This window comes from Nicotiana tomentosiformis, chromosome 3 (genome assembly GCF_000390325.3).
Source record: "Nicotiana tomentosiformis chromosome 3, ASM39032v3, whole genome shotgun sequence".
NCBI lineage: Eukaryota > Viridiplantae > Streptophyta > Magnoliopsida > Solanales > Solanaceae > Nicotiana > Nicotiana tomentosiformis.
The window spans coordinates 110,688,434-110,760,522 of NC_090814.1; the positions used below are offsets into that span (position 1 = coordinate 110,688,434).

The 72,089-nt window shown below is 39.2% G+C and overlaps 4 protein-coding genes, 1 non-coding gene and 1 pseudogene across 5 annotated transcripts in view; 1 reads left to right on the forward strand and 5 right to left on the reverse strand.

The window, feature by feature from the left end:
* Positions 1–24,961: 24,961 nt before the first annotated feature.
* On the reverse strand, positions 24,962–25,033 carry TRNAT-UGU (transfer RNA threonine (anticodon UGU)). The gene has a single exon. It is a non-coding gene; the product is annotated as a tRNA-Thr (tRNA).
* A 13-nt stretch (positions 25,034–25,046) lies between these two features.
* Positions 25,047–27,467, forward strand: LOC104092086 (protein MHF2 homolog). Its single transcript, XM_009597581.4, has 6 exons — positions 25,047–25,178; positions 25,318–25,366; positions 25,447–25,487; positions 25,698–25,737; positions 26,894–26,947; positions 27,040–27,467. The coding sequence occupies exons 1-6, from the start codon at positions 25,137–25,139 to the stop codon at positions 27,141–27,143; spliced, it is 330 nt and encodes a 109-aa protein (XP_009595876.1). The 5' UTR covers positions 25,047–25,136; the 3' UTR covers positions 27,144–27,467.
* Positions 27,468–36,058: 8,591 nt separating this feature from the next.
* Positions 36,059–36,970, reverse strand: LOC138908325 (uncharacterized). Its single transcript, XM_070198984.1, has 2 exons — positions 36,556–36,970; positions 36,059–36,495 (listed from the first exon to the last, which is right to left on the reverse strand). The coding sequence occupies exons 1-2, from the start codon at positions 36,968–36,970 to the stop codon at positions 36,059–36,061; spliced, it is 852 nt and encodes a 283-aa protein (XP_070055085.1).
* A 12-nt stretch (positions 36,971–36,982) lies between these two features.
* On the reverse strand, positions 36,983–37,534 carry LOC138908326 (uncharacterized). The gene has a single exon (XM_070198985.1). The coding sequence runs from the start codon at positions 37,532–37,534 to the stop codon at positions 36,983–36,985; it is 552 nt and encodes a 183-aa protein (XP_070055086.1).
* A 9,207-nt stretch (positions 37,535–46,741) lies between these two features.
* LOC104119094 (leucine-rich repeat receptor-like serine/threonine/tyrosine-protein kinase SOBIR1) lies at positions 46,742–48,816 on the reverse strand (annotated as a pseudogene).
* Positions 48,817–70,140: 21,324 nt separating this feature from the next.
* The window catches only part of LOC104119093 (protein SIEVE ELEMENT OCCLUSION B-like), a 3,155-nt gene continuing 1,206 nt past the window's right edge, over positions 70,141–72,089 (reverse strand). Inside the window, exons 4-7 of the mRNA XM_009630505.4 lie at positions 71,955–72,067; positions 71,593–71,735; positions 71,023–71,508; positions 70,141–70,914 (exon numbers count right to left, since the gene is read on the reverse strand). Coding sequence (XP_009628800.2) covers positions 70,414–70,914; positions 71,023–71,508; positions 71,593–71,735; positions 71,955–72,067 — 1,243 coding nt within the window. The 3' untranslated portion in view covers positions 70,141–70,413. The remainder of the gene's footprint in view (positions 70,915–71,022; positions 71,509–71,592; positions 71,736–71,954; positions 72,068–72,089) is intronic.

A 72,089-nucleotide genomic window follows, 5' to 3' on the forward strand; every position in this document is an offset into this window, starting at 1 on the left:
GAAATTCTATTACTCATGAATAATAAACTAACAAGACTACAGCTACTTTGTCGATCCTTTCCCCCAAATCGTAAAAAATATCTGAAATCATGGATGGATTTGATTAGCACATAACTACATAACTGGCGTTTGCAACATACAACTATTGTTTTAGATAATATGTATGTATTGATAAGCACCTTTAATTTATTATTGTACCCACCACAAACTTACTCTAAATTTTGGATATGTTGGTAGTTTACGTAAAATACAGAGTATTCCATCCAATAACATTTAAAAAGTAGTAGAAAAGAAGATGCACCTTGCATTAGGCTCATATAGCATCATGAAGCTTATGGGATAATTAACAAATAAATAATTAAACACCTGAAAAGAGAAGCAAGTTTGAAAGACGGCTTGCAAAATAGTGAAGACCTAGCTTCACAAGTGTTCTCGGAAAACTTAATCTATATAACAAGAAGAAGCAAGTAGTTGTCTTTCCTTGGTCTTCTATGGAACATATAGACACTGTAACCCCTTATCTAGCTAGTTGTGGGACGTGGATATAAGTATTTTAATCTATATAGGATTGGTATAACTTTTGGAACATCAACGTATTGGTAGGACACTTTGTTTAGTATTAGAATTCCATGCAAATTTCTATTATATATATGTTCTCAATTTTAATTTACAACTATATCCAATAGTTATTTAGCGCTTGAATAAAAAATTTAGCTATTGAAGGGCATAAAAGTCGATCAATATTTTAGGGATATTTTTGTTCGTTCGACATTTAGCGTAAATTATTTATTTTATATATATATATATATATATATATATATATATATATATATATATATATATATCACAGTTAACTGTGCCTTAACTCCCGTCAGCTTGTTCCGTTAACTTTTTATCTATTTCTTTCAATTAGAAATTTTACCTCCTATAGCAAAGCTTTACACCTTATTTATTATAAATAAATACCCTTTTAAAATATTATTTTCTATAGCTACCTTTTAGTTTTTATAGCAAAATATGTATTTATGGTCACTTCCTACCGTTAAACCGTTAAATACGTCGTGTAATATTTTTCTTTCTCCTGCTTTCTATTCTTTCTCTCACAAGATCACCATATAGTATCCAACTTCTCTCTCCACGATCTCTCTCTCCAGTCTCCACTATCTCTCTCTCACAACGCCAGTCTCTTCCCCATTAATTTTCAATATTTTTTGCTTCAAAAAGTTATGGTAAGTGTTAAAGACGTTAGATTGTTATTTTATCTCCGGCCTGAACGTGAAAAAAACTCATTTTCTGCGAAATTAGCCATAAATTCTGGTGAATTATGCTAGACCTCATCTGAGGTTAGTTTATTCCTTTCACCAGAGAAAAAGCTTTTTTTTTCTCTATCAAACAAATGGATAGGAACAGAGAAGAAGTGGGGGTATGGTAGCAGCGGCAGCTATATCTAATGGATTGTCATCAAGACGTAGACATAGAACTAATAGTGTTAGAGATTCTCAGGTTCAACAGTAAATACATACAGCAGAATACAGTTGGCTTGAGAATACAGATGAAAACACTTAGTTGGAATACATAACTAAAACTAGAATAACTAGTGTATTTTAAAAAGTTGTTGAATGAAATAAAATACATCTAAAAACAACGGTCAAAAGTCATTGTAATAAGTATAATTGAGTTTGTTGAGTTATATTAGGAGTTTATCGCATTAATTGATTCACTTACCATTTTTAAACAGCTGGAGAGACCTTTTTTTCGCAGATTTCCATTACTGTATTCACGAATACAGCTCGCGAATACATATGAATATAGTCTATGTTAGCTGGACTTTCATGTTTTCCGCCGAGTATTCTTGTATTGATTTACAGTCATTTTCTACGGGGTATTCTTGTATTGATTTAGTTCAGTCCTTGGTGATATGCTAGGTGTTTGTGTTTTCCCCCGAGTAGCGAGTGAGAGTGAATTACCACAGAGAAAGTGTAATATGTTAATCGATTTTGTTCTTTAGGTGTTTGATAAAATTATTCAATCAGATTTTCTATTAGATTTCTCATGTATGTTGTATTCTCAGGTCTCATTCTTTGGTTGCAATTTTAGTAAGGTCTTTTTGGTTTCTTCTGCATACCCTTAGTTAGACTGTTGATTTGTGCCTCTATGTTTTCCTCTTTCTCGCTGCATAATTTTAATTTCTGACATATCACTCATTAGACACGGTTAGAAGGGTATTTATTTAAATTGTTCTGTTGCGAAAACAAACTTCATACAAATGTGAAGAACAAGAAAATCCAGTGATCAGTAATTTTTCTTTCTTGAATGAATACATTGACATATGAACTCTGTGTTACCAAATTGTTAGCCAGTTGCTCTTACATTTAACACGCTAATCTTCACCAAAATCATATATTCCTCAAATGGTGTATTGATTTCTCGCATCAATTGTCAAAAAGATGAGTTGTGCCGTCAAAGAATATAACATCTGACTGAAACTACATATTTTGGATTAGGCTTTAAAAAAGAAATGCTTGTACTTACATAGTAACTTAACCGTTAATCCAAGTAATTAGTTCCCTTATTCCTGTGAAAAAGCGCCATTAGTATCAAATATTTTATGAAGTTGTTTCTTTCATGCCTTGGACGTTGGACATGGTGATGATTTTGCGGCTGATATATTTTAACTCTTGTTTCTGTCTACTCAGAGTTCATTTTGTAATGAACTAATTTGCTGGGTTACAGGGCTATTGCAATTCCAAGAGAGAAGGGAGAGGCATGTCTTCAAATGAAACTGCCATACAATGAATTAGCTCTTGTGCTTCTGTATTTACTCTGTTGGATAGATTGTTCTTGCACATGCTTGCTTCCCAGTTATCTAAATCTCTTTCATGTCCTCATTTATAAGGTTTGGCGCCTATCTCTCTTGTTCATTCTGAATTTGATTTCTTTACCCTTTTCATTTCCTTCTTTTTGCAACTAATCGTAGTTCTATTTATATATGGATTATGCATTAGAAGAGTCAATATGTGTGTACCCTATATGTAAGTCAAATATCACATACGAAAGAAGAATCATGAATCTTGCAATGATCTAACTAAAAGTATACCATATATGTGAGTTTCTACAATTAGGAATTCAACAAACACGTTCTACAGAGAAAAATTACCACAAGAGTTGCTTGGGCCATGGAGTTGTGTTATGTAGTATCGTGGTGCTTAAGTTTGTCCGAAATTCCATAGCTCTTCTTGGCTATCGAATTTCATTTTAGAGAGATTATCTTCTTTTTATAAAACTGATATTGGTAGATGTTAGCACAAAAAAATATGACTCCCAAAGTTTGGGTTGATTATGATCCTTTCTTCTTCTCCCCCTACCTGCTAATTGAGCTACTCCTTTCTTCTTTTATATTTGTAATCGAAAGAACCATGATAATGATCCACTAAACAGAACACAATTAGTCCTAGTAATTCTTCCCTTGGCTACGATAGGAGAAAAATCCAGAAAGAACTGCGATCTTTTTCTACTGTTACTCTAGAAGTAGGTTTTTATCCCAAACGTGTCGTGGAATGGTTCTAACTAATGCCTCTTCCGCATCAAAGATGTATCATTTAATGGTATCTTAAAATTCATTTGGTCTATTCTTTACAGTCGATTCACTTAATACTTGAGAGTCTATTTTATATGACTCCATTCGCTTTATACTTGATAGTCTAGTTTATACGATCATAACAGAAAAGAATATAGAGTATATTCGTTTCCACAACAGTTTGGCCGTCTGTATGCTAACAAGAAATATTTATTCAGAGTATTGGGCTCGTGCTATTCACTGTGTTCTCGCTTTTTTGGTGCTACTTTGATTTATCATTCTACTCCATTTTCTAAGCTACTTAGTTTATCAGGTGAGCGTTGATTTGTATTCACTCTTCTCTGTCAACCAGGAAGAACCAATAGAGAAACAGAGGATACAAATTATTCCAGAAGCTTTTGAGCATAGTTGTACGTTATTCATTGACATTTTTTTTAATGCTTCTTCGTTCAATGTCATTTATGTACTTATTAATATTAGTAATTAAAGTGTTTAACGCTTTAATTTTCAGGTATTTAAGAAGTACATCAATATCAACTTCGACGATAGTGTCACGACTCGAAATTTTCCACCGATGGGACCGTGATGGCGCCTAATATTTCACTTGCCAGGCAAGCCAACGTTAGAGAATCATTAAACTAATTCCTTATTTTCATTCAGTAATTAATAATAATTAACTATGATGAAATATAATAAGTGCGGAATATCATAAAACTGTATTAATTACTACCACCCGGATCTGAAGTCACAATTCACGAGCATTCTAGAATTTGCTACAAGTAATAGTCACAAAGAAATACAACTGTCTGAATGAAAGAAACAGTAGAACAGAAAAGATAGATGGGGACTTCAGGGTCTGTGAACGCCCACAGATCTACCTTGAGTCTCCGGACAGTGGACCAATAGCAAAATCTCGATCAACCCGAGCCGGTATCAAAATTTGCATAGAAAGTGCAGAGTGCAATATCAGTACAACCGGCCTCATGTACTGGTAAGTGTCGAGCCTAACCTCGACGAAGTAGTGATGAGGCTAAAGCAAGGCACCTACAAATCAGCCTATACAATTTAACAGTGTATATGCAAATAACAAAAATGAAGAACTAAACAGGAAATGTCCGGAGGAAAACATACTGAGGGGAATACAAGATAAAGAACTATAACAGAATGATCACTGGAGCAGTCAATATACCATGAATCAACAGGAATAGTGAATACAGTAAGGAAAAATGCACGGCATCACCCTTCGTGCTTTTACTCTCAATCTCACCATAAAATTAATAGAAATGACACGGCATCACCCTTCGTGCATTAACTCTCATATCATGGTACGACATCACCCTTCGTGCATTAACACTCACAATATGGCACGGCATCACCCTTCGTGCATTAACACTCACAATACGGCACGACATCACCTTTCATGCATTAACACTCTCCCTTACCATAATGCAATGCATAAATAATAACAGGGAGATAGAATAACAAGTACAAACCTTACTTCAACATTTGGTTCCATAATATCAATCTCAACTTTGAAATAAAAACTAAATTATAACCAGAAAATCTGTAAACATGATAAGAACGATAAATTGAATAATACTAGTATAACACGTAGCAATTTGGCATAGGAATGAGACAATATAAGAAAAATATAGAAACATGGAAAACAGGTAAATTGGCGGCGCATAAGTACTCGTCACCTCACATATACGTCGCTCACATGAATTTCACTTAGCAAGTAATCTAAGGTTCCTAATTCCCTTAAGTCAGGGTTAGACACAACACTTACCTCGCTCCGAAGGCTATTTAATTCTCAATCACAGTTTTTCCTTTGGAATTTACCTCTATACTGCTCGTATATATTCAAAAATGACTCAATAATATCAAATATTGCTAAAGGAATCAACTATATTGCATAAATTAAATTTCCCAAATTTTTCGTCAAAAAGTCAAAAAATTGACCCCGGGCCCGCTTGGTTAAAACCTGAGGTTCAGACCAAAATGCACTTACCCATTCACCCCCGAGTCTGAATATATAATTAGTTTTGGAATCCGAATTCAAATTGAGGTCTAAATCCTCAAATTCCCAAAATCCCTAGTTTCTATCCTAACCCCTAATTCCACCATGAAAACTCTAGATATTTGGTTGAATTCTTGTAAAATAAAGTAAAAGATTGAAAGAAACGAGTTAAGGAACACTTACCTATGATTTGGGGAAGAAAATGTCTTTGAAAAATCGCCCTAGGTCTCCTATCCTTTTGAAACGAGAAGAAAAATGGCTGGAGTCTGAATTAAATGAACTCACTGCCCAGCGACCTGCGCATCTGTGGTGCTTTGGTCGCACATGCGCATTCGCACCTGCGGGCAGGACGTGCGCTTCTGCGGAAAAGGACTGGGCCAACTAGGGCCACACCTGCAGACAGGGTTCCGCTTCTGCAGTCCAGGTCTGGGTCGCACCTGCAATATCTGAATAGTACGCTATCACTGCCCGTCCGTCTGAGGATGGAATGCAGTGCTCAGCTCAACCCGAGTACCTAACTCAAGTTGTACTGCCATCCAGAAGTGCGAGGTAAAATGTGTACCTCGATCAGATATAATGGGCACGGGCACACCGTGAAAACAGACGATCTCACGAATATAAATCTCTGCTAACCGCTTTGAGGAATAGGTAACTGCCACAGGAAAGAAGTGCATTGACTTAGTCAGCCTATCCACAATAACCCATACAGCATCGAACTTCCTCTGAGTCCGTGGGAGTCCAACAACAAAGTCCATAGTGATACGCTCCCACTTCCACTCAGGAATCTCCATCTGCTGAAGCAAACCACCAGGTCTTTGATGCTCATATTTTACCTACTGACAATTTAGGCACCGATCTACATAAGCAACTATATCTTTCTTCATCATCCTCCAGCAATAATGCTACCACAGGTCCTGGTACATCTTGGCAGCGCCCGGGTGAATAGAATACCGAGAACTGTGAGCCTCCTCAAGGATCAACTCACGAAGCCCATCCACATTAGGCACACAAATACGACCTTGCATCCTCAAAACTCCGTCATCTCCAATAGTAACCTTCTTGGCACCACCGTGCCGCACTGTGTCTCTAAGGACAAGTAAATGAGGATCGTCATCCTGCCGATCTCTGATGCGCTCAAACAAAGAAGACCGAGCAACTGTATAATCTAGAACACGGCTGGGCTCAGAAACATCTAACTTCACGAACTGGTTGGCCAAAGCCTGAACATCCAATGCAAGAGGTCTCTCACCAACTGGAATATATGTAAGGCTACCCATACTAACTTACTTTCTACTCAAAGCATCGGCTACCACATTGGCCTTCCCGGGATGATAAAATATGGTGATATCATAGTCTTTCAATAGCTCCAGCCACCTCCTCTGCCTCAAATTGAGTTCTTTCTGCTTGAACAAATACTGCAAGCTCTGATGATCAGTGAATACCTCACATGGCATGCGGTAAAGATAGTGCCTCCAAATCTTCAGTGCGTGAACAATGGTTGCCAGCTCTAGATCATGAATAGGGTAATTCTTCTCGTGAACCTTCAGCTGCCGTGAAGCATATGCAATAACCTTGCCACCCTACATCAATACCGCACCTAGACCAATACGAGATGCGTCATAATATACTGTATAAGATCCTGAACCTATGGGTAACACCAATACCGGTGCCGTGGTCAAAGCAGTCTTGAGCTTCTGAAAGCTCGCTTCACACTTGTCTGACCACCTGAACGGGGAACCTTCTGGGTCAATCTGGTCAACGGGGCTGCTATGGATGAAACCCCCTCCACAAATTGATGATAATAGCCCGCCAAAACCAGGAAACTACGGATCTCTGTAGCTAATATGGGTTTAGGCCAGCTCCGGACTGCCTCAATCTTTTTAGGATCCACCTGAATACCCTATGCTGATACAACGTGACCCAAGAAAGCAATTGAACTCAACCAAAACTCGCATTTTGAGAACTTAGCATATAACTGGTTGTCTTTCAGAGTCTGAAGAACGATCCAGAGGTGATGCTGATGCTCCTCTCGACTGTGGGAGTAGATCAAGATATCATCAATAAACACAACCACAAAGGAATCCAAGTAGGGTTTGAACACCCGGTTCATCAAATCTATGAATGTTGCTGGGGCATTTTTCAGCCCAAATGACATCACTAGAAACTCATAATGCCCATACCGAGTCCGAAAAGTTATCTTAGGAACATCGGATGCCCTAATCCTCAACTGATGGTAGCCAGATCTCAAATCAATCTTTGAAAACACCTTGGCACCCTGAAGCTGATCAAATAAATCATCAATCCTCGACAATGGATATTTGTTCTTGATGGTGAGTTTGTTCAACTGCCGATAATCTATACACATCCTCATCGATCCATCTTTCTTCTTCACAAACAACACAGGCGCACCCCAGGGCGAGACACTAGGTCTAATGAAGCCCTTATCAAGCAAATTGTGCAACTGCTCCTTCAATTCTTTCAACTCTGGCGGGGCCATGCGATATGGCGGAATGGAAATAGGCTGAGTGACCGGAGCCAAATCAATGCAGAAATCAATATCCCTATCAGGTGGCATCCCCGGCAGGTCTACAGGAAACACCTCTGGAAACTCACGAACAACCGGCACCGAATCCATGAAAGAAACCTCCGCACTAGAATCGCGGACATAAGCCAAATAAGCTAGACACCCCTTCTCGACCATATGTCGAGCCTTCACATAAAAGATAACACTGCTGGAAGAATGGCCAAGATTCCCTCTCCACTCTAATCAAGGCAACCCCTGCAAGGCTAAGGTCACTATATTGGTGTGACAATCTAATATAGCATGATAAGGTGACAGTTAATCCATACCCAGTATGACATCAAAATCAACCATGTCAAGAAGTAGAAAATCTACACGAGTCTCAAGACTCCCAATGGTGACCACACACGAACAATAAACACGATCTACAACAATAGCATCTCTCACTGGTGTGGACACATACACAGGAGCACTCAAAGAATCAGGGGGCACAACCAAATATGAAGCAAAATAGGATGACACATAGGAGTAAGTAGATCCCGGATCAAATAGAACTGAAGCATCTCTACTGCAAACTGAAATAATACCTATGATAACAACGTCAGATGACTCAGCCTCAAGCCTGGCTGGGAAAGTATAACACCGGGGCTGAGCCCTACTACCCTGAACTACGTCCCTGGGACGGCCTCTAACTGGCTGGTCTCCACCTCTAACGATCTGATCTCCACCTTTAACAGTCTGGCCTCTACCTCTGGCTGGCTGAGCAAGTGGTGCAGCAACTAGTGCCGGAACAATGGCACAAGAACTCTGCTGCTATTAGCTGCCCGTTGCCCGAGGGCAAAATCTAGCAATATGCCTCGGATTACCACAAGTATAACATAACCTCGGCAGCTATGATTGCTGACCCTGAAACTGACCCTGTCGACTTGAATAACCACCCTGATAACTCTGGAGTGGAGGTGCACTAATAGGAGCTGGTGGTGCACCATAGGCTAGCTGGTCGGAATAATGCATCTGAGGGCCACGACCACTTGAGGCACCGTGGGATGCCTTAAGCGCTAAATGAAACGGCCTGGGAGGATGGCCTCTACCAAAAGTACTCATGCCTCTAGATGAGGCACCACTAAACTCACCGAAATAACGAGGCCACTTGTCAGACCCCTAACCTCCCTGACTAAGAACCATTTCGACTCGTTTGGTGACATTAGCAGCCGCCTGAAAAGAAATCTCACTCCCAGTCTCCTTAGCCATCTACAATCTGATAGGTTGAGCAAGTCCATCAATAAACCTCCTCACCCTCTCTCTCTCGATGGGAAGCAGAAGAATGGCATGACGGGCCAAATCCACAAAATAGGTCTCATACTGAGTAACAGTCATACTGCCTTACTGGAGATGCTCAAACTGACGGCGACGCTCATCTCTCAATGTGATAGGCAGAAACTTCTCTATGAAGAGCTGAGAGAACTGGTCCTAAGTTAGAGCAGGCGACCCAGCAGGTCTGGTCAACAAGTAATCTCTCCACCATTTCTTGGCGGAACCAGTCATCTGAAATACAGAAAAATTGACCACATTGGTCTCCACTATACCCATGTTTCGTAGAACCTCGTGACAGTTGTCAAGCTACTCCTTGGGGTCCTCTGAAGGAGCACCACTGAAGTGAACAGGAAAGAGCTTGATAAACCTGTCCAATCTCCACAAAGCCTCAGAAGACATAGCTGGCCCATCTCCGACCTGTGCCACAATAACTGGCTGAACTAATCTGACTGGCTGAGCTACTGGAGCCTGATACTAGGGAGCTATCTGCTCCTGAGCGGGAGTGGTGGGAGTCTGGGCTCCTCCTCCAGCCTGAGAGACTGCTGGTGCCATGAGAAATGTGCCAGTCTGGGCCACACTCTCCATAAGACCCACCAAGCGGATCAAAGCATCCTGAGGTACTGGGGTAGCAATGAACCCTTCCGGAACCTGGTCTGGTCCAGCAGGAACAGTCTGGGCTGGAACTTTCTCGTCAAGCTCTATCTGAGGCTCCATTGCTGGGGCTGCTGCTCGAGCTCTAGGATGCGCCCTGCCCCTGCCTCGGCCTCTGCCCCGCATAGGAGTTGCCACTGGAGGCTCTGGCTGCTGCTCAGCTGAGGAAGAGGTACGTGTTCTCGCCATTTGCGAGAGAATAAGAGTAGAAGAGTTCAATCAGTATTGAGAAAGCAAAATCGCACGATAGAGAAGAATAGAAGTAAAACTTGTTCCTAAACTTCATAGCCTCTGGAAGATAAGCACAGACGTCTCCGTACCGATCCTCTAGACTCTACTAAGCTTGCTCATGAATCGTGAGACCTAGGCAACCTAGTGCTCAAATACCAACATGCACAACCCAAAATTTCCCACCGACGGGACCGTGATGGCGCCTAACATTTCACTTGCCAGGCAAGCCAATGTTAGAAAATCATTAAACCAATTCCTTATTTCCATTCATTAATTAACAATAATAAACTATGATGAAATCTAATAAGTGCGGAATATCATAAAACTATATTAATTACTACCACCCGGATCTGGAGTCATAATTCACGAGCATTCTAGAATTTGCTATAGGTAATAGTCAAAAAGAAATACAACTGTCTGAATGAAAGAAACAGTAAAACAGAAAAGATTGATGGGGACTTCAAGGTCTGTGAACGCTGACAGATCTACCTTGAGTCTCCGGACAATGGACCAATAGCAAAATCTCGATCAACCCGAGCCGGTATCAAAATCTGCACAGAAAGTGTAGAGTGCAGTATCAGTACAACCGACCCTATGTACTGGTAAGTGTCGAGCCGAACCTCGACGAAGTAGTGACGAGGCTAAGTCAAGGCACCTACAAATCAACCTGTACAATTTAACAGTGTATATGCAAATAACAGAAATGAAGAACTAAACAAGAAATGTCGGGAGGGGAACATACTGAGAAGAATACAAGATAAAGAACTACAACAGAATGATCACTGGAGCAGTCAATATACCATGAATCAACAGGAATAGTGAATACAGTAAGGAAAAATGCACGGCATCACCCTTCGTGCATTAACTCTCATATCATGGCACGTCATCACCCTTCGTGCATTAACACTCACAATATGGCATGACATCACCCTTCATGCATTAACACTCACAATATGGCATGGCATCACCCTTCGTGCATTAACACTCTCTCTTACCATAATGTAATGCATAAATAACAACAGGGAGATAAAATAATAAGTACAAACCTTACTTCAACATTTGGTTCCATAATATCAATCTCAACTTTGAAATAAAAACTAATTTATCACCAAAAAATCCGTAAACATGATAAGAATGATAAATTGAACTACACTAGTATAACACGTAGCAATTTGGCATAGGAATGAGATAATATAAGAAAAATAGAGAAACATGAAAAACAGGTAAATTGGCGGCGCATAAGTACTCGTCACCTTACATATACGCCGCTCACATGAATTTCACTTAGCAAGTAATCTAAGGTTCCTAATTCCCTCAAGTCAGGGTTATACAAAATACTTACCTCGCTCCGAAGGCCACTTAATTCTTAATCACAACTTTTTCTTTGGAATTTACCTCCAAACCACTCGTATCTATTCAAAAATGACTCAATAATATCAAATATTGCTAAAGGAATCAATTATATTGCATAAATTAAATTTCCCAAATTTTCCTCCAAAAAGTCAAAAAATCGAGCTCGGGCCCGCTTGGTTAAAACCCAGGTTCGGACCAAAATGCACTTACCCATTCACCCCCGAGCCCGAATATATAATTAGTTTTGGAATCCGACTTCAAATTGAGGTCTAAATCCTCAAATTCTCAAAATCCCTAGTTTCTATCCTAACCCCTAATTCCACCATGAAAACTCTGGATATTTGGTTGAATTCCTGTAAAATGAAGTAAAAGATTGAAAGAAACGAGTTAAGGAACACTTACCTATGATTTGGGGAAGAAAATGTCTTTGAAAAATCGACCTAGGCCATGGAGTCCGAATTAAATGAACTCACTGCTCAGCGACCTTCGCACCTGCGGTGCTTTGGTCGCACCTGCGCATCCGCACGTGCGGATAGGACGTGCGCTTCTATGGAAAAGGACTGGGCCAACTGGGGCCGCACCTGCGGACAGGGTTCCGCTTCTGCGGTCCCTCTCCTGCCGAGAGAAGTCCGCATCTACGAAAAAATGAAGTCCAGGCCTGGGTCGCACCTGTGACCAAAGTCTCGCAGGTGCGGCCACACCAGATTTGGTGCATCAGCAGCCTTGTTGAGGTTTGAACTCTACTCGCGCATCGCCCGAATGGCACCCGAGCCCTCGGGGCTCCAAACCAAACATGCACGCAAGTCTAAAAATATCATACGGACCTGCTCGCGCGTTAATCGCCAAAATAACACCTAGAACTACGAATTTAGCACCAAACCAAATGAAATTCTCAATAACACTTTAAAATTTCTATTTTCTCAACTAGACGTCTGAATCACGTCAAATCAACTCCGTTTCTCACCAAATTTTACAGACAGGTCTTAAATATCATAATGAACTTGTACCGTGCTCCGGAATCAAAATACAGACCCGGTACTAACAATGCCAAACATCAATCAATTCTTAAAAAAATAATTAATTTTCATCAAAAATTCGTAACTTGAGCTAGGGACCTCCGAATTCGATTCCGGACATACGCCCAAGTCCTATAATTTGATACGGACCTACCGGGACACTCAAAACATGGATCCGGGCCTATTTACCAAAAATATTGACCAAAGTCAACTAAAATTAACTTTTAAGGCAAAAATTCTTATTTTCGTTAGTTTTCAACATAAAAGCTTTCCAAAAACCTGCCCGGACTATGCACGCAAATCGAGGAGGGTAAAAATGAGATTTGTAAGGCATAAGAGCGCATATTCGAGTTCTAAAATATAAGATGACCTTTTGGGTCATCACAGATAGGTAGTTGTCACGACCCAAAATTTTTCACCGAAGGGACCGTGATGGCGCCTAACATTTCAATTGCTAGGCAAGCCAACGTTAGAGAATCATTAAACCAATTCCTTATTTCTATTCAATAATTAACTAAGATGAAATCTAATAAGTGCGGTATATCATAAAACTGTATTAATTACTACCACCCGGATCTGGAGTCACAATTCACGAGCATTCTAGAATTTACGACAAGTAATAGTCTGAAAGAAATACAACTGTCTGAATAAAAGAAACAGTAGAACATAAAAGATAGACGAGGACTTCAAGGTTTATGAACGCCGAGAGATCTACCTTGAGTCTCCGTACAGTGGACCAATAGCAAAAATTTCGATCCTCCCGAGTTGGTATCAAAATCTGCACAGAAAGTGCAGAGTGCAGTATCAGTACAACCGACCCTATGTACTGGTAAGTATCGAGCCTAACCTCAACGAAGTAGTGACGAGGCTAAGGCAAGGCACCTATAAATCAACCTATACAACAATATGGCACGACATCACCCTTCGTGCATTAACACTCACAATATGGCACGATATCACCCTTCGTGCATTAACACTCACAATATGGCACGACATCATCCTTCGTGCATTAACACTCACAATATGGCACGGCATCACCCTTCGTGCATTAACACTCACAATATGGCACGACATCACCTTTCGTGCATTAACACTCACAATATGGCCCAATATCACCCTTCGTGCATTAACACTCTACCTTACCATAATGCAATGCATAAATAACTACAGGGAGATCGAATAACAAGTACCAACCTCACTTCAACATTGAGTTCCATAACCTCAATCTCAACTTTGAAATAAAAACTCAATTATCACTAGAAAATCCGTAAACACGATAAGAATGATAAATTGAACAACACTAGTATAACACATTGCAATTAGGCAGAGGAATGAGACAATATAAGAAAAACTGAGAAACATGGAAAACAGGTAAATTGGCGGCGCATAAGTACTCATCACCTCACATATACGCCGCTCACATGAATTTCACTTAGCAAGTAGTCTAAGGTTCCTAATTCTCTCAAGTCAGGGTTAGACACAACACTTACCTTGCTCCGAAGGCCACTTAATTCTCAAACACAGCTTTTTCTTTGGAATTCACCTCTAAATCAGTCGTATCTATTCAAAATGACTCAATAATATCAAACATTGCTAAAGGAATCAAGTTTAATGAATAATTACAAATTTCCCAAATTGTTCCTCCAAAAAGTCGAAAATCGACCTCGGGCCCGCTTGGTCAAAACACAAAATTCGGACCAAAATCCATTTACCCATTCACCCCCGAGCCCGAATATGTAATTAGTTTTGGAATCCGTCCTCAAATTGGGGTCTAAATCATCAAATTACCAAAATTCCTAAGTTCTACTCAAAAATCCTAATTTCACCATAAAAAATCTAGCTTCTAGGTTGAAATCTTGTTATAAGATGTAAAAGATTGAAAGAAAAGAGTTAGGAATTACTTACCTATGATTTGGGGAAGATTTGGTCTTTGGCAAATCGCCTCTTATGGTTTAGGGTTCGAAAAATTGAAGAATGAAATGCAAAATCCCGTCTAAGTCCAAAGTTATTAGCTGCGGACGTCGCATTTGCGACCTGAGCTTCACATTTGCGAAGCTCGCAAATGCGAGATCCATCACATTTTCGCTGCCTTTGCATTTGCGAAGAATATATCGCAATTGCGACAATTGGCCCATCGCATTTGCGGGGAGAAAATTCGCATTTGCGAACATACCCTTCCCCAGACCCCCATCGCAATTGCGAAGAAAATCTCGCAATTGGGAGAACATGCTGGCCCAGGCATTCTTCGCAATTGTGATAGATACCTCGCAATTGCCAGGCCTGCTTATTTCGCATTTGTGAAGCCTAATCTCGCAATTGTGAGATCAGAGGCGTGCAACAGGTTCAGTTATACCAGCAAAATTTTTCTAAGTTCAAACCATCTCGTGGCCTATCCGAAACTCACCCGAGCCCTCGGGGCTCCAAACCAAACATGCACACAAGTCTAAAAATGTCATACGAACTTTCTCGCGCGATCAAATCGCCAAAATAACACCTAGAACTACGAATTTAGTACCAAATCAAATGAAATTCTCAAGAACACTTTAAAATTCATATCTTCTCAATTGGACGTCCGAATCACGTCAAATCAACTCCGTTCCTCACCAAATTTCAGATACAAGTCTTAAATATCATAATGAACCTGTACCGGGCTCCGGAACCAAAATACGAACCTGATACTAACAATGCCAAATATCAATCAATTCTTAAAAATAAATAATTTTCACACTTTTAATTTTCATCAAATATTCATAACTCAAGCTAGGGACCTCCGAATTCAATTTCGGGCATACGCCCAGGTCCCATAATTCGATACGGACCTATCAGGACCGGTAAAGCATGGATTTAGGCCGGTTTACCAAAAATGTTGAACGAAATCAACAAAAATCAACTTTTCTTAGGCAAAAATTCTTATTTTCATTAATTTTCAACATAAAAGCTTTTCGGAAACCTGCCCGGACTGCGCACGCAAATTGAGGGTAAAAATGAGATTTTTAAGGCTTAACAGCGCATATTCGAGTTCTAAAACATAAGATGACCTTTTGGGTCATCACATTCTCCACCTCTAAAATAACCGTTCGTCCTCGAACGGACATAGAAAAGTACCTGGGCTGGTGAAAAGGTGGGGATATCTACTCCACATATCGGACTCGGACTCCCAAGTAGCTGCCTCAATGGGCTGACCTCTCCATTGTACTCGAAATATCGGGAGGGGAACATACTGAGGGAAATATAAGATAAAGAACTACAACAGAATGATCACCGGAGCAGTCAATATACCATGAATCAATAGGAATAGTGAATACAGTAAGGAAAAATGCACGGGATCACCCTTCATGTTTTTACTCTCAATCTCACCATAAAATTAATAAATACGGCACGGCATCACCCTTCGTGTATTAACACTTACAATATGGCACGACATGACCCTTCGTGCATTAACACTCACAATATGGCACGGCATTACCCTTCGTGCATTAACACTCACAATATGGCATGGCATCACCCTTCGTGCTTTAACATTCTCCCTTACCATAATGCAATGCATAAATAACTACAGGGAGATCGAATAACAAGTACAAACCTTACTTCAACATTTGGTTCCATAACCTCAATCTCAACTTTGAAATAAAAACTCAATTATCACCAGAAAATCCGTAAACACGATAAGAACGATAAATTGAACAACACTAGTATAACACATAGCAATTAGGCATAGGAATGAGACATTATAAGAAAAACTGAAAAACATAGAAAATAGGTAAATTGGCGGCGCATAAGTACTCATCACCTCACATATATGCCGCTCACATAAATTTCACTTAGCAAGTAGTCTAAGGTTCCTAATTCTCTCAAGTCAGGGTTAGACACAGCACTTACCTTGCTCCGAAGGCCACTTAATTCTCAAACACAGCTTTTCCTTTGGAATTCACCTCTAAATCAGTCGTATCTATTCAAAATGACTCAATAATATCAAACATTGCTATAGGAATCAAGTTTAATGAATAATTACAGATTTCCCAAATTTTTCCTCCAAAAAGTCAAAAATCGACCCCGGGTCCGCTTGGTCAAAACCCGAAGTTCGGACCAAAATCCATTTACCCATTCACCCCCGAGCCCGAATATATAATTAGTTTTGGAATCCGACCTCAAATTGGAGTCTAAATCCTCAAATTTTCGAAATTTCTAAGTTCTACCCAAAAATCCTAATTTTACCATAAATATTTTGGATTCTAGGTTGAAATCTTGTTATAAGATGTAAAAGATTGAAAGAAAAGAGTTAGGAATCACTTACTTATGATTTGGGGAAGATTTGGTCTTTGGAAAATCGCCTCTTAAGGTTTAGGGTTCGAAAAATTGAAGAATGAAATGAAAATTCCCGTCTAAGTCCAAAGTTATCAGTTGCGGACGTCGCATTTGCGACCTAAGCTTCGCAATTGCGAAGCTCGCAAATGCGAGATCCTTCACATTTCCGCTGCCTTTGCATTTGCGAAGAATATATCGCAATTGCGACAATTGGCCCATCGCATTTGCGGGCAGAAATTCGCATATGCGAACATACCCTTCCCCAGACCCCCATCGCAATTGCGAAGAAAATCTCGCAATTGCGAGAACATGCGGGCCCAGGCCTTCTTCTCAATTGCGATAGATACCTCGCAATTGCCAGGCCTGCTTATTTTGCATTTGCGAAGCCTGATCTCGCAATTGCGAGATCAGAGGCCTACAACAGATTCAGTTATACCAGCAAAATCTTTCTAAGTTCAAACCATTCTGTGGCCTATCCGAAACTCACCCGAGCCCTAGGGACTCCAAACCAAACATGCACACAAGTCTAAAAACATCATACGAACTTGCTCGCACGATCAAATCGCCAAAATAACACCTAGAACTATGAATTTAGTACCAAAACAAATAAAATTCTCAAGAACACTTTAAAATTCATATCTTCTCAATTGGACGTCTGAATCACGTCAAATCAACTCTGTTTCTCACCAAATTTCACAGACAAGTCTTAAATATCATAATGAACTTGTACCAGGCTTCAGAACCAAAATACGGACTCGATACTAACAATGCCAAATATCAATCAATTCTTAAAAATAAATAATTTCCAAACTTTTAATTTTCATCAAAAATTCATAACTCAAGCTAGGAACCTCCGAATTCAATTCCGGGCATACGCACACGTCCCATAATTCGATACAGACCTACCAAGACTGTCAAAGTATGGATCCGGGCCCGTTTATAAAACTATTGACCGAAATCAATAAAAATCAACTTTTAAGGCAAAAATTCCTATTTTCATTAATTTTCAACATAAAAACTTTTCGGAAACCTGCCCGTACTGTGCACGCAAATAGAGGAGTATAAATGAGATTTTTAAGGCTTAAGAGCGCATATTCGAGTTCTAAAATATAAGATGACCTTTTGGGTTATCACAATAGTTTTCCTGTCTATTGCGAAAAGTTTCTTTGTTTCTACTATTGATATAAAATGGGCTGGTTAATATCATACATGGATTAATTCACAACTTGTATTATGAAAAGTTATTCTATATTTTAGTTAGTTAAAATAACAGATTCATACTTTGAAGGGTAAATATCTGTGTGTGTATTTTTTTGCATCTAGAAGTCGCTGTTGTTAGAGATTTCACGCGAAGGTTCTATAAATTGCTAAAATTTCAGATGTCCATGGATTAAACATATTGATGTCGTAACTTTTTAATTAATTACTATAATTTATCTGGTAGATAGTTCAAGTTGTGAAGGAATTTGAACATTTTTCGTGAATGTAACTTGGCCTTGATTAGCTTTTGAAAAATGGAGTTCGCCAATTGATGCCATGGATTTATTTAGATACAAATACATAGTGCATTTTTTACCGTAGAACCTCATCTAATTGAGTGTGACCGATATATACATAGGTTTTATAAAGAAAGCATGAAATACATCAAATTTGACATTTCCTCTCATGTTACTTGTGGTTCTACTAAAAATTCGTAACTCTTTTGTTTTTCATTGTATGTTTCTCCTTCACTTGATTTATCTTCTCTAGATTCAGTTACTCTATATTTTGTTCTTCAAATTGGTTGGCAAATTCTAAGTTTGAGTTTTATGTAATAGTTTGCATGTCAACTATTATTTCAGTTTGTAATTATTCTTTAACCTTCTTTCCAGGCAAGTGCATTAGCAACATTGGATTTGAAAAATATTCACTATTTTTCTTTTCCGCACTTTATTAGTGACACAACAATAGTAGTACAGTCTTATCATGTAGTGGAAGCAGTCTTATGTAACTTTTACCTGCTTTTATTATTTTCTTAACATTCCCTCTCCTTTAGCAGGTACATACAGATTGTAATGACCCAACCAGTTATTTTGACTTTTAGAACCCCGTTCCCCTAAATAAAACTTTTCGTATGTGCTTTTATAAATTTATGACTTGCGGGGATGGTTGGTTCAGGATTTGGAAATGTTAGGGTTGAAATCGGAACACTTGGTTCCTTAAGTTGGCCTTAAAATGCTAAGTTTGACTTCGGGCAATATTTTGAGAAAACGACCCCTGAAATAGAATTTTGATGATTCCAACAGCTCCGTATGGTAATTTTGGACATAGGAACGTGTTCAGAATTTTATTTGGAAGTCCGTAGTTAAATTAGAATTGAAATGGATAAAATAGGAATTTAAGCTTGGAAGTTTGATCGGGGAGTTGACTTTTTGATATCGGGGTCAGAATCCAGTTTTGAAAATTTTTATAGCTCCGTTAGGTCATTTATGACTTGCGTACAAAATTTGAGGTCAATCGGACTTGATTTGATAGTTCCGACGTCGTTTGTAGAAATTAAAAGTTTCAAAGTTTATTAGGCTTGAATTTATGTGTGATTCGTGTTTTTAGTATTGTTGGATGTGATTTGAAGACTCGACTAAGTCCGTATGATATTTTAGAACTTGTTGGTATATTTGGTTGAGGTCCCGAGAGGTTCGGGTGAGTTTCATATGCTTAACGGATTATTTTTGGACTTGGCTTGATAGCTGAAGTTCTGGTTTCTGCAGGTTCCGGTTTTCTTCTGCGCGATCACGTGAGAAGGTATGCGATCGCGTAGGTTTAATTGGGCAGCTGAAATTTTGTGCTATGCGATCGCGTGGGCGAGTCCGCGATCGCATAGGTTTGGCAAACTGTATTATGCGAACGCGTGGCTAAGACCACATTCGCGAAGAGGAAACGAAGCAGAACCTGGTCCACGCGCTTAACCCTTCGTGATCGCTTGGATGAGTATGCGATCACGTAGGTCTAGGAATGTTGTGTTTTGCGATCGCGTGGAGTTATCCGCGATCGCATAAGCTTAATTGTTGGCAACCTTATTTTGTTCTTCGCGATCGCGTGCCTTTGCCGCAATCGCATAGAAGAGAGGTCTGTACAGAATGTTGAAGTTCTGAATTTTTAACGAATTGGAGCTCGGATTGAGGTAATTTTTGGGAGATTTTCAGAGAAAACATCGGGGTAAGTATTCTTAACTCAATCTTGGTTAGATTGTCTGAATCTATCACTGTCTTTAACATTTAATTGGTTATTTAAGTTGAAAATAAATTGAAAACCCTCTTGGATAGAATTGAGGATTTGAGGGTCGAATTATTATTGGAATTTAGTCATTTTGGTATGGTTAGACTCGTAGTTGAACGAACGTTCATATTTCGTAACTTTCATCGGATTTCGAGATGTGGGCCCCACATGCAATTTTTGAGTTAATTTTGGATTTTATTTAAAAATATAGTATTTTATTACGGAATTGATTCTATAATTTTTGTTGACTGTATCGAATTAATTATGATTAGATAGGAGTTGATCGGAGTCGGAAAATCGAGGAAAAGGCATACTACTTGGTTAAATTGGAGCAAGTCGAGGTAAGTGACTTGTCTAACCTTGTGTGGGGGACATTTCCCCTAGGATTGATATTGAAGTGATAAATTAAAATATATTGAAAGTCGTGTACACGGGCTAAATATGAAAGATTATGTCTTTAAATTGTGTAGATCGTTGTTGTATATTAATTAAATAATTTTACCTTGTTATATTCTTCATCATTGATTTAAATGTTTATATTTTAAATTGTTTGACCTTTTCCTGCTAATTATTTTACATTTTTAGTTGAAACTTAGTTTCTTTTATTCTGTGCATTTTTTAAGGTTGATTTTCTTTAAATTAAATATTATTAATATGAATTATTTGACATTTTAAATTTGGTATTGAAGCAACGTACTAAAATTTTGAAATACTATTTTATTGAGTTATTTATTTCCGAATATTTTGTGAGATTTCGTACTCATTAGATTATTTTGGCATGAGCCGTGAGCTCTTTATTATGGAAAAATATTATTGTTGAATTATTTTGGCATGAGCCGTGAGCTCTTTATTGTGGAAAATATCATTGTTGGATTATTTTGGCATGAGCCGTGAGCTTTTTATTGTGAAAAAATATCATTATTAGATTATTTTGGCATGAGCCGTGGGCTGTTTATTATGGAAAAATATTGTTGATTTATTTTGGAAATTGAAATATTTGGGCACTTGAGGTACAAATTGTGATATATTGTGATTGATACGCATGCGGTGGTATAAGGTCTGGGTATAGAAACGCATGCGGTGAGATAAAGATGGCTTGATACGCGTGGCTAGTAGAGAAAACTACGAGAAGTCATGTGGTGTGATAAGGATGGCTAAAATGCAGGATGCTATTTCAGAAAAAATATTTTCTTTAAAATAAATTGTGAAGGTTCCCGCGGTAAGATAAGGAAATGAAATATTGTGAATTTATTTATGATTTGAGACTACGAGACGGTACCTCGGGAGTGCCCTTGTTGATATTGATTTATGGCCGCAGTTTGATTATTGTTGTGATTTTCTTGAAGTTGAAAAGAATTATGTTTTGTTCCCACGAGGTATTAATCGCCATTATTTAGTGTAATTAAATGGTGATATACTATTTGATTCATTTTCATTGTCATTTTATCTTATTATATTGTTAAACATTTTTCATGTTATTATTTATTTTTCAGTAGGGCCTGACTTGACCTCGTCACTACTCTACTGAGGTTAGGCTTGGCACTTACTGGGTACCGCCGTGGTGTACTCATACTACGCTTCTGCATATCTTTTTGTGCAGATCCAGGTACATCTTACCAGCCCAAACATCAGTGAGTTACCTGTGCACAGAGACTTTGAGGTATATCTGCCAGCGTCCGCAGACTCCAGAGTCCCCTTCTATCTTACTGTGTTATCTTCCTTATTTGCTTTAGACTCTGATGTATAGAGACATAGAGAATAAATTCTTAGAAGTTTGTGACTTATTTCTACCGGATTTTGGGAGTTGTAATTGTTTGAATTGTAGTTTATTTATTTCAGATATCTATTATTATTATTATTATTATGCATTGATAGGCTTACCTAGTCTTAGAGACTAGGTGCCATCACGACCTACTACAGAGGGAATTTGGGGTCACGACACAGATGAGAGACCAACCAAAGATATTCTGACACGAAAGCAAAGCAACTATTAGCGGCTTTTATGGTGCGTTACTCATTCTCCTATTATCCACTTAGTTTCTTACATACTCATTTTACGAACAGATTCCTTACCTTAATTGTGCTTGAACCTTTTCCCTTGATAATGACAAAATTGCAGGTGTTATACCTCCATCATTACACCAGCTACATTCTAACTTATAGAGATGGGCAATAGTAAAGTTGTAAATTATGGCTTTGAAATTTCTCAGAAGAAAATGAAAGGAGACTCTAAATTTGCCAACTTCGAAGCTGAGAGAAAATGAATGTGAAATATGCTTAGAGCCTTGTAACAAAATGGTCTTACCGAATTGCTGCCATTCAATGTGCATTAATTGTTACCGTGATTGGTATTGTACCTACATTTTCTCGAGAATAAAGAATCATACCTCCATTCTCTCTATTCATCTCTTTCACTATTTTGGAAACTTGGCTAAGAAAAGTCTTACTTTCTCAACCTTGCAGGAATACAAGATCAGAGTCCTGCCTTTTTGCCGTGATAATTTGAAGTCCTTACTTAGAATTTTGCATCAAGTACATCAATTATATCACCTTCTATGAATGGTTAGTGCATAATCTTTACTTCTGATTGATGACAAATTATACGTTCTTTTATGTACACCTTCTGTTAAATATATGGAAGGATGTGCTATGTAAAATTTACATGCTTCCTACAATTTTGTGTTTTAGCAGTGCAGGTAAACAACCTGATACAGCAGTATCATGTTGAAGATGGGGATGAAAAGGAAGACAAAATTTTGGACAGATAGTTGTATTGAAACATGGATATTGAAGGATGAGTTCCCTACTCTTTGTAGTTTAACCCTGAACAAAAATGCTTATATTTGGTGAATATTTTGTCAACTCTAAATGACATCTATAGTTTAAGAAAAACTTTAATGATATGCAAATCCAAGATATCAGTCACCTTTCATACTTTTGCAGCCAATCTCTCTTTAATGACAGCAGGATGGACTCTCAAACTGGGCTTACTAGCAATAGTGGCTTCTTCTCTATTAAAAGCAGAGGCGGATCCAGGATTCGAAGGCTGCGGGTGCCACCATGTTATGCATACAGTATACATGTCAGTAGCTACAAAGACGGATTAGGAATAATGGGTCGGTTCAGTTAGTTTTTGGTTAATTTGAATAGGTCTTTCATTCACAAAGCAAATAAGTTCAATTTTAGTTCAAATTTTTAACGCTTAATTTAAACACATTCTAAATAAAAATGCAAAAGAAAAATAATATTTCATGAAAGAGCGCCTCCAATATAAATATTTGCTTAAAGAGTACCTTAACTACACTATATATTCTTTGTTTGACTAGATTAATTTACTTGTATTGTTCTTTGTTTATTTTTCCTTCTTAATTATTGAGTTATATGACAATTATTTTCAAAGAAAAACCTTCAACATTCAACCTATAATATTCGACTCAAAACGATTATCAATCAAGCCATTTAATTTTTTTCAAAACCCAATAGAAGATATTGCTCAAATTATATTCCAATATATAAATTAATATCGTTTCATTAAAATAAATAAATTATATGTTAATTAAAATCAATTCAAATTACCTATAGAAAATAATTATTTATAAAGTAAGGTATAATAATAGAAACAAAATGAGGACTGAAAGTTTAAAAAAATGAAGAAGAGAGACTTAACAAGTAATAAAAGGAGGGAAAAAATCAAAAAAGAAGAAAAAGAGGTAAGGCTCTAGGGCTCAACTGAAAATAAAGGAAATCTTAATAAGTAGAAAAAATAAAAAATAAAAGGAGCTGCTCCAACATGGAATCGAACTTGCATTCATGAGGCCAAGGAAAGGCTTCAAAGGGAAGGCTGAACCAATGACACCTTCTTCCACTTTGTGACTTTCGGGTGCCACTCTATCCATTTATACGTTTTTTTACAGAGATATTATGTACATAGTAAGAATTTTAGCAAAGCGAGCGGGTGTCGTGTTACCCCTACCTCATAAGGTAGATCCGCCCCTTTAAAAGTTGCTACAATCTTCTCCAAAAGCTCGATAGTAACTGGGACAACAAGTGGCCTTATAAGATGGCATGGAGGACAGAAACAACACGCCAAAATGCCCTGCTTTGTGTGGAATGTTGTCGAGGCAGCATGTCTTAGCCAAGATAATTGTCAGAGAAGAGGACTCTTAGTTATATGCGTAAAAACTGACAAAGAATCCATCAACCATTTAAACTTTTTGCTGTTGACTGGGTGATGCCACAAAATATCACATGCTTACTATCAGATTGGCAAGGACAAAGAATTAATAAAGTTAGGTATGTGATGTAAGAGCATTTTTTTGTAGTGTAGCATATTTACGAACAAAACTACAAAAAGTTATTGGAACGCTCAGCAAAAGAAGAGTATATTTCCAATCCTTCTTTAAATTATCACATATATCAACTGGTACATAACATTATTGTACTTGGTTGAAAATATTTATTGTACTCCACAAATATTGCCTATCTAGGTTTCTCGTTCTTGCAACGGAAGAAACATCTCTAAGAATAAATCCTATTTTTATCTCACTTTCTCGATTGATTTATACCAAACGAGTCGAAGGAGCATGGCATTTTCCTTGGACAATTTAGGCTCCTATAGAACTGATGAAGTAGGAGAAAAAATAATGGGCAACACCTCACTAGTACTTAAATAAAAGGCAATAGGAATGTAATATCTATGGATCCACATAAAATAGAATTGCCCCCACGCAGGATCGAACTACGGACCTTCAGTTTACAAGACTGACGCTCTACCACTGAGCTATAGGGGCTTCTTGCTATTTGCACTTTTCTTTAATATATCTAACATAATTACAGATTCTTTTTCTCTCTCTTTTCCTTTTCAGTAGTGTTGCGGGTTCATTGTTCATTTGAATGAGCGAGCATCCAATGGAGAAGGAGAACCCATTCGATCCCGTAATCATTCCTTCTTCTCTCTTCTCAATTTTTCACTTTCGATTTGAATCATGTAATACCAACATCAAACATTATTTTTTTTCCCTAACGAAATTATTCAATCTGAAAAATTAGAACGGCTTTGTTTGGCTTTAAACAGGATTTGGTCCACGAAATTTTCAAGCTTGCTTGGAAAAGAAGAGCTGCAGGTTTAATTTCACCTTTTCGTCTTTCTGCAATTGACCTTTATTGTTTGTATCTTCGGCTATCTCATTAATAATTGTTGCAGAGCGTGGGAAAAATGAAATATCTGAGAATATGGACAACGAGGTATATATAAACCGTTAGCCCTTTCCTTTTCACTTTATTCCTTTGTTGTTTCCCGAAATCTTTATCATTTTTAGTTTTTATCTGGTGAAATTAGAGTAAAAGATCTGGCTTTAAGTACCTTCAATGTTTTGGGATTTTGTTGGAAGTATTATGTATATGGTTTAAGTGTATGCTGTTGAGCTTGAAAGCATTGTGTAAATATGCCTGTAGGTTGGGGCTAGCTCATCAAAGAGACCTCGGCCTACATTTGGTAAGAACTGGCCCAATAAATAGCTGAAATTTGTTTTCAGCTCAACTATGTTGAAAATTAGCATGTCTTTCTGATGACTTATGGAATCGTGGTTTTGAATTTGGATATTGATTCAATGGTCAAATATACTCTGCTAAGTTTTAGATTTTGTGAGCGAAATTGCTTAAGTTTATTTGTTTTGATATGTGTATATGCATGTTACTTGATGAACTAGCTGCTGATACATACTTTGAGATGGTTTTTCTTTTTATAAAATGTCGTGTCGATTAAGGCACGACCTTTCTGAATATTTCGGAAATAAACCAATTAGAAAGAGAAAAAAAAAAATTAGTTTATTTAGGAACATCTCTTTCAATGTAGCCATGGTAGAATTATAGATGCCCATTGACAAGAGTGGGTTGCTCTAGTGGTAAGCACCCTCCACTTCCAACCAAGAGCAAGGTGGGGAGTTCGACTCACCCCAAGAGCAAGGTGGGGAGTTCTTGGATGGAGGGAGCCGAGGGATTATCGGAAACAGCGTCTCTACCCTAGGGTAGGGGGTAAGGTCTGCGTACATCTACCCTCCCCAGACCCACTAGCGGGATTATACTGGGTTGTTATTGTTGTTGTTGTTGTTGTTGTTATTTATCTGCTAGAAAAGGGATAAGACAATGAGAAATATAGGGTTTTGGTGCTTTGTTATGACATTTTCACTACAGGAAGATTCACAAGTTTAAATGTCACTCATAAAAGTAAAATAATATACCTCTCTCTGTTTCTCTATTTTATTTTACCAGGATTGGCCTCTTCATGATATATGAGATAGCATAACTCTAAGGAAAAGGGAAGGCAATGAAGTAGTTCGATTTCTGTTTTGTAACTTTATTTAGCCATTTTTCATTCCTCGTAATAGAGATGTATTAGAAGATTAAGTGGGTTGTGGGCCTTGTGGCAAGCAAGCTTTTCTGCATATTACCTCCTTGATAACAATGGCATGTCTAACCTTTAACAAGAACTGCATTTAGTCCACCTTCAGTAACTGTTTCTTATGCTGGTATTTGCATTTCCTCATGTGTGCTGGACCTTTGCTTTGTTATATATTAGCTTAAAAGTGGAACATGTTCTTTGGACAATGATTTTTTCTTCTCATGTTGTTCTTCTGTCTTGATGTTAAAAGCTAATGCAAATGCACTGAAGCTGAGCTCTGAACTTCTCCGAGTCTTCGTAGCAGGTTGGACCATTAATGAAGCAAAATTATGTTATTTACTTGGCTAGACTTTCATGTGCATTCTTTTTATCTTGCGACTTGATTCTTTGATATAGAAGCTATACAACGTGCTGCTACTATTGCTGAAGCGGAGGGCAGTATCAAAATTGAAGCAACTCATCTAGAAAGGATACTTCCTCAGTTACTTTTAGATTTTTAAGGTACTTGAGGAGATCTGGAATCATAAAGTTTTGTCTCTACGAGAATGCAGAAATGGGTATTATCCTCTTAAAAATGGGATGCCGCTTTTCTTCTCTAAACATTCTAGATGTTGGATGATTTCTTCTGTAGCTCTTGGAGTAACTAGCAAATTTTGATTGTTTGTCTGTTTTTAGAATTTACGATACTCCAGGTGTTACCACATGTTAGTTCTTGGAAAAGGTGCCCCTGGGAAAAACTTTTTTTCTCAAAATAATCACAATTTTTGTAATATCACTTTCTTATGGATTGAGGAAGTTTTAATGCTAGAAACCATTGTGATTGATTTCGTTGATTTCCTTCTCAAAGTGCAATTAGGCTGGATGACTGTGAACTTGCGACATTGCACATTTTTTCAGCAAGGTGGGGAGTTCTTGAAGTGAGGGAGCCGAGGGTCTATCGGAAACAACCTCTCTATCCCAGGGTAGGGGAAGGTATGCGTACACACTACCCTCCTCAGGCCCACTAGTGGGATTATACTGGGTTGTTGTTGTTGTTGCACATTTTTTCAGCAGTTACGTAAATCATATTCCATGTATTATGTTGTCACGACCCATTTTCTGAACAAGTCGAGACCGGCACTCGATCACTAAACGTGACCGAGCGAACCATCTGCGCCTATCAAATCTATTATAACTTCAAACTTTATATTCAACCAGGCAATACTTTAACCAAATACTTTTAATTAATTTAAATATCTAAAATAGACCAATTCCAAAATTTTATTTGTAGTAATCACTGAAATACTGTTAAGTTATTATTAAAAACATCTGAATCTTAACCCAACGACTATGTTTATAAAGCCTCTACTGATAAACTGAAGCACTGCTCAGGACATGAGATTTCCTGGCCAGTTCTCTAAGTAAACAAAGAAATAGCCAAATAATGACGATTCAAAGGAGTACTCCACGAACAAAAGCGGAGCTCACCAATAGCACTGGAAGTGAGGGAAGTCCTAACCCGTAGTCTACTCGCCTGTAAAACCGGTTCCTACGTTGTATCGCAAACCAACATAAGTTCCCAAAAGAGAACGTCAGTACCATCTATTGTACTCAGTGAGTCTCAACGACAGGGGACGAAACTTTAATAACACATACATTACGAGCAAAGATTCTAAATGCATGTAAAATATAAAGTTTATAAGAACAATTCTAAAATAATTGCATAATAGCAATTTATGAATATTCTAAAAGAAATTTTTTTCTTTTTCTTTCTTAAAAGAAATACTTCACTTCCCAAAGAAAGAAATACTTCACTTCATACTTTGGGAGTTCCAACTATCCTGACTTATTTCTGTCTTAGTCACCGTGTGATCGGCACGGGTTCGATCCCAACCTGATCGAATAGGCCCAATCCACGGGTGCCACTCGCTTCATGGTTCTCAGCCCTCATGTATCATACCTTAGCATGGCTAAGTAAATTCTCAGCAACGAGACCCTCGGCTCGTGTGCTCCCTACTTTGGCACAAGTAGTTTCAGGAAGTCAACGCCTTGGTCAGGACCCTCGGTGTCACGCCCCGAACTTGGGAGCGAGACCGGCACCCGATGCCTCACCTAAACTAGCGTACCAAATTGCGACTAAGGGACTCTGAACATATAATGTCATAATTTGGCCATGGAGCCACCTTGCAAAACAATTTGTGAAGCAAAATATAAAACTGAATGGAAACTAACGCTGACTAAACATCAATATAGAGTTGGGCCAACAAGGCCGTCATAACTACTACAACTGACAAACCACCAAAATATACATACCAGGCCTACAAGCCCAACATAGTGCACTAACTGACAGGATATGTCTACAAGTCTCTACTGATGGATATATTGTGATCGGAATAGGACCCCGACCTACCCATAACATATATACATACATACAGAATATGTACACGAAAACCTAGACCCGATAACTCCAAAGAATGTGGAGCTTACCGATCAGGTTGAACTCTGGAAACACCTACTGAGGAGGTCTACCCGTCTGTCTATCTGAACCTGCACGCATGAAATGCAGCGTCCCCAGAAAAGGGACGTCAGTACAAAATAATGTACCAAGTATATAAGGCAATAACATAACTGAAAGTTGAAACTAAACTGATAATATAATAACTGAAAGTAACTAGGAGTCAAAGATGATCTGGAGATATACTTACCTGCTGATACTGACTCTACTCCTTCAATATAGTAAGTAAAATAATTGTTCGGCCTTATAAGGCTCGGTATATATAACTGCTCTACCGTAGTAGGCTCGCTCATAGGCGCTCGTCCATACTAGGCTATGTATATCGATCATGCTGGGCTCGCTCATAGAAGCTCGGCCACAGTAGTCTCGGTATATAACTTACCATCTGATAAGAGGTTGCCCAATAGGGGCCTGCCCATCGATTATAACTCGATGGTAATGAAAATACTATAATACTGTATATATAGGCTCTCTGCTCTCTTGACTGGAAGAAGACAATACTCAATTGAATATGAAGTCCTGATAAGGAGAATACTGGAATTTATGAGACTAAGATAATGTATATAAATTCGGGAATATAAACTTCTCTTTATACCTCGTTATCAAACATATATAATTACGAGATCATGCCAACATGAAGGAAGGGCTTAGCCTTAACATTCCTTATCACAATCTTTCCAATCACCAAGTTGAACTCGTCTCTTCTCATCTTAATCTACAACAATGATAATAATACTATCATTATGTTACGAAAGGTACAACTATCGCACAACGAATGACAAGCATATTTTGTATTAAAACGGACATCTCCCCTATAATCCTTACTTCCTCCAAATTCAAGTTAACACCAACAACACCAAAAACAACAATAACAACATATATAAATTATTTTCCAACCTTATGTACACCACACAATACTACAAAATAGCCCAACACGCCCCAATCTCTTTATATACAAAATGACCATCGTAGTAGTGTCAACAACCCGAAAATGTTACGACGAACGACCAGCCCAACATCCTGCATTTATGTGGTGTTTCTCCACACCCTTCCTCCTCCAAAAATCCACAAAACAATAGTAAATCACACAGCCCAACAACAACACCAAATAATCCACAAAATAATCCACAACAAGTGAATAACTCGAACTCACGGCTTCCAATCATCGTCACGTGAGTTCTTACAAATATAGAACAATTTACTATGCATCTACAGAAGAAATGAATGGATGAAAGAGAGCAGTCAACTTGCCTTTTTTGTTGGATAACTCAGCTCCTATCTTGGTTCTTCAAACTCTAGGCTTTACCTACAATTAGAACTTGAAAGGGAGAGAAAATCAATTAGGGTTTGTGGGAAATTTTTGGAAGGATTTTTGCAGAGATTAAGTCTGATTATTTTGCCATATTATTATCCTAATATATGAAGGGGATAGGCATTTAAAAAGTCATCTTTGAATGACCCAAATTGGCCCAATTTTGGACGACCCGAACTGGCCCAATTTTGGATTCTCGTTTAAGCAAGTAGGTGACAGACTGCGCAGTCTCGCAAAAATGCCCATATCTCTCTACTCCGATATCGTATTGACAAACGATTTAATACGTCGGAAAATAGACTCATAGATATTTACGTTGATGGGTGGAACACTCCATAACTCTAAGTATATTGGGAGAAAATTGCAGTTATATGTGACCCAAAATTTTAAGTAAAACTTATGAACATAACTTGTGATGACTTTCATCGACTTTTGTTCCACCATTCGCTTGATTTCAAACAATAACACACGATTATCATACTAATAACATAACTCATAACATAACCTACTTATCATGTTAAATACCCTGGTCTCACCCCAAAAGTACATGCTATAACATTCTCAACTTGTCGACTTTCGACGAAACATTATTTTCTTCAATTCCTTTAGCTTCTGAACCTTCCAACCCTCTTTGTACTTGTTGTTCATGATCTTCAATATTTGTAACTTCCGAGGTAACATGATTAACTTGCTTTATATAGTTTCAAAGATGAACTCATTTTTTTTTGGGTCCTACATTAGTTTGCTCACAACGCATTTTTACGTACGAAAATAGAGGGTGTAACACTCGGCCTGAACGATGACCCTTTCTCAGAATAAAGGATACTCCCAAAAATTCTTTCTTTCTAAAACTTCTTCTTGTGACTTTTCAAGTCTAAATCTTTTTTTTGGAACATCATGCTCATGCTGGTATCCTTAAATGTAAAGCATGTCATAAGAATGAAATAAACATTTAAAAATATTTCTAAAGATTCTTGCTTCTTCATAAATTTTCAACATGAAAATAACATATAAGAATAACACAAAAATCTGAAAATTTATGCACATATATCATAATAAATCATCTAAACCTTTGCTAGAACAATTCTAAGTTAATAGATACTCACTCGCTCCAATTAAGTAAATATTAACTCTTTTAAACAATTCATCAAACACCTTGTATGCGTTCTTTTGTGAGTTAAACCACTTTAGTAAAGGGTTATATCAACTCACCTCAAAACTCGTCGAGCCAATACTTAGGCCTCAGTCTAATTTATATCCATCAAACAATTGATTCTACAACAATCGGTGCATTTTAATTAATTTTAGAATTTCACACCTAAACATGGAATTTATTGTTGATATAGAGAAAGAAGGGAATTAACTATTCAATTCTTACCTATTACTACTGTAGGGTAATTGACAGTAGGGAATTTTATATACCTGAGTTCAAGAATTAGTGATTTGAAAAGAACCCTAGATTTTACGTTGCCTGCGTGAGTAAGCCGCCTCTGTTTCTTGGCTCTCTGTTTGGTGAGCAAACAGAGTTCTGTTTTTCGTCTAAAGCTTTTGCCTTCTGCCTTTTGCGTGAATGACAGAACCAAGGTTCTGTTTTTCTTAAGGCTCGAAGCCTTTGTTTTTCAACAGCCCATTTTATGGGCTTTAGGCTCTTTTTCCTTTTTTTTTAAACTTAACTAATAATTAATGATACCCACTTTTAATAATTAATAATATTAAAATTATAATATTCCCCTAATTGTATATCCAATTATTGATAAATAGAAAAGTAACTCGAAAATCAATCACAAGGGTTTAAATCCGTAATAGAAGTATAATTTAAGATTAAAAAATTTAAATTCTATATTTGGCGTGTCTTGAAACTTTTATAGATTTAAGAAGCGTTACAATCTTCCCTCCTTAAAAATATTCGTCCTCGAATGTTGCTAGGGCCTTATTCTTAAGCTAACAATCATTCCTTAGGTCCTTGAACCTCTTAAGTTTTCTTAGCACTACTCATTCTTCCAAGGGACTCAAAATTTTGGCTAACTCCCTAAATTTTCAAAATTTTCGGCAGAGTTTCCCTTGTAAATTGGACTATCTAAAAAAATATCCCTGTCACAAATACCACAACTACACCAACAACAACTAAATATACCATAACAGGCCATTCATAGGCACCATACACAGCTCATAAATTAATTACTCACACTCCGGTAAGGAGGTACCACAATAACCAACAAAAATCTAAAGCACAACACTTTAGCAAAAGTAAATCACTTTAATGAGTTAAATGTACTGTGGCATGGCACTAAATTATTAAATAACTAAATATACTCTCACAAAACTAAATTAATTCAACAACTAAGTATAATTTAGCAAGGACATAAACACATGCTAACTTGTATTTAATAAATAAAATATAAATGCCAAACCAAACTTAGGTTCACATACCTTTTTTCTCAAATAAATATGGATATTTCTCTCTCATATCTTCCTCGACCTCCCACGTAGCCTCTTTTGAATCGTGATTACTCCATAAAACTTTTACCGATGCTAAATCTTTTATTCTCAACTTTCTTACTTGCCTATCGAGAATTTCTATAGGTACCTCTTCATAAGTCAAACTTTCTTTAATTTCTATGGTATCGGCAGGTGTTATATGTGACTCATCATGAATGTACTTTCTAATCATAGACACATGAAAGACAGGATGAACAGAGGACAACTCAACGGGCAACGCCAACTCATAAGCCATGTTTCCCTTCTTTTCTATAATCTCATAAGGTCCAATAAATCTAGGACTAAGTTTTCCCTTCTTACCAAACCTCATAACTCCTTTCATTGGTGAAACTTTCAAAAACACCTTGTCACCAACCATGAACTCTAAGTCACGATGCCTCTTGTCAGAATAGGACTTTTGACGACTCTGAGCCACTTTCAATCTTTCTCTGATTAGCTGGACTTTATCTAAGGCCTCACAAACAAACTCTGGACCAATCAACGGCACCTCTGCTGGTTCAAACCAACCCACTGGAGTTCGCACATACAACGCTTCATAAGGATCCATACCAATGCTGACATGATAGATGTTATTGTAAGCAAATTCTACAAGTGGCAAGTGATCATCCCAATTAACTCGAAAATCTATAACGCATGCTCGTAGAATATCTTCAAGTGTCTGAATGGTCCTTTCTGCCTGACCATCGGTCTGTGGATGGAAAGCGGTGCTCAAATTGACCTTGGTACCTAATCTTTTCTGAAATGCCTGCCAAATATGCGCCGTGAACTAAGGGCCTCTATAAGATATGATTGAAACTGGAGTACCATGCAATCGGACTATTTCTTTGATGTACAACTGCACATACTGCTCTGCAGAATCTATCGTCTTTACTGGTAGGAAATGCGCGGACTTTGTCAGTCGGTTTACAATAACCCAAATTGAATCATGCTTACGGTATGTGCGAGGTAGACCTACTACGAAATCTATATTAATCATCTCCCATATCCACTGTGGTATTTCTATATCTTGAGCTAGGCCACCAGGCCTCTGATGCTCGGCTTTGACTTGCTGGCAATTCAAACATTTAGTCACATGATCTGCTACTTGCTTCTTCATGCCTTTCCACCAATACAACTCTTCCAAGTCCAGATACATTTTTGTAGCACCTGGGTGGATAGAGTACCTCGAGCTGTGATCTTATTCCATTATGGCCTTTCTCAGACCATCTACCTCAGGCACACATAACCGATCATTCAACTTCAAAACTTCGTCACTTCCTAGAGTGAGAGCAGTGATTTCTTTGTTTCTAACTCTTTCTTTTAACTTCACTATGTACGGATCTTCGTCATGCTTAGCCTTAACATGCGCAACTAAGGAGGATTGCGCTAATGCATAAGCAGTTATACCTCCTTCTTCGGTCTCATCCAGGCTAATTCCATCATTAGCCAGTTTTTAAATTTCTCGATCCAAAGTTCGCCTTTGTACTGCAAGATGGGTCAAGACACCCATTGACTTCCTACTAAGTGCATCTGCTACCACATTAGCTTTGCCCGGGTGATAAAGGATATTGATGCCATAATCCTTCAATTGCTCGAGCCACCTTCTCTGTCTCAAATTTAATTCTTTTTGCTTGAAAATTTACTAGAGGCTTTTGTGATCTGTAAATACTTCAGAATGCTCGCCATAAAGGTAGTGTCATCATATCTTTAATGCAAACACCACTGCTGCAAGCTCCAAGTCGTGTGTGGGGTAGTTCTTCTCATGATTCTTTAACTGCGTGGAAGCATAAGCAATAACTTTTCCATTTTGCATAAGAACACAACCAAGACCTACTCTAGAGGCATCACAATACACTATGAATCCCCCCAAACCTGTCAGCAAGGTTAACACAAGTGCAGTGGTCAACCTCTTCTTTAACTCATGAAAACTCTGCTCACAAGCGTTTGACCACTGGAACTTAACTTCTTTCTGAGTAAACTTAGTTAATGGAGCTGCAAGTGAGGAAAATCCCTCTACAAACCTTCTATAGTAGCCAGCTAATCCTAAGAAACTCCTGATTTCGATTGGCGTTGTCGTCCTAGGAAAGTTCTTGACTGCTTCTGTCTTCTGAGGATCTACTTTTATGCCTTCACTAGATACCACGTGGCCTAAGAATGCCACTGACTACAACCAAAACTCACATTTTGAAAACTTGGCATAAAGCTCATTCTCCTTCAAGGTCTGCAAGGCTATCCCGAGGTGTTCGACATGCTCATCCTTGCTCTTAGAGTATACCAAAATATCGTCTATAAACACGATAATAAAGGAATGGCTTGAAAACTCTGTTCATGAGGTCCATGAATGTAGCTGGAGCATTTGTCAACCCGAAGGACATTACTAGAAATTCATAGTGCCTGTAACGAGTTCTAAAGGTTATTTTTGATATATCCTCTTATCTGATTCTAAACTAATGATACCCCGACCTCAAGTCTATCTTTGAAAAGTACTTTGCACCCTAAAGTTGATCAAATAAACCATCAATTCTTGGCAGTGGGTACTTGTTCTTAATGGTAACTTTATTCAACTGCCGATAGTCGACGCACATTCTGAGAGACCCATCTTTCTTCTTGACAAACAAGACCGGGGCACCCCACGGTGAAACACTCGGCCTGATGAAGCCCTTGTCAAGAAGGTCTTTCAATTGTTCTCTCAACTCATTAAGTTCTGCTGGAGCCATCCTATAAGGAGGTATAGATATGGGCTGAGTGCCTAACATGAAATCAATGCTAAAGTCTATGATTCTTTCAGGAGAAAGTCCGGGAAGGTCATCTGGGAAAACTTCTGGGAGTTCTCTAACAACTGGCATAGACTGAAGAGCTGGTGGTTTTGATTCTGGATTAATGATGTGAGCCAAATAGGCGAGACACCCCTTACCGATCATTCGTTGTGCCTTAAGGTAAGAAATAAACTTACCTACCAGTGATGCTGAACTACCCTTCCACTCTAAGACTTTTTCATTTGGAAATTGGAACCTGGTTGTCTTGGCACGACAATCTAACATGGCATAGTAGGAAGACAACCAATCCATACCCATGATCACATCAAAATCCACCATTTCTAACTCTATGAGATCGTCCTCGGTGCTGCGACCTTAGACTAAAACTATACAACCTCTATAGACTCTTGTGACTTTCACTGACTCGCCAACTGGAGTAGATACTAGGAATGGCTCACTAAGTTGTTTCGGTTCTAGCCCGAGGTTAATTGCAAAGTATGGAGTCACATATGAAAACGTTGAACCCGGATCAATTATGGCACAAACATTATGTGAGCAGACTAAAAGTATACATGTAATAACTTTTGCAGATGCCTCTGCACTCTGACGATCAAGTGTAGCAAAGAAACGGGGTAATCCCCTTCCCTGAGTAACTCGATCTGCACCTTTGCCTGCCCTATGCCCGGTCTGATTATGAGAACCACGAGCCTGAGGTGGTGCAACTGCAGTAGCTGCGGAACTAGAAGGACGAGTTGATCCACCACTGAAATTACGTCGCAACTTTGGGCAGTTGGCCTTTATATGACCAATGTCTCCACAATGATAGCAACCATGAAATACGAACTTGCACTGACCTTAATTTTGCCGCTTACATGTTCCACAAAGACTTTGTTTCTGTGAATGTTGCTCAGCATGACTCTGGCTATATGAGGATGATGTCCTAAAATTCTGATTCTGGCGAGACTGGTTTCCATAACTCTGAGTACGTCTGAAGGAACACCCACCACCTGACTGATGACTGGACTGAGCTGGTACTAATAACTCCTTATTTGAGGAATCCCTTCCACCTCCACTGGATGTACCATTAAACCTTCCTGTTGTCCGGGATTTCTTGTTATGCTCTTTTTCTTCTCTCCTTTGTTGTCTATCTTTTTCTAAGTGCTTGGAGAATCCCACAACAGAGGAAAAGGTTGTCATCCCTACCGCTGCAGCTGATGTCATATCCTTAATGTGGTAAGCCAAACCTCCAACAAACCTGCAAATCTTTGCTTTTTCAGTCTTAACCATGTGAGGAGCATGTTAAGACTTTTTCCACATCTCAAACCAAGCGTCGGCCTTATCTCTAAGCTGGTAAGCACCCAGCTCCACAGCTTCATCATCAAATGCTTTCAATGCTCGGAGGGCTTTCTTGACACCCTCCGGCCACAACATTGGATCTTCATCAGCTATAGAATCATGGAACAATGGAGGACTCAACTTCAAAAATTCATTCACTCTTGAGGACTCAGAATTGTGATGTCTATTTGATTGAGGTGGAATCTCATCTCTTCTCTCATTCTGGTTAGCCATGAAGGCTTTAAACATCTCCATAGCAATGTTGACAGCATTAAACATCTGACCCACCTCTGGAGATATAGTTTTCTGAGCCGGAGCTGCTGTTGGGGGCGGCACTGGGTCATCATGCTCCACCCCTTCTTCATGTTCAATCCGGGGTACTTGAACCCCCTTTGTGTATTTACTCTTCATTTTCTGAGTTGAAGCCTTCTTAGTTCTACCTTGAGCTACAATAGTAGCAATAGTTTCTTGAGCAGCATCCTGAGTGTCGGTGTCAAAGTTGCGAGTACGAGCCATTTCTGCTAGTTTTGGAGAAACGAATACATTACATAATTTCTTAGAAGTAGGATCTATTGGACGATTTAAAGTATGAAAAAATGAGACTTTTCCTAAATGCTTGTAGCCTCCTGTTTATAAGTATTTCGCGCTTCATACCCATAAATAAGACTCTACTAACACGGCTTCATAGACCCCTAGGACTCCATAAACCTAAGGCTCTGATACCAAGTTTGTCATGACCTATTTTCTGAACAAGCCGTGACCGACACCCGATCACTACACGTGACCGAGCGAACCATCTCCGCCTATCAAATCTATTATAACTTCAAACTTTATATTCAACCAGGCAATACTTTAACCAAATATTTTAATTAATTTAAATATCTAAAATAGACCAACTCCAAAACTTTATTCGTAGTAATCACTGAAATACTGCTAAGTTATTATCAAAAACATCTGAATCTTAAACAACGACTATATCTATGAAGACTCTACTGATAAACTGACGTACTGCTCAGGACATGAGATTTCTTGGCCAGTTCTCTAAGTAAACAAAGAAATAGCTAAATAATGACGACTCAAAGGAGTACTCCACGAACAAAACGGAGCTCACCAATAGCACTTGAAGTGAGGGAAGTCCTAACCCGTTGCCTGCTCGCCTGCAAAATCGGTTCCTATGTTGTACCACAGACCAACGTAGGTTCCCAAAAGATAACGTTAGTACCATCCATTGTACTCAGTGAGTATCAACGACAGTGGACGAAACTTTAATAACATATACATTACGAGCAAATATTCTAAATGCATGTAAAACATAAAGCTTATAAGAACAACTCTAAAATAATTGCATAATAGTAGTTTATGAATATTCTAAAAGAAATTCTTTTCTTTTTCTTTCTTAAAAAAAAAACTTCACTTTATACTTTGGGAGTTCCAACTATCCTGACCTATTTCTGTCTTAGTTACCGTATGATCGGCATGGGTTCGATCCCAACCTGATCGAATAGGCCCAATCCACGAGGTGCCATTCGCTTCATGGTTCTTAGCGCTCATGTATCATACCTTAGCATGGCTAAGTAAATTCTCAACAATGAGACCCTCGGCTCGTGTGCTCCCTACTTTAGCACAAGTAGTTTCAGGAAGTCAACGCCTTGGTCAGGACCCTCGACCTGGACGATGACCCCTTCTCAGAATGAAGGATACTCCCAAAAATATTTTCTTTCTAAAACTTCTTCTTGTGACTTTTCAAGTCTAAATCTTTTCTTTTTGGAACATCATGTACATGCTCATGCTGGTATCCTTAAATATAAAGCATGGCATAAGAATGAAATAAACATCTAAAAGTATTTCTAAAGATTCTTGCTTCTTCATAAATTTTTAACATGAAAATAACATATAAGAATAACATAAAAATCTGAAAATTTATGCACATATATCATAATAAATCATCTAAACTTTTGCTAGAACAATTCTAAGCTAATAGGTACTCACTCGCTCCAATTAAGTAAATATAAACTCTTTTAAACAATTCATAAAATACCTTGTATGCGTGCTTTTGTGAGTTAAACCACTTTAGTAAAGGGTTATATCAACTCACCTCAAAACACGTCGAGCCAATACTTAGGCCCCAGTCCAATTTATATCCGTCAAACAATTGATTCTACAACAATCGGTGCATTTTAATTAATTTTAGAATTTCACACCTAAACATGGAATTTATTGTTGATATAGAGAAAGAAGGGAATTAACTATTCAATTCTTACCTATTACTACTGTAGGGTAATTGACAATAGGAAATTTTATATACCTGAGTTCAAGAATTAGTGATTTGAAAAGAACCCTAGATTTTACGTTGCCTGCGTGAGTAAGCCGCCTCTGTTTCGTGGCTCTCTGTTTCGTGAGCGAACATAGTTCTATTTTTTGTCTAAGGCTTTTGCCTTCTGCCTTTTGCGTGAATGACAGAACCAAGGTTCTGTTTTTGTTAAGGCTCGAAGCCTTTGTTTTTCAACAGCCCATTTTATGGGCTTTAGGCCCTTTTTCCTTTTTTTTAAAACTTAACTAATAATTAATGATACCCACTTTTAATAATTAATAATATTAAAATTATAATATTCCCCTAATTGTATATCCAATTATTTATAAATAAAAAAGTAACTCGAAAATCAATCACAGGGGTATAAATCCGTAATAGAAGTATAATTTAAGATAAAAAAATTTAAATTCTATATTTAGTGCGTCTTGAAACTTTTATAGATTTGAGGAGTGTTACATTTGTAATCAACGTTTGCGTATTGTCCTGTCTAACAAGAGTTGTTAATTGACAATGCATGTATAAATCTCTCTAATGTTAGCAAATGTAAATTTTTATTATACACTGAGGGATGGAGAAATGGACGATATTATGTAATTTAGTGCGGACATATATAGTAAAGGAATAAAACAAAATAAGGTTTTAGTCCATGTTGTTGATGAGTTAGGACACAACACTGTAAGATACAAAAGTTTCAAATGAAAATGGAAACACTAGCTTTTGAATTCAAGATTTGCGCTTTCTCGCTTTTAACTCTGATATCACATCATAGAGGATTCTGGTTTCACACATTTAGGCATTACGAAGTGATTACCAGGACAAGCAATCATGTTATCTGGGTCTGCTGCGTGCAAGATGCACAAGTTTTGCACACATATCAGGAAAACAAAGGATGCACAAGTTTCGCACAAGTTTTCGCCAGACATTCTGAATAAGTTCGGAGGGTGTTACTGTGTTAGTGGTTATAATTCTATTTACTCTTCGAATGATTTTGAATGTTTGTTATATGATACGTAAGGAACCAAACATTGATATGCTTGTTATTCATGTTTAAAATCTTCCATGATCTAGGGGTACTTGGTATGTTATAGATCAGTTCGTCAGTTGTTCTCTTGCTTGTGGATACAAGTGTTTCAATGTTGGTCATATTAGTACATCAGAGAATTAGTAGTTTCTGCACCTAGTGGAAAGAATTCCATTCACATCTCCAAATATAAACAATGATGTCTAGAGAATTGGTAGTTTTTGCAAAGAGTGAAAATAATTTCATTCAACTTTTCACACCATGCTTTGAGGTATTGTTGAGGTTTTGTTTTTAAGTTGAAATATTCTTAAAATGAGGGTGAATGGAAAATGGAGGGAAAATGAAATTTTGAGTAAAATTTTAAGTTTCCCTCTTGACAATGAGACATTGTCCCATATTGGAAGAGGAAGACATTTTTGGTGGGTATATATATAATTGCTCTTCTTGTAGCTCTTAAAGAGTTAAGAAGAAAGCAAGCCTCGCGCCGTCGTCGTCGTCGCTCGCTTGGCTCGGCTACGGCTACGGCTACGGCTACGGCTACGGCTACGGCTACGGCTACGGATTCGGTCAAATGATTGATTGATTAATTTTTTGGACATAGTAAATATTAACGTAAGATTATCCGCATTTGTAACGGATATTTTCCAATCCGTGAATTCAGTGGGCTCGAATTTATTATTGTTTCATAACGTTAACTTATATTTTACAGAATTATTATTTACAAATACAGCAATATTGGCGGGAATAACAATCTTAAAGAATTTAATATTTATTTCTGTATTTGTGTTATTCTTATTATTCTGCAAACTAAAACTTTTGTGGTTTGTGTACTCCCGTTTTGGAGAGTTAAGCCTTCGTGGCGTTTTGTTGGATATTAAAATCTACGTGATTTTTACTCCAGTTTGAAAACGTGTATTAAATGTTTGTTTGTGTCATTCTTTTACAGAAAAAAATGATTACTGAAAGCGAAAACCAAGTTGTTCCGATGGTAACTGCCAACGCATCGACAAGCCGAACACTGGCGTTGGCACCGGCAAAAAAACCCGGAAAATTTTCCGGGATTGATTTCAAGCGCTGGCAGCAGAAGATGTTCTTCTACTTAACTACGTTATGTCTACAGAAGTTCATCAAGGAAGATGTTCGTGATCTGCCAGATAAAATTCCAGATAATGAACGCTTTCTCGTGATTGAAGCGTGGAAGCATTCTGATTTTTTATGCAAGAATTATATTCTTAGCGGACTGGATGATAATCTGTATAATGTATACAGTAGCGTGGAGACCTCAAAAGAATTGTGGAATGCGCTTGAAAAGAAATATAAAACTGAAGATGCCGGGATGAAGAAATTCGTTGCCGCAAAATTTTTGGACTACAAAATGGTAGATAGCAAATCTGTTATTACCCAAGTCCAGGAATTGCAAGTGATTATTCATGATCTACTTGCTGAAGGTCTTGTCATCAACGAAGCATTCCAAGTAGCAGCAATGATTGAGAAGTTGCCTCCGTTGTGGAAGGACTTCAAAAATTATTTGAAACACAAACGAAAGGAAATGTCCCTTGAAGATCTCATTGTTCGGTTGAGAATCGAAGAGGACAATAAAGCTGCTGAAAGGAGAGGCCGTGGAAATTCAACAATAATGGGAGCAAATATTGTTGAAGCTAACAAAAAGAGGAAGAAGGCTTCTGGTCCGAAATACAACCCAACCAAGAAGCGGTTCAATGGAAACTGCTACAACTGTGGGAAAACTGGACACAAGTCTACGGAGTGTCGTGCTCCGAAGAAAGACAAGAAAAGAGGTCAAGCAAACATGGTAGTAAACCATGATGATGTTGATAACTTGTGTGCCATGCTTTCTGAATGTAACTTGGTGGGAAATCCTAAACTGTGGTGGTTTGATTCAGGAGCCACTCGCCATGTTTGTGCAGTTAGAGAGGCTTTTGCTACCTATGCTCTTGCTGAACCCGGAGAGACAGTTTATATGGAAAATGCTTCAACAGCAAAAGTTGAAGGATATGGGAAGATATTTCTGAAAATGACTTCTGGCAAGGTCATGACTTTGAACAATGTCCTTCATGTTCCCGAAATGAGAAAGAATTTAGTCTCTACTGGACTTCTTGTTAAGCACGGTTTTAAGTGCATTTTTGTGTCCAACAAGGTTGTAATTAGTAAGAATGAAATATTTGTAAGAAAAGGTTACCTCACCGAGGGCCTTTTTAACCTAAATATAATGGTTGTGGAAAATAATAATAATATTTCAGCTTCTTCTTACTTACTTGAGTCAAATGATTTATGGCATGTACGTTTGGGACATGTTAATTATAAAACCTTGCGGAAAATGATTAACTTGAAAGTACTGCCCAAGTTTGAATGCGAAAAATCAAAATGTCAAATATGTGTGGAATCTAAGTATGTTAAACATCCTTATAAGTCAGTTGAAAGGAATTCAAATCCTTTAGACTTAATTCACACAGATATTTGTGACATGAAGTCAATACCATCTCGCGGTGGAAAGAAGTATTTCATAACTTTTATTGACGATGGTACTCGATATTGCTATGTTTACTTACTGAATAGTAAAGATGAAGCAATAGACGCATTTAGGCAATACAAAAATGAAGTTGAAACGCAACTTAACAAGAAAGTAAAAATGATAAGAAGTGATAGGGGTGGTGAATATGAATCTCCTTTTGAAGAAATATGTTTAGAATATGGAATTATTCATCAAACAACAGCCCCTTACACGCCCAATCTAATGGGATTGCGGAAAGAAAGAATCGCACATTAAAGGAGATGATGAATGCGTTGTTGATAAGTTCTGGTTTGCCACAGAACTTGTGGGGGGAAGCCATTCTTACGGCTAATCGAATATTAAATCGAGTGCCCCATAGCAAAACACAATCCATTCCATATGAAAAATGGAAAGGAAGGAAGCCCAACTTGAATTATTTTAAAGTGTGGGGGTGTTTGGCAAAAGTGCAAGTTCCTAAACCCAAAAGGGTAAAGATAGGACCGAAAACCATTGATTGTGTTTTCATAGGATATGCGACAAATAGTAAAGCATATCGATTTCTGGTTCATAAATCAGAAAATCCCGACATTCATAATAATACGGTTATAGAATCAGATAATGCTGAGTTCTTTGAAAATATATATCCGTATAAAAAGGAATGTGAGTCGTTTGGTGAAGGATCTAAACGACCTCGGGAAGAAACAAAAGAAAGTACATGTAACCAGGAGGATCCAAGACGTAGTAAACGTCAAAGAACGTCTACTTCATTTGGACCGGATTTTGTGACTTTCTTATTGGAGAATGAGCCTCAAATATTTAAAGAAGCTATAACTTCTTCGGAATCATTGTTTTGGAAAGAGGCAGTCAATAGTGAAATAGAATCCATATTGAACAACCATACATGGAAATTGGTTGATCTTCCTCCTAGAAATAAACCTTTGGGTTCTAAATGGATTTTTAAGAGAAAAATCAAAGATGATGGCACTATTGATAAATTCAAGGCAAGGCTCGTAGTCAAAGGGTATAGACAACGAGAAGGTCTAGACTACTTTGATACATACTCTCCCGTTACAAGAATTATGTCCATACGAATGTTGGTAGCATTAGCTGCAGTGTATGGTCTTGAAATTCATCAAATGGATGTTAAGACGGCCTTCTTAAATGGAGAGTTGGAGGAAGAAATTTACATGGAACAACCTAAAGGGTTTGTGGTTCCAGGTAAAGAAAAGAAGGTATGTAGACTTGTTAAGTCTCTTTACGGACTAAAACAAGCACCCAAACAATGGCATGCGAAATTTGACCAAACAATGTTGTCAAATGGTTTTAAGATAAATGAATGTGATAAATGTGTGTACATTAAAAATGTTCCAAATCACATAGTCATTGTTTGCCTATATGTGGATGATATGCTGATAATGAGTAATGACATTGCCAACATAAATGCTACTAAGCGTATGCTCAATAGCAAGTTTGATATGAAAGACTTTGGAGTTGCTGATTTAATTCTGGGAATTAAGATCCATAAGACTCCTCAAGGTCTGGCATTGTCACAATCTCATTATATTAAGACAGTACTTGAAAAATTCAAGCACTTGGGCTTTAAAGTTGCAAAGACTCCAATTGACGTGAATCTTGCATTAGCAAAGAACAAAGGCCAAAGCATATCACAATTGGATTATGCTCGTGTGTTGGGATGCTTAATGTATATCATGAATTGTACACGACCAGATATAGCTTGTGCTATAAGTAAACTGAGTCGATATACGAGCAATCCAGGCCAATCTCATTGGATGGCAATGAAACGAGTTTTGGGATATTTAGAACATACCCAGAACTTTGAATTGCACTACAGTAATTTTCCTGCGGTGATTGAGGGATACTGTGATGCAAATTGGATCACCGGTTCAACTGATTCTAAGTCCACGAGTGGATATGTATTCACTATTGGTGGAGGAGCGGTATCTTGGAAGTCGTCCAAACAAACATGTATTGCCCGCTCTACAATGGAGGCTGAATTCATAGCCTTAGATAAAGCCGGTGAAGAAGCTGAATGGCTCCGGAATTTCTTGGAAGACATTCCATTTTGGCCCAAACCGTTGGCACCAATATGCATACATTGTGATAGTCAAGCGGCAATTGGAAGGGCTGGGAGCGTTATGTATAACGGTAAATCTCGTCATATACGACGAAGACATAAAACCGTTAGGCAATTACTCTCTAGAGGAATTATCACGATTGACTATGTAAAGTCAAGTGATAATGTGTCGGATCCACTTACAAAAGGCCTAACTAGAGAGGTAGTTGAGAAATCATCAAGGGGAATGGGGCTATGGCTGAGAACAAGTCATTGTGGCGGTAACTCTACCTAGAAGACTGGAGATCCCAAGATCTAGGTTCAAGGAGATCAAACAAAGTCATTAATGACGGTTCAACATTGTCAAATAAAATTTTAGTCCGTTCTCATGATGAGACAATGTTCAGTACCAAGGATAAAGCATTAAGGCTTTTTAATGATTTTTAAATTTGATACGGGGTATATCAAATAGTGTATCTACAGGATGACACGTTTAGGAATCACCTATGTAAGTGTGAAGTGTTAGCCGCTTCAAGGAGAACTTTGTAAGGCCAGTTCTCTACGCACTTATGAAACCAGGCGGTGTTCATGGCTGAAACGAACACAACAATGAGAACCAAAGACGGTTAAGGGTTGATTGTGTGACTTATGGTTGTCTAGGTATACACCAAAGATCGACGGTTCAAAGATATCAAATCTACCGATTGACCGAGTATATCCGACATAAGTTTACTACGGAAAGTTCAAAGGGAAACCTACTTATCCAGATGCGATTAATCCTTACTTGTAAATCACACAGTTTTTCCATGCATACTTCCGTGATATAGCCATTCCCCATTCATGTGGGGGATTGTTGAGGTTTTATTTTTAAGATGAAATATTCTTAAAATGAGGGTGGATGGAAAATGGAGGGAAAATGAAATTTTGAGTAAAATTTTAAGTTTCCCCCTCTTGACAATGAGACATTGTCCCATATTAGAAGAGGAAGACATTTTTTGTGGGTATATATATAATTGCTCTTCTTGTAGCTCTTAAAGAGTTAAGAAGAAAGCAAGTCTCGCGCCATCGTCGTTGTCGCTCGCTCGGCTCGGCTTCGGCTACGGCTACGGCTTCGGATTTGGATTTGGATTTGGATTTGGATTTGGTCAAATGATCGATTGATTGATTAATTTTTTGGACCAAATTTATTTGTTAATAGTAAATATTAACGTAAGATTATCCGCATTTGTAACGGATATTTTCCAATCAGTGTATTGACCATTTGGCAGCCGCCTAATGCTCTTCCCACCATGAAGTGCTTGCTCCACAAACATGAAGTGCTTGCTCCACAAACATGTAATGCTTGCTCCACCATGGAGGGTGGACGTTTGGTCTTCTTCAACATTTTGCTGCTATATATATGTGCAGCAGATGTTGAAGAAAGACACTCAACACACAACATACAATTCGCTCAACAAATTGGCTATACATTGCACTCCTTCCTCTCAGCATTTCCATACGATTTTCTGAGTTTATACTCCTTCGTTCTGCATTGTTTTTAACTTCAAACAAAGCAACTGTAAGTGTGATTTGCTACCGAACTTTGTGTTCGCTGAAACACTGGGGTTTGAAGTACCGCTACACCAGTGTGTTATTCGTTCTATCCTGGGAGGAAATAATCCATTACCTTGGGTACTAGGAGGGGATTAAATTCCTTAAGGAAACACTGTGAATTCAGTGGGCTCGAATTTATTATTGTTTCATAACGTTAACTTATATTTTGTAGAATTTTTATTTACAAATACAGTAATATTGGCGGGAATAACAGGTATCACAATATAGCGAGGACACTTCTGTAAAGAATAGAATACACAAGTACAATATCTCATATTGGAGATTTAACATAATACACAAGTACAATCTCTTATATTGGTGTTGTAACAGAGTACACAAGGACGCTCTCTTAGTTGCATAAGCAACTTTTATTTACAGTAAGTTATCCTCTACCTACTTAAGGCTTTATCTGAGTTAACATGCACCTAACATCCTTACTGTTAGGCCTCTACTTTGGATTATCCAGGGTGCAAAAGCAGGCAATCTTGAGAACCAAAAGCATTTGCTCCTCATACCCGTTACCCATCAACTTTGGATCAATTGCTCTTTTTGGATTCTCAAAAGTCATGACATTTCTCATCCATTTCACTAAACCCATCCCAGAAGCGGGCTCGAAGAGCTCATCCGAGGGAAACTTTCCCACAACTAGCACGCCTAGCAGCACCCCGAAGTTGTATATATCACACTTATCTGTGAACTTAATGGTCTGATAATATTCTGGTGCGATGTATCCTAAAGTTCCTACCACGTGTAAAGTTGAAACATGCGTAAGGAACTCTGGGACTGCTTTCGCAAGGCCAAAATCTGCAATTCTAGCTTCCATGTCATCATCAATAAGGACATTTACTGGCTTTAGATCCCTGTGAATTATACGCTGACTATGATTTACATGGAGATACTCAAGCCCAACAGCGATCCCGACTGCAATTCGATGGCGTGCCGACCAATCTATTTCTCGTGTCCCCTCTGTGACTTGTTGGGTGGCATCCTGTAAGCTCCCATTTTTCATGTACTCATAGACCAAGTAATGGCAGTCAGGTCTTGGCATACGTGCTAGTAGAGGAAGCAAATTCCTGTGTCTTATTTGACCTATAATCTTAATTTTTGATTTAATTTGGCACATTTTAATATTCAAAGCCTTGCTATCTTTCTCAATGAGTTCTGCAGCATCCTTCGGAGGTTCTACGATCTTCTTTGTAGCAATAATCTTTCCGTTACTTCCCGGTAACTCAGCTTTATAACTTCTCCACATCCACCTTTTCCAATTTTTTCCATTGATGCCAATCCGTCTACGTTCTCCAAAAATGCCAAGTCCTCGCCTTTCTTAATCAATGGACTGAAAATCGTTACACCTGAATCATCCCTGCTCCCTTAGATGAAAATCATAACCACCTTGAAGAGCAAGTAGAAGACCACCGCAGATAAGGCCCCTGCAAAAGATCCAGCCAGGAATCCAAGAATCCATACGCTTACCTTCTTTTTTGTCTCGTTATGTTTGTGCGCTGGTACTACAATTGCACTAGGTCCTGGAGCTGGGGCATTTTCTGAATAGGATTGTGGTGCCATTGCAGATTTGTGAGTTGACCTTGTTAAGTTTTCAGCAAGAATGTAACGCTTAGGAACATAATCTTTTCGATTCAAGTCTATTGATAAGTGCTCAATTTGACTCATGAAAGGCACCGGGCCTTCAAGAAAACTATTCCCAGAGATTTCTGAAAGATTTCAAGGATTGAGGTATTTTGCCAGTGAACATGTTATCAGCAAGGGACATTTTTTCAAGGTTGGGAAAGTATTTCAAGAAATTGAGGTTCCCTGATAACTCATTAGAAGAGAGATCAAGGATTCGAAGGCGGACAAGAGATGATAATTCAGATGGGACTTCGCCAGAAAACTGGTTGTTTTGAAGGTTCAAGATTTCCAATTTCCGACAGTCAACAATTTGAGTTGGGATTCTGTCAAAGAGGTTGTTGTTTTGAAGGGACAACTCTTTGAGCTCAGAAAGCTTGCCAATGGCAGGAGATAGAGTTCCCCTCAGTTCATAGGACTTGAAAACGACCCTTGTGACTCTAAGCACGAATGAATTGTTTGTGAGTCGTCGTTCACATGATATTCCAACAGAGTTGCATGGGTTCTCTATAGCACTACGTTGTCCGGGGATGTCTAAGCCTTTTTGGACAAGCAAAAGAGCACTATAATCTGGTGAGTAAAGGTTGAGTCTTGCTTGAACAAGAAGGGTAAGAGTGAAGAGAGACAGAAGAGATAGGTGAGTAAGGGAGGTAGTGAAGGCCATTGGGTGGCAGTTTCCGCCAGTTTTATGGTGGAATTTGTACTGTTGTGCTTGTGCTGTGGGATGTATATTGTTTGGTGGGTTCTATAAAAGGATAGGTTGGTATTTATTTAAGGTAATAATAAGCAGAACAAGACTTCATAAGTCAAACTGGGACCGTGTGGAAAACTTGAGGCTCTCAGGGCCGCCAATAGATTTAATTTCTTTTGCTCATGAGTTGACTAGTGAAATTCCTCATTTGCCATTTGCATAACCCAATAATTGGGGACAAAATTGTTTTATTCCTTTTCCTGATTTTTCTTGTGTGTTGCCTATTAAAATGTTTAACTGCATTTTGGTTAAACTTGTTAACAGAAACTTATTCATGTTTGAAATCTTAAACTTTCAATATTATATATAAGCATTTCATGTAATTTATCATTTTTATTGTTTCATAACAATTAGTCTTTATTATGCACGTATATTACAGGTGAATAAAGAAAATAAAAGTACATACCTTGTACATGTATTTCATTTTAATTAATATAAAATCAAAGAAAATAAAACAAATAAAGATATTTATAATATTTGTGTAAGTTCGATGCATATTCTGTAAAATAACATAACTTTACACAGGTGTGGCTCCTTTGAGCAATAAATAGAAAACTGTTCTATTATATATGTCACACTTAGTATAAGCGAAGTGATGCCAATGCCATGTAACTTTGGCTTTTAAGACTGTAAATTTCAGCATTTGGGTTTATAGTATTTATGCAAGTTATTTTATGCTTTGGATAGTTCATTAAGAACTTTAGCTCAAAAATATGCAATTGGCCGCTCTCTCTATCATAATATGAACATGAAGCTCTGATTGAAGTATTCTGAATTATAATTTAAGAGACTGAAATCGAAAGTGAGGTAAATAATGATTACTTAAAAAATTGAAAGGGTTATCCAGGAATATAGGATGGAGTGAAACTAACACACACTTACAAGACCATGTTGGTCCCAATTAACCTCTACATAGATTAGATGTATGACTTGTGTACAACTAATTCAAACTTTTAAGTGGAAAAAAGTGCGTACATAATTCTCCTTCCATCGTTCATAGTCTTAGTTGTTAACTTCAAGTTTACGTAAGACTAGTCCAGAATATCCCTACTTTTCTTTTGCGGTTTAACATCCAAATGAATATTTAGGAATTCCCTAAGCTTGTTTACCTAAAGTGTTTATTGAGTATGCTTAATTCAGGTCGGTTTGATTCTAAAAACAAGTCTCCTATGAAGACTCTTGAAATGTTCAGTTTTTTATTTGCATATAAACATATTATAATATTTTTTGTATTGTTTGCTATATAAAATAGAGTATTAGAATCGTACGACTCTTAAGTACAATTTATTCATTATGTTTACCCGAAAAATCGGATAACGTTAAATTTAGATATGGTTCTAAGGGTATGCAAATTTCTTTTAATACAAAAATGACAATACAGGTATTTTAGCTAATAAATGGGAATGATGAACAAGAATACTGAATGAGTTGAAAAACAAGCACAATGAAATCTCAATGTATCTTGGGAGGATCCCCATCTATTGTAGTCTATCTCCCTTTTTATAGTCGAGCTCGATTCTGCCTTGGGGCATAGATATTCGGGGCCTGTGTCAATCGGCGTTGCCCCGTAGTTCGATTCGGATACGGGCTCGATAATGATATCGAGTTTTGCCGTTGATTGGTCTTATAGCTCGAAGCTCGACGCCCCTACTTCGGAATTCGTCCGAGCTTGTCATGTGGATACCCTTCGATTGAAACGTCATTGTCTCGACCGGTCTTTATGACTGAGAATCAGTTTTTACCGTACACAAATAGTCCCCTCGTTTTTCGAAAAGGATGTGGCGAGGAACGATATGATTTCCCTGCGGCTCGATCAAATTTATGCTGATGTTTCTATCGAACCCAATCTTGACGTACGTGATAGCTGTCCCATCGGCTCGATTTTACCGAAGCATTTAATGTGTGTCAGACGGTGGTCGGCCACCGCTGATACCGAACCGTCATGCCTTAGTCTATAAATAGTCTTTCCATACAACCTTTTCCACTTTTGCGCCTTCTCTTCTTCCAAATTTTCCTATTTATCCTCTCTATTTCGCTGCTACAGGGTCGCCCATACCAGAATTTTGGTGCTGTCTACTTCTTCACCTTCCTTTGCACTCTTTCCTTTTATATCAATGGCGAAAACTTCTAAAACCGTACCTCACGGTCGTTTGATGATAAGGCGCCGGTGAAGCCGTCCGTTCATGAATATGTTCCTGGCCCGTGCACTTTGAAGATCGATTTTAAGGTGGAGAACCCTTCCTCCGTTCCGGGTCGATGTGAGCACGTATCGATGTATACGTGCTCCATAACGGAGGATCACCTCGAGGCCGTCAGAAAAGACTACAACTGGATTCCGAGGTCGTGTTGCAAATTCTATCTTTCGATGAGAGTGTCACCACTTACGTGGAGGGATTTTTAAGTATTTATACTTATCCCTTCACACTGGGACCCGTCGACCCGGTGATTATTGATTTCTGCAAAAGGTATCAAGTCACCCTTGGCCAAATTCATCCCTCTTTATGGTGTATAGTGATCTCATTGCGCTTCTTCTCTATCAAAGCCGGGGGGTTGGATTTTTCTCTGAACCGCCTCATATGACTGTATCGGCCTCAGATCTTTCGATGACTAATTAGACTTCATCGTCGGGCAACGAAGGCTTTGATGTCGAGCATCGATGAAGACAAGGATCCGGGTTGGATGGGTCGTTATATTCGAGTAAGGACCCGTGATCTTATTCCGGAGGAGAAGATGTCGTTCCCTGAAGAATGGAATTTTGACCACAAGTGATTCTTGTCCACTTTTCATGTCCTTTTCCGATTTTTTCTGACATCCTTTTCTAATGTCCAGCTGCCCCTTGGATGCCACAAGCGGTGCCGGACCTCGAGGACTGAGTTCGGAAGTTAGCCTTGACCTCCTCTTATGCCGAGCGCGCTTGGCGTGATTTGGCAAAAGGCAGATGGGAGGCCAAGAACCATGGTGAGGTTTGCTTCTTGTTTCCTTCGAAGTATTCTTTGCATTCTATTTGTTACCGATTTCCTTTTGTGTGGATGTAACCAGGGATGCCGCTTTGAGGCCTTCGATCCGTGAAAAAGGAAACAAGTCCCCAGTCTCTAAACAGGGGAAAGATAAGAAGCGAAGAGCTTCCTCTCGGTCAGAGGACCCCAAGCCAAAAATTCGAAGGGTGAGGAAAAAAGCAATTGCCCTTTTGATTGACTCGGTCCAACGATTGAGAGGAGAAGAAGAATAAAAAGAAGGCTCCTCGGCTTTGGTAGTCCGATCTACGGAGGCCATCGAGGTTGCTAGTGCTCCCGAGCCGATGGCGGATGTGCCTGTCGGGGTTGGTTCCGAAGACCAGAGTCTCGACCGGAGTACTCCAAGTGATTTGCTCGGGGCTATGACAATGGGTCATTCACGTTCTCTTCCATCTTTTTCTGAGGAGGCGTTGAAGGAAGCTCGAGAGTTGAAGACTCCCGATATCGGCGCAGGCTCTGGTTCAGGGGATCCTTTTAGGGATTATTTTACTGGAGTCGATGATGGTTCCGATATCGGTGACGCTTCTCTTTTATTAGAGGAGGCTCAGCGTTTCATTACTCGGGTAATGATTCTTCCATACTTGGTTTCTTTGTTCTTTTCCATACTTGACTCGTGTTTCTTACTGTGTAGGCCATTAGTAGGTTTCGAGTCGATCTTAGCCAGTGTGAGGCCAAGCTCCGGAAGGTCTCAGGTGAGAGAGATGCCCTGCGGCTTCTTTGCAGCCAAAAGGACGAGGCTATAAAGGATCTCCAAGCGGATTTGGCTAAGGTCCGTGAAGAAGGGGTCGAGCTCGATAAGCAGGTGAGCCTCGTTCTGTTAAAGTTTATGGGTCTGACTCAATTGTGGAAGTTAACCCTTCGTTGTCTCAGTTGCAGCAAAAGATAAAAAAGATCGGGTTACTTCGAGAAGAAGTCGATCAAATCCGAGCTGAATGCAATCGGTGGAAGGAGACCCTCGACCGCCTGGCAGCGAAAAAAGAAACCATCTTAACAAAATTATTATCGGCCGACGTTCAACTCCGAAGTGTTAAGCAAAAGGAGTCGGTTCAAGCTAAGAAGATCGATGTGCTTAAAACACGACTTGTTGAGGCTAAGGCGGAGGTTGAGTCGTCGAAAGTCTTGGCAGATAAGTCCATTACTGTATATCGGGCTGATGCTGAGGCTGCTCATATGGAGGCCCGGGAAGCGGCGACGACCGCCGATGCTCGAGCTCATTGGGTTGCCAAACTTGCTAAGTGTAGGTCTCAGAGGGAGACCTTCGAGGAGATACACGCTCGAGGTTTCGACCTTACCGAAGAGGTAAAAAAAGGCAAAAGAGCTCGAAGCGGAAGCTGAAGCCTTGGCTTATGATGATGATGATGATGATGATGATGATGATAGTAGCAAAAGTGGATCCGAGGACGGGGAAGAGCTCGACCAGGAAGCTTAGTTTCTAATTCTTCATGTTTGTAAATTAATCACGTAGGCAATTTTGTATATATATATATATATATATATATATATATATATATATATATATATATATATATATATATATATATATATATAATGAGGTCGTCTCGTTTTTGTTTTGTGAAGACTTTTAATCGAATGTTGACATCGTAGTCTCTCTGATCGATCAGATTTGTAGCCACTATGTTTTCTTGTTGAGTCGATGATTCAAACTTTGAAGGAACATAATTCATAGGTGTAATGTAATGGTTGAGTTAACGTAAACTCAGAGTAAAAGTAGCTTATTAGCCGTCGAGTGAATGTTTTGAACTCGAGATAATGCTTTTCATAGGCGTAGTGGTCGAGTGAGTGTTTGCTCGAACTCGTGATAATAGTAGCACATAGGCTTAATAGTCGAGTGATTATTTCGAACTCGAAATAAAGGTAGCCCGTAGGCTCGGCAGTCGAGCGAATGATTCGAACTCGATGCAATGTAGCCCGTAGGCGTAATAGTTGAATTATCCTGTGGGCTTTAATGGTCGAGTGAGTGATTGCTCGAACTCGAAATAAAGGTAGCCCATAGGCTCCGCAGTCGAGCAAATGATTCGAACTCGATGCAATATAGACCGTAGGCGTAATAGTTGAATTAGCCCGTGGGCTTTAATAGTCGAGTGAGTGATTGCTCGAACTCGAAATAAAGGTAGCCCGTAGGCTCGACAGCCGAGCGAATGATTCGAACTCAATGCAATGTAGCCCATAGGCGTAATAGTTGAATTAGCCCGTGGGCTTTAATGGTCGAGTGAGTGATTGCTCGAACTCAAAATAAAGGTAGCCCATAGGCTCGGTAGTCGAGCAAATGATTCAACCTCGATGCAATGTAGCCCGCAGGCGTAATAGTTGAATTAGCCCGTGGGCTTTAATGGTCGAGTGAGTGATTGCTCGAACTCGAAATAAATGTAGCCCGTAGGCTCGGCAGTCGAGCGAATGATTCGAACTCCATGCAATGTAGCCCATAGGCGTAATAGTTGAATTAGCCCGTGGGCTTTAATGGTCGAGTGAGTGATTGCTCGAACTCGAAATAAAGGTAGCCCGTAGGCTCGGCAGTCGAGCGAGTGATTCGAACTCGATCCTGTTCGCATAATAAATCTTGAACATAGAATATCGGTAAAGAAGAGAGCTTTCTTTGCAAGTCATTACACATGGGTTCATGTTTTGCGTCTGGGCTCGGGCCAACTACATAAGCTTGGTTCGTTTTGATCACTTGGCCCTTACAACATTTCCCGTTGAGACACTGTTTGTCATGAAATAACGAAGTAACTTCCTTTGCACCGAACTTGATAATCCTCAGATACTCAGCAGTAGTATCGTTTCCGCTATATGGATGGTATCGATCCCTGGTCGACTTTTGCTTTTTCGTAACGGACCTAGAAATCAACTGGTCATCTTCAACTCTTATCTTGGATTGATATCGATTCTGTACATCGGTCTAAGTAATAACTGGGTACTCGATCAGATTTTGCTTCAACCGCCGTGAAGCCATCGAGCTCCGCTCGTTTAGACCTTGAGTAAAAGCTTGAACAGCCCAATCATCTGTGACTGGTGGCAGATCCATTCGTTCTATTTGAAAGCGAGCTACGAACTCCCTTAGCATCTCGTTATCCTTTTGTATTACCTTGAACAGGTCCGACTTTCTGGTTTCGACCTTTAAGGCACCGGCATGTGCTTTTACGAAGCAATCTGCAAGCATAGCAAAAGAATCAATAGAGCTAGATGGTAAATTATGATACCACACAATTGCCCCCTTTGACAGGGTTTCACCGAATTTTTTCAATAATACAGATTCGATTTCATCATCTTCCAAATCATTGCCCTTGATGGCACACGTGTAAGAAGTGACATGCTCGTTGGGGTCGGTCGTTCCGTTATATTTGGGTATTTCGGGCATACGAAATTTTTTGGGGATTGGTTTAGGGGCTGCACTCGAGGGAAAAGGCTTTTGAATGAATTTCTTCGAATCTAGCCCTTTTATCATTGGTGGAGCTCCCGGGATCTGATCAACCCTGGAGTTATACATTTATACTTTTTTATCATTGGCTTCGACTCGTTTTGTGAGTTCCTCGAGCAATTTTGTAATTTCGGGAGTAGTCCCCGATTCCGGCTCATTTGACTTCACTATGGCTGGTTTCGTTCTGTGGGTGATTTCTCGAATCGGATTGGGCTCCGGCCTGCTTTGTTCCTGAGTTTGGCTCTACAACTGAGTTATCGCTGCTTGTTGGGCTTGTAGCATTTCAAAAATCATACGCAAGCTGACCCCGATTTCCCCTGTGTTGTGGGCGTCTCGGGCTGTGGGTCGAGCACCGCCCTGAATGCTTCTTTCCGGTTCGGAATGCTGATTCGCCTCCACAGTTATTTGTGAATTGACATCCAATGGTACTTCAACTTGAATTTCGGGTTCTTCGACTCGAGCCTCGTTGCCATTGTCAGGTAGCCTTTCGGCCCCGGGTGCCAAGTTGTTGGTTTCATCTTGAAGGCCGACTTCGAGGTCAATAGGTAAAACCATTGCTGACTTGATGTTGTAAGCTGGAGTGTACTGTAGATTTATATCAAATAATCACAGTTACCCTTAGCCCCACGGTGGGCGCCAAACTGTTTACCCTAAAAATTGGATAACGTTAAATTTAGATATGGTTCTAATGTTATGCAAATTTCTTTTGATAAAAAAAATGACAATACAGGTATTTTAGCTAATAAATGGGAATGATGAACAAGAAGACTGAATGAGTTGAAAAACAAGCACAATGATATCTCAATGTATCATGGGAGGATCCCCATCTATTGCAGTCTATCTCCCTTTTTATAGTAGAGGGTCCCTTCTTTATCTACAACGACATAATAAAATAATACATCTAGTGGAGGACTCATGATGGTTTGTCTCTTCCTTGATTCTCGCCAAGATTCTCTCCCTCGGTGCGATTGTAACGGTTCTTGTCTGCGAGCTTAGCACTGGCTCGAGCTCGTTGTTAGATCGAACCCCCAGTCTTGGTTCGAGCTCGATTCTGCCTTGGGGCATCGATATTCGGGGCCTGTGTCGATCGGTGTTGCCCCGTAGTTCGATTCGGACAAGGTCTCGATAATGATATCGAGTTTTGCCGTTGATTGGTCTTATAGCTCGAAGCTCGACGCCCCTACTTCGGAATTCGTCCGAGCTTGTCATGTGGATACCCTTCGATTGAAACGTCATTGTCTCGACCGGTCTTTATGACTGAGAATAGATTTTCACCGTACACACATTAGTAAAATTATTTTTGTTATTTATTAAAAACGATGAAGTCAGAGCTTAAGCCGTGCCACTCACACAATTATGTTTTGAAAAATAATCATGGCAAATAAAATTGCTAAATAAGGATAGAAAAAAATCTTAATTGGTTGATACGAACCAATTTTTACCAAACGATTCAAATACGACTTGGATTGAACTAATCAATTCAACTTCAAACTAGTTTAAAAACTAAATGAGATCAGATCTAATTTTCTTCTAACCTTTGCAAATTGGCTAACATATATCTTTTGTACCTTCAACTTAAATATATTTGTCTTCAAGTATGTTATTTGAAAGGAAAAGAAAAAAAAAAACAAAAGTTGACTTATATATTTAAAGATCCCATTTACTATAGGATAGTGTTTGTTAAAATCTCTAAAATTTTCATCTAAATTTAACCAGTTCCGATTTGATTTTGGTCGAAAGAACGTATGTTCGAAATGATTATAGAGACGATTAATCCTATATGCTTTTTAATTAATCCTTTTTCTACGTAGATTGTGCATAACGCTCGCATCATACTCATTTGACTAAAAGTGAATCCCTTTTGTTCTTTTCTTTCTTTTTGTCTCTTCTTCTTTTCCAATCATGCCGTGTGAACCACACAATTGTTTTTTTTTTTTTGAAAAAAAAGTGTATACAGTCGAAATTGGGCATACCCGATTTCATAGGCACGAGGAGCTACCTCGAGAGTAAGCTCGTAATATACCAGGCTCAAGCTCAATGGCAGAGTATGGAGCATGAAGATCGAAGTGCTCGTTGAAGATCGAGACCGAGCATGACCGACTTCGAGTAAGGCATAACAACGGAATGGCGATATATTAGTAACCGACCGAAGATCTCGGCAGAAATCCCGGAATAGATCAAATCAAGCGGTTATTGATGCCAATCATGGGATTTATTTTCGTTATTAGAATTATACCTTATTTAGGATTCCTCTACTATATAAAGAGGGACTCCATTCATTTGTAAGGGGGAGGATTGGCTGAAAAATATACAAACCCTGCTCTCTATTTTACTTACTATCAATTACTGCTCATCACTATTTATTTTCTGTTCTTTACTGTTCTTATTACCCAACCTCGAGACCATCTCAAATCGAGGTCGAAAGCACTACTAGAACACTGGTTTGATTTATTTTACTATTCAGATTATCTATTTAATTTCTTGTTTATCAATTAGTATTGGATTAAATCACGTATCCTTGAAACCACAAAATAAGTTTAATTGTTACTCGAATTTTAGGGTAAACAGTTTGGCGCCCACCGTGGGGCCAAGGATAATAGTGATTGTTCAGTGCTGATTCCGGTAAAACACACTATTTTACGCTTGTTCTTGTCAAATATCTTTGTTTTCAGGTTAAAACATGTCAAACTCACAAAACACATCCACTCACGGTGACAATAGCCTCAGATTCCACGATGAAAACGAAAATATGATCGCTCCAGGAGTCGAGGCGCCATAAGCTAATCTCGGAGCAACACTGGTTGCCAACCCAGTCGATGTCAGTTCGCATGTTGCTCTAAACGCGGGCGCAAATCTCGATGGGAGTGTATGAAGATAAGGCCGAATTTAGTGGCCAAGGAACACTAGGCAGAGAAGACGAAGGAGTCAGTCTCCAAGTGATATTTGAGATGCTTCAGGCTCAGCAAGCCGATATTGCTCAGTTACAAAATCAACATAGAGCTCCGAATAAGGCCGAGCCAAAAATTACTCGTCGTACCGAGCCAGTACCGGAAAGGTCGAATGGTAACGAACCGGGGACTAATCCTGCGGTAATGAAAATGCTCGAGGAGCTCACCAAAAGAATTGAATCAGGGGAGAAGAGAATCGAAGACAACAATAAAAAAATGGAGACATACAACTCTCGAGTTGATCAGATACCGGGGGCACTGCTAATCTTGAGAGGGATGGATTCGAAGAAGTTTGTACAAAAGCCGTTTCCTCCAAGTGTGGCTCTGAAGCCTATTCCAAAGAAGTTTATGCCAGACATACCCAAATAAAATGGGACCACCGATCCCAACGAGCATGTTACTTCATATATATGCGCCATCAAGGGTAACGATCTAGAGGATGATGAAATCGAATCTGTGCTGTTGAAAATATTCGGAGAGACCCTTTCGAAGGGAGCAATGATTTGGTATCACAACCTGCCACCAAATTCCATCGACTCATTCGCCATGTTAGCAAATTCTTTCGTAAAGGCACATGACGGTGCCATAAAGGTCACAACGAGGAAATTAGACCTTTTCAAGGTAAGACAAGGGGATAATGAAATGCTGAGGGAGTTCGTGTACCGATTTCAAATGGAACGCATGGAGTTTCCACCAGTCACAGATGATTGGGTTGTTCAAGCTTTCACCCAAGGGTTGAACGAGCGGAGTTCGATAGCATCACGTCAGTTGAAACAAAATTTGATCGAGTATCCAGCTGTAACTTGGGCAGATGTGCACAATCGATATCAGTCGAAGATCAGGGTCGAGGACGGCCAATTAGGAGCCCCTTCCGGTTTAGTATGTCCAAACAGGTCGACAGTTAAAAACCAGAGGGACATTGACAGGGAGCCAAGGTCGAATAGGGATCGATATTAACCATATACCGTAGATCGAAGGAACAATGGTTCATGATGCAATTTCGCTCAGAACGATCGAAGAAGTGATCGAGGACAGAATTCTCGGGGACTTATGAGCAAAAGTGGTTTTGACAAGTATGTTGATCCCACAGAGGCACCTTGGTTATCGGAATATAACTTTAGCATCGATGCATCGGGCATTGTATCGGCAATCGAAAGGATCAGAGATACTAGGTGGCCTAAACCCATACAAATCGATCCTTCCCAAAGAAACCCAAATTTGATGTGCAAGTATCATGGCACGCATTGTCATAAGACCGAGGATTGCAGGCAATTAAGGGAGGAGGTGGCTCGTCTATTCAATGAGGGCCACCTTCGAGAGTTCCTTAGCGATCGAGCCAAGAATCATTTCAGAGAAAGGGACGCCAACAGGAAAAATGAACAGGAATAACTTCAACATGTCATTCATATGATCTCCGGTCGACATTCCACATGGACCCATATTCAAACGCACTAAGGTATCAATCACTAGGGAAAAATGAACCCGAGATCATGTGCCCGAAGGCACTTTATCATTCAACAACGAAGAAGCGGAAGGCATTTCTCAGGCCCACAACGACGCTCTGGTAATTTCTATCTTATTAAATAAAGTTCAAGTTAAGCGTGTTTTAGTGGATCTAGGTAGCTCGACAAATATCATCTGATCGAAGGTCGTGGAGCAGCTCGGCTTACAAAATCAAATTGTACCCGCGGCTCGAGTCTTAAACGGCTTCAATATGGCCGGTGAAACAACTAAAGGGGAGATTATTCTACCATTGAACGTGGCTGGAACCATTCAAGATACCAAGTTCCACGTAATCGAGGGCGACATGAGGTACAATGCCCTACTCGGAAGGCCTTGGATCCACAATGTGAGGGCAGTTCCTTCGACTCTCCACCAAATGATGAAATTCTCGACGTCGGGCGATGTAAAAACAGTATACGGGGAGCAGCATGCTGCAAAGTTTTGTTTGCGGTCGATGAGATAACATCGATATCGACACTATCAACCTCGAAAAGGTCGAGCATCAAAAATAAATAGTAAGTCAAATAGCAATCACAGCCACCAGCCTCGACCGAATCAGGGAAGCATGAGATAGAAGAAGAAGAGGAGGATTTTCTGACCCCTCGAACTTTTATTGTTCCCGAAGATTCTGATGCCACCAAATCAACGGTCGAAGAGCTGGAACAGGTTATAATGATCGAGTACCTACCTGAGCGAAAGGTATACCTGGGAACAGGGTTAACCCTCGAACTCAGGAAAAAGCTTATTCAATTTCTTATTGATAACATAGATTATTTTGCTTGGTCCCATTTAGACATGACAGGGATCCCACCGGAGATAGCAACGCATCGACTAAGCCTGGACCCTAGGTTCAAACAGGTGAAGCAAAAGAGAAGACCCCAGTCCGAGGTAAAGCATGCATTCATAAAGGACGAGGTAACTAAACTTCTCAAAATAGGGTCTATTCGGGAGGTGAAATATCCCGAATGGTTAGCCAATGTAGTTGTAGTCCCTAAAAAGGGAACAAACTTAGAATGTGTGTAGATTATAAGGATTTAAACAAGGCATGCCCCAAAGATTCTTTTCCACTGCCTAACATCGATCGTATGATCGATGCCACGGCCGGCCACGAGATCCTTACTTTTCTCAATGCCTATTCCGGGTACAAACAAATCCAAATGAGCTCGGAGGACCGAGAAAATACTTTATTTATCACCAAGTATGGAACATATTGTTATAATGTAATACCCTTCGGGCTAAAAAATGCAGGTGCTACTTACCAACGCCTAGTAAATAAAATGTTCGAAGAACAAATAGGTAAATCAATGGAAGTTTATATTGATGACATGATAGTTATGTCCCTGCGCGCAGAGGACCATTTGGCTCAATTGCAGGAAACATTCAAGATTTTAAGGAAATATAACATGAAACTCAACCCCGAGAAATGTGCTTTCGGGGTCGGTTCGGGCAAGTTCCTTGGCTTCATGGTATCGAATCGGGGTATTGAGATCAACCCCGATAAAATCAAGGCCATAGAAGACATCACCGTCGTGAACAATGTAAAATCCGTGCATAGGCTGACTGGACGGATAGCCGCCTTAGGCCGTATTCATTTTGAGGTCATCGGATCAAAGTCACAGATTTTTCTCTCTGCTCAGAAACAAGAACGACTCGCCTGGACCCCGGAATGCCAACATGCATTAGAGGAATTGAAGCGGTACCTATTGAGCCCACCACTGCTTCACACTCCAAAGGCAGATGAGAAACTTTACTTGTACTTGGTAGTATCGGAAGTCGCGGTAAGTGGCGTCCTAGTTCGAGAACAGCAAGGTACACGATTTCTCATTTATTATGTAAGTCGAACCTTAGGAGAAGCAGAAACTAGATATCCATATTTGGAAAAATTGGCACTTACACTGATAAGCACCTCTAGAAAGTTAAGATCATACTTTCAATGTCATCACATATGCGTATTAACCACTTACCAACTTCGTAATATTTTGCACAAGCTCGAACTATCGGGCCGATTGGCCAAATGGGCCATCAAACTCAGTGGGAACAATATCGAATATCAACCCCGGACGGCCATCAAGTCTCAAATTTTAGCAGAATTCGTGGCCGATTTGACGCCAACCCTCGTACCTGAAGTTGAAAAGGAACTCTAATTGAAATCAGGTACATCGTCGGGGGTATGGACCCTTTTCACAGACGGTGCTTCGAATGCAAAGGGGTTCGGACTAGGCATCGTTTTGAAGCCGCCCATGGGGAGCACTATTAGAGAATCTATCAAAACCTCCATATTAACTAACAATGAGGCCGAGTACGAGGCCATGATTGCAGGTCTCAAGCTAGCTAAAAGCTTGGGAGCAGAAGTCATTGAAGCCAAGTGCGACTATTTACTGGTGGTGAACTAGGTAAATAAAACCTTCGAAGTTCGAGAGGATAGAATGCAAAGGCATTTGAACAAATTGCAAGTAACTTTGCACCGTTTCAAGGAATGGACTTTACAGCATGTACCTCGGGAACAAAACAGTGAGGCTGATGCACTTGCAAATTTAGGGTCATCGGTCGAGAAAGATAAGATTAGCTCGGGGACTATCATTCAACTCTCAAAATCCGTGATCGAGGAAGGGCATGCCGAGATAAATTCTACAAGCTTAACCTGGGATTGGAGGAACAAATACATCGAGTACTTGAAGAATGAAAAGCTTCCATCGGACCCTAAAGAATCGAGGGCCCTACGAACTAAAGTTGCTCGTTTCAGATGGACATTCGATGGACCATTGGCAGTGTGTTTGGGACCAGGAGATACGGATTATGTTCTACGATAGGTCCATGAAGGCACTTATGGGAACCACTCCGGCGCTGATTCACTTATTCGCAAAGTCATTAGAGTAGGATACTACTGGGATAGCATGGAAAAGGACTCTAAGAAGTTTGTTTGAAAATATGATAAATTTCAAAGGTTTGAATCGATGATCCACCAGCCCGGATAACAACTTCACCCGGTCCTACCCCCATGGCCTTTCATGAAATGGGGGATGGATATCATCGACCCTCTGCCATGAAATAGTATGCGACAATGGTAAACAATTTATCGGCAGTAAAGTGACAAAATTTCTCGAAGACTATAAAATAAAAAGAATATTACCAACACCGTATCATCCTACTGGGAACGGACATGCCGAATCAATGAATAAGACTATCATCCAAAACCTGAAGAAAAGGTTGAATGAAGCTAAAGGGAAATGGAGAGAAATTCTACCCGAAGTTCTTTGGGAATATCGAACAACATCGAAGTCCAGTACAGTGGCAACTCCGTTTTCCTTAGTATATGGCTCCAAAGCCTTGATTCCAGTCAGAGAACCCAGCGCCAGGTTTTGACATGCAACGGAGGAATCGAACCACGAGGCTATGAATACTAGCCTCAAATTATTAGATGAAAAACGAGAAGCGGCACTCATTTAAATGGCTGCACAAAAGCAATGAATTGAAAGGTACTACAATAGAAGAACCAACCTTCGCCACTTCAGGGTCGGGGACTTAGTCCTAAAGAAGGCCACCATCAACACTCGAGATCCTAATGAGGGGAAGCTCGGCCCGAATTGGAAAGGACCCTATCAAGTCCTCGATATAGTCGGAAAAGGGTCTTATAAACTCGAAACGATGGAAGGCGAACCACTTCCAAACAACTGGAACATATCACTTCTCAAATAATATTATTGTTAAGAAATGACTTTCTCCCTTCTTTCGTTTATATATATATTCGACGCTAACTCATTGCAGGAGTTTGACCAAAGACATCGAGACCTCAGGTTTTAAAGTACGCGTTGCACTATTTTTCCCTTAGATCGGTTTTTATCCCAAATGGATTTTTCTGGCGAGGTTTTTAACGAGGTAACAATTATGTGTTACCTGGGGACCATTCAATAGTATCCAAGGCTTCTTTACAATCAACCTCGAATACTGGGGGGCATCACCTTCGGATGTTTTACTTTTGAAGAAAAATATTTCATGTCAAAGGGACTCGATAGAAAAACTTTGTAATGGGCCAAATAGTCGAATGAAACGTGTTCGTATAGATTAGTCGAGCCTCGATGGAAAAACATGTACGCATGTATAAATTATACAAAGAAGCATTCTTTTTATATCAAACATCTTGTGTTTCAAAAAATAATTTCTACTATACAAGCTCTATACTTATGATTTTGTGAGAAATGGCTCAAGGGCCAAGTGCAAATATACCTCATATACTCGGGGACTGCCGTCGACGATCGACATATTCAAATAATCTAAACTCAAATTCATAAGACCTCAAAGAGGCACTCCTCGTTCTACAGGACAAGGCGCCATCATTCTCGGGGACTAACACTTCGAACAAGTTCGAAGTATTATTGGGAATAAGCCCAAGAGGCATACCCAAAGGCTACGGCCAAATTAAAGCGGCTCGGAGACTTTCGAATTCCGCAATAAAAATAGGCCTTCGAATTCTTTGAAAAATCGGTTAAAAAGGCTACCCTCGGCATGTAATCAAAAGGGCCTCGATAAAATCAGCCGTCGAAAAACCTTAAGAGGTACCAAATTATCTTAACACAAACGTGCTAAGGCACAAAAAGCAAAGGGGTTTCAATCGACATCGAACCCTCAAAAAACCCAATGGGTAAAGAATACGTGTTAAGACATAAAGAAAATTTCTTTACTAAGTCTTCTAAGCCAAAAAAGGGAAAAATAGCCATCTTTTAGAGGCCATGTCGGTCCAATCTAAAGAGCCTAAGGGCCAATACACTTAGAGTTCGAGATTTTGTTCTCACTCAATTCAGACCTAACGGTTCCACTATTCCGAGCTCAAATAAATATAGCTCGAGGATTCATCATAAAACCTTAAGGGGTCTCTTACTGTGAGTTCCAAACTTACTCGAACTCGGCTATAAAAGCAGTACATTTACGGCTCGATCAAGCCATCCGAAATTAAAATCCCGAACATATTGTTAAGGTCGGGGACTCGCCCTCGCTTAACTAGCAAACATAAGGGTTTGTTCTACTTTTAGTTTGAGCTATTGCTCACTCATCTATAGAGGCTATAGTAACCCGATTGCAACAAAGTTTTCACAAGACAAAGGAAAAACAGAATTTATCATAAATCAGAAATCAACGAAACGGAAAGAAAAGAAATCTTTCATATATGCAAAGTATTTACAAAAACCACTCAGGGTCTTACACAAAAAACAAAAGGAGAAAAAATCCTAAGTGCCTAGTCCACCTCGGGAGTCGCATCTTCGGAAGCTTCATCTTCATCTCTGCTCTCGGATCCACTCGCAGAGTCTTTCTCAACGGAAAGCAAAGCTCCAGCCTTGTCCTCCAAAACCTTCACATTCTCGATATCAGCTGTGAGGTCGAAGCCACGAGCATACACCTCCTCAAGAGTCTCTCTTCGAGACTGGCGCCTAGCATGCTCGGCAACTAGGGACAATCTAACCTCAGTCGCAACAGAAGTTTCCTTTGCCCGAGTGTTAGCGGCTTCAGCGTCAGTTCGGTAGGAATCCACGAGAACATCTGCCTCGGATGTGGCCCTTGCAAGCTCAGCGTCCAACCGAGTCTCTAGATCTTCAACCTTATGGGCTTGACGCTCGACCGAAGACAGTTGGGCTTGAACCGTTTCTTTCTCCGAGGCGAGACGGTCCATGTTCTGCTTCCACACCAAAGTCTTTGCCTCTTTCATCTTGGCCTCCTCACAAAGCTGCTCAACCAATTCGGCCTTCTGCTGAACCTGCAGGATCAAAGTGTTAGTTGCCAATATCAAGTCAATACATAACAAGCTCCCAAAAAGTTACATTACTCGTTCAATGAGCTCGGTCTGATCTCAATGAGCTCTTGTCAACTTAGCTCGAATGCTCATGATCTCCTCTTCTTTTTGCACGTAGAGAAGTTTGAGGGCGTTTCTCTCCTCCGTAAGCTTTTTGAGATCAGCCTCACATCGGGCCAGCTAGGCTCGATACTTGGAAGACGTTTCTCGATGGAGCGATGTAGCCTGTATAGAAAGAAAGGAAATCAGACTTAGAGAAATAAGAACAAACGCAAGCATGGTAGCATGTGCTGAAAACTCACTTGGTTCAGAAGCCGCTGGGCCTCATTAAAAATGAGTGATGTGTCAAGGTCGAAAACATCATCGACCCCTGTAAAGCACCCATGAAATATATCGTCCCCTTCGGGGGCCGTCCCCGCTTCGGGGGTTCCCAAGGACCGGGCATCCCGAAATTGCCCCTCAGAGAACGTGGGACCTGGCGGTGAATCATCGATATTATTGCCCCGAGCGAGTCACTCGGGGCGTTCTCTTCACTTTGAAGGGCCTCAGAACTTGACCCTTCGGGCACACCCGCCAGTTGCTCATCACGGCAGGAGGCGTCATCAATAGCCAATGACTCGGGGACTCTGTTCGGACCTTCCCCCGAGATCACCTCGATCTATGGCTGAACTTCCTCGACCTTCACCGGCTCACCAGTTATCGAAGCTTCGACGCTTTCCCTCTTCCGAGCCACCAGCAGGCAGTCGACATCTTCTCCCTCCTCGTCCTTATCTCATAGCGTTTGGGCTACATCGGCAGACAGAACAGAGGGATCAGTCTTCGACTTTCCAGCCCTACTTTTCTTGGGCTTTGGGGTATCTGGAGTGGAGGCCCTTCTCCTTTTCTTGTCTTTGGTCGGCTTCGGGGCCTCATCTTCCCCTAGGAGAGGCGACCTTATGACGACATTATCTCCAAGACCTGTATAAGAAGAAATCAAGTTGAAAAGAAGTATTTCACAGGAAATCATCAAACACGTACAGGGGAACTTACCATGATTTTTGGCCACCCATCGACCCTTGGCCAAATCGCGCCACGAGCGCTCATCATACGAGGAGGTTGAAACCAGTTGTCGAACCCAACCTGCAAGATCTGGGACTGCACCAGGAAACTAGGGGGAAGCTGCACCATAAAGAAGAATATAGATAAGAAGAGGTAAAGGAAATATAACAGGTAATCAAACGTTATCAGTGAAGTTCTACTTACGTTTCATGTTCCATTCTTCGGGGAATGGCATCTTCTCGGCGGAGATTAAATCGGAGGTCCTGACTCGGACAAACCGACACATCCATCCTCGGTCCTTGTCTTTGTATATGCTCGAGAATAGCACCTTCGTGGCCCGGCGCTGAAGCCTTATCAGTCTGCCTCGATAAAGACGGGGGTTGTATAGCCTAATGAGATGATCGAGGGTGAAAGACATCCCCTCGATCTTGCTCGAGAAGAATCTGATCAAAATGACAATATGCCAAAAAGAGGGGTAGATCTGGCCTAGGGTTACCCGGTATTGGCGGCAGAAGTCAATTATGACGGGATCGATGGAACCCAATGTGAAAGGGTAAGTATACACACTTAAAAACCCTTTCACATGAGTGGTGATGTCCTCTTCGGGGGTAGAAATTACCACCTCTTTATTCTCCCAGCTGCAGTCCTTTTTCACATGCTCGAGATCGCCTTCGGATATCGAACAAATGTATCTAGACATGGGCTCGCATCGGCCAGGAACCGAAGAGGGTTTTTCGACTTTAAAGTCTGAAATAAGTTCACATGGCCCGAGGATGCACTCTTTGATACGTGGCTCCACCGGTGTTTTTCCACCGAGCGGCTGCGATGAGGAAGCCTTCTCTTCTTGAGAAACGGTCTTTGATGTTTTTGCCATTGCTATATAAGGTTTAAGGAAGGAAAATGCGGAATTTGCATTTTAATAAGAGATTGGCAAACGAAAACCGACAAAGTTGATGAACTTGAAGAGAATAGAAGGGCTTTTGAAGATTAGAAGAAGTTTGAAAGTAAAGTTTGAAAAAATTACAAAGGTGGTCTATTTATAATAGCCACTTTGACGGTTTGAAAGCACTAGTGGCCGACCATCAACTGGCGTTAATTAGTGACCTTGGAAACTGCGCAGACATGACGCTTCAATCGCTTATGTCGCTTATGTAACAATATTGATGTCATAATTGATCGAAATATTAAATCGAAGTCTCAAATTCGTTTCTTCTCATTACACTCCAAAAAATGAGAGGACTATATGTATACGGTCGAAATTGGGCATACCCGATTTCATAGGCATGAGGAGCTACCTCGAGAGTAAGCTCGTAATAGACCAGGCTCGAGCTCAATGGCAGAGTATGGAGCATGAAGATCAAAGTGCTCGTTGAAGATCGAGATCGAGCATGACTTAACGAAATTGCGAGATATTAGCAACCGACCAAAGATCTCGGAGAAAATCCCGGAACAGATCGAATCAAGCGGTTATTGACGCCAATCATGGGATTTGTTTCCGTTATTAGAATTGTACCTTATTTAGGATTTGTCTACTATATAAAGAGGAACCCCATTCATTTGTAAGGAGGCGGATTGGCTGAAAAAATATAAAAACGTTGCTCTTTATTTCACTTACTATCAATTACTGCTTATCACTATTTATTTTCTGTTCTTTACTATTCTTATTACCCAACCTCGAGACCATATCGAATTGAGGTCGAAAGCACTGCTAGAACACTGGTTTGATTTATTTTACTATTCAAATTATCTATTTAATTCCTTATTTATCAATTAGTATTGGATTAAATTACGTGTCCTTGAAACCACTAAATAAGTTTAATTGTTACTCGAATTTTAGGGTAAACAAGAAGATACTAATAAAGTGAAAAAAGAAGAAGAAGGAAGATGATAAAGAAATGAACTTTGAACCCAAACTAATCTCAAAAGTTAATTCATAAGCTCATGATTGCCCAAGAGTATATAATTAAAGAGATTATTCCACCCCTTTAGAACCGGTGTGTGGCTCAACACCCTCTGCACATCTAGAACTAAATATTTGGAGCGCGGACAATATAAGTGGACAATATAAGATGTGGCCCAATATCGAATAAACAATAAATTGAGATGTGGTTAGATCTAATACCATATTAAAGATATGAATATTGAATCTAACTCAATTTTAAAAGTTAGTTCATGAGATAAGTATTATCCAAGACTATATAAAGAGATCGTCCTACCCTTTACAACTAGTGTGGGACTCAAGAGAAAATTGAAATAGAAAAGAAATGTAAATGATATATATAACTATATAAGTTAAATATTTGCACTAGGGTGACTAAGAATATATGAGAGGATAATAAAATGTTCCAAACGTTTGCCTCGGGCTTGACCAAGATTAACGCTGGATGAATAAAGAAAAGAATTACACTTCTTTAGAAAAGACAAGAGTGGGTTGCTCTAGAGGTGAGCACCCTCCACTTCCAATTAAAAGGTTGTGAGTTCGAGTCATCCCAAGAGTAAGGTGGGGAGTTCTTGGAGGGAGGGAGCCGAGGGTCTATCGGACACAGCCTCTCTACCCTAGGGTAGGGGTAAGGTCTGCGTACACACTATCCTTCTCAGACCCCACTAGTGGGATTATAGTGGGTTGTTGTTATTGTTGTTCTTTAGAAAAGGATGGACAGGAAAAAGAAATAGAATGAAATGAGAGTTTTTCCTATATATACTATAATAGAAACTTATTTATCTATTTTCTCTAGGTTTTATAGTTTTCAAAAAGTATCTAGGTTTTTTTTTTACAAACTGTATGTATTCCCCCTTAAAAAGCTTTCTCCCCATTATTAGCATCTTCAATTAAGGGATTGAATTATATCCTTTTCTTTTTTTTTTACTCCACTATCATCCCTAGACCCCACTAGTGGGATTATAATGAGTTGTTATTGTTGTTGTTCTTTAGAAAAGGATGGACAGGAAAAAGAAATAGAAAGAAATGGGAGTTTTTCCTATTTATACTATAATAGAAACTTATTTATTTATTTTCTCTAGGTTTTGTAGTTTTCAAAAAGTATCTAGGTTTTTTTTTACAAACTGTATGTATTCCCCCTTAAAAAGCTTTTACCTCATTATTAGCACCTTCAATTAAGGGATTGAATTATATTCTTTTCTTTTTTCTCTACTCCCCTCCCTCCCTTTTCTTCTACGCAGATCTGGAAGCAACTTCTTCTTCCAATATTATTTCACCAAAATTTTTCTTCCAGTTTCTCGAAAACTCTATACAAGATACTCACTTCTGGTATAAGAAGCCACAAGAAAAATATAAATGGACAAAATAAGTCTTAAACCAAAAAAGAAGCCATACTCACCATAGAAATGGAACCAAAGAAATAGTTACTTTTTGTATGGTAACATTTTCGATCCTATACAATTTTGAAGATCCATCACAGTAATTATAGAAAATCTGAAAATTTTATATCTATAAACGTTACTACTCTAAAAACTAATATAATTCTGACACAAGATTGTATTGTACTTGTATCAGTGTTGTATCAAGTATTTTTCATGTATTGATGCATCAAATACAATTCAGATACAAATTTGATACAATCCTAAAAGAATTTTTACACAATTTTAATACAATTACGATACAACTCAAAACCAACTCTAAACTTAAATTGATACAATATTGTATTATACTTGTATTAGTATTGTATCATGTATTGTTTTAGGTACAAATTGTGATTCAATCGTGATACAATTTTGATTTTCATCTTTTTCAAGTTTCAATCTAAAACATCCACCTAGAACCAACTCCATCTAAACTGTGTGCAATTGCTGATAATAATCAATAAGTGCAGGCACAAATCCTTTTTCTCTAGCATCTTTCTCCCAAACTGTATAATCATCTAATGTTTTAGTGATTATCACACTTTTGGCTCGTGCCATTTCGAATGATCCTCTGCTTATAAGTGCCCACCCTTGATCACTTCCATCAAAACTCAGCATTGTCAACACATCTTGCATAATTTTATCTTCTTGGATTGTCTTTCCAAGTTGCATTTTAGAGTAAAACATGCTCTCTATTCTTGTCCAAAAGTACCAAACTGATGTTAAGTCCATCAAACAATAACTCAGATTTTCTGCTGTTACCATATCGTTGATCTTTTGAACTCGTTCCTTGTTGTTGCTCTTCCCTACATACATCATTAGTAGTTCAATCCCAGCTCTCTGTGCCACACTTCTTGCTAATTTCGTGAAACTACGGATCCATTCTATGTCTTCTCCTCCATATAAACAGATAAACTTCTCACTCGTCATCTGGTTGCCACATTATAAAACCAAGATTTTTATTAGAATTAATTAGTACATGGATCATGGATGTGAGTATAAACATAAAATAGCAAGGCATTTTTGTTGTAAGCTTACCCATTCAATTAAATTGTGATCAATGCCATCGACGACTAGCTCAAGACGCCAAGATTCCACGCTCCACAAAGCTTCCTCTTTGGAAATAGTGAAAGGATAGGCCAAATTTCCCCAAATCCAAGCCATGTGAATAGCATTTGGACAAGCCACTTTACCCTGTTGTGGATCCAAGGTTACAAGCATCATTTTCTTGGAGAAATGCCACCTTTCTTTGACAAACTTGACGATTGCTGGCTCTAACAAGGAAGGATGGTGCAATGTGTACCACGGCATTATTGCTTGCAGCTCCTTAAATTTCATTTCCTGCTCTTCATTCCAACCCTTTGATTGATCCACAATCGGAAGCCACACTATTTCGTATTGAAGTTCTGGCCTTGCCCTTGATTCAGTGTATATATGAGACAGTACTAACAACTCTTCAGGGCTGGCGTCAAGATCTGACAGAAGAAGCAGAACAGTCTTTCTTCTAAGCACCTCAATACTAGCCTGAAGTCAGGGAAAACATAATCTTTAACACAGGAAAAAACATAATCTTTCTTTAAGGTTAAAAGAAGTAAAATTTGAACGTACCCTCGTGCGAGTGGTTCCTACTTCAAGTGGGAGTAAATCGTCCTTGATATAAATCATTCCCCTGTTTATCTTCATGTTGTCGAATTGGGTTGTCTCAAAGAGGTGCACCAGCATCTGATAGTACTCAACGTGCATCTTCTCCTCTGCATGGTATTGATATAATTAAGCCATGTAAAAAATTCCAAGAACTAGCTCAAATTCTAGTTTAAATCATGATTTTGTTACTTTATTGATGATTTCTTGATTCCTTGTGAAGGATTTTGAAGTTTCAATTTCACTGAGATACTTTAATATGTATCTTAATCTGTCACTTCTCTTCCATTTTCTTGTATATTTACGATTTGATGATTAAATTTACTCACGAATATGATGACAGCAACTCTCTAATTCAGATTTGAGGTGATCGTTTATGTTTCTCAGCTTGTGAGTGGAGCTTGACATTTCCCATGTGTCTGATGTGGTAGCTGCTATCATCCTGCATTATATCAATTTGTTTG

Coding starts and splice junctions, on each gene's coding strand:
- LOC104092086 (XM_009597581.4), top strand. CDS start 25,137: ATGAGCGAGCATCCAATGGAGAAGGAGAACCCATTCGATCCC. Junction 25,738..26,893: donor GAGACCTCGGCCTACATTTG/GTAAGAACTGGC, acceptor TGATGTTAAAAG/CTAATGCAAATGCACTGAAG. Junction 26,948..27,039: donor TCTCCGAGTCTTCGTAGCAG/GTTGGACCATTA, acceptor TCTTTGATATAG/AAGCTATACAACGTGCTGCT.
- LOC138908325 (XM_070198984.1), bottom strand. CDS start 36,970: ATGGTTAAGACTGAAAAAGCAAAGATTTGCAGGTTTGTTGGAGGTTTG. Junction 36,496..36,555: donor ACAAAGTCTTTGTGGAACAT/GTAAGCGGCAAA, acceptor ATCATTGTGGAG/ACATTGGTCATATAAAGGCC.
- LOC138908326 (XM_070198985.1), bottom strand. CDS start 37,534: ATGGCTCGTACTCGCAACTTTGACACCGACACTCAGGATGCTGCTCAA.